This window comes from Coffea eugenioides, chromosome 3 (assembly GCF_003713205.1).
Source record: "Coffea eugenioides isolate CCC68of chromosome 3, Ceug_1.0, whole genome shotgun sequence".
NCBI lineage: Eukaryota > Viridiplantae > Streptophyta > Magnoliopsida > Gentianales > Rubiaceae > Coffea > Coffea eugenioides.
The window spans coordinates 40,440,023-40,512,111 of NC_040037.1; the positions used below are offsets into that span (position 1 = coordinate 40,440,023).

At 34.9% G+C, this 72,089-nt stretch overlaps 4 protein-coding genes and 1 pseudogene across 5 annotated transcripts; 1 reads left to right on the top strand and 4 right to left on the bottom strand.

Moving 5' to 3' along the window:
• Window positions 1-10,253: 10,253 nt before the first annotated feature.
• Window positions 10,254-11,456, bottom strand: LOC113766607 (F-box/kelch-repeat protein At3g23880-like). Its single transcript, XM_027310783.1, has one exon. The coding sequence runs from the start codon at window positions 11,454-11,456 to the stop codon at window positions 10,254-10,256; it is 1,203 nt and encodes a 400-aa protein (XP_027166584.1).
• Window positions 11,457-12,845: 1,389 nt separating this feature from the next.
• Window positions 12,846-27,881, top strand: LOC113766608 (annotated as a pseudogene).
• A 1,381-nt stretch (window positions 27,882-29,262) lies between these two features.
• LOC113764468 (F-box/kelch-repeat protein At3g23880-like) lies at window positions 29,263-38,322 on the bottom strand. 2 transcript variants are annotated; one of them, XM_027308377.1, is made up of 2 exons: window positions 37,114-38,322; window positions 29,263-29,656 (listed from the first exon to the last, which is right to left on the bottom strand). In XM_027308377.1, exon 1 carries the CDS (start codon window positions 38,293-38,295, stop codon window positions 37,141-37,143), a length of 1,155 nt encoding a protein of 384 aa, XP_027164178.1. In that variant the 5' UTR covers window positions 38,296-38,322; the 3' UTR covers window positions 29,263-29,656; window positions 37,114-37,140. The 2 variants fall into 2 exon arrangements, with proteins under 2 accessions (XP_027164178.1, XP_027164179.1); XM_027308378.1 differs by having other exon boundaries at window positions 29,263-29,659.
• A 3,781-nt stretch (window positions 38,323-42,103) lies between these two features.
• On the bottom strand, window positions 42,104-43,498 carry LOC113766609 (F-box/kelch-repeat protein At3g23880-like). The gene is made up of 4 exons (XM_027310784.1): window positions 43,344-43,498; window positions 43,053-43,199; window positions 42,826-42,978; window positions 42,104-42,614 (listed from the first exon to the last, which is right to left on the bottom strand). The coding sequence occupies exons 1-4, from the start codon at window positions 43,496-43,498 to the stop codon at window positions 42,104-42,106; spliced, it is 966 nt and encodes a 321-aa protein (XP_027166585.1).
• Window positions 43,499-50,149: 6,651 nt separating this feature from the next.
• On the bottom strand, window positions 50,150-51,508 carry LOC113766611 (F-box protein CPR1-like). The gene has a single exon (XM_027310785.1). The coding sequence runs from the start codon at window positions 51,506-51,508 to the stop codon at window positions 50,150-50,152; it is 1,359 nt and encodes a 452-aa protein (XP_027166586.1).
• Between the last annotated feature and the right edge of the window lie 20,581 nt (window positions 51,509-72,089).

A 72,089-nucleotide genomic window follows, 5' to 3' on the forward strand; every position in this document is an offset into this window, starting at 1 on the left:
TAAGATAGTATCTAAAAATTTGGTTAGTAAATTTTACATAAAAATAGTAAGTTAACTCGATATATTAGTAACTTTTATGTCTCAAAAAGTAAATTAGAATAAATATGGAACTTACATTTTTTAAATAAATTACTACTCTATATTCGGAACTTACTTTTTGGAGAGTAAGTTTAGTTCAAATAATAGTAAGTTTTTATAGATTAATAGTAAATATTGTTGATAGTGGTCAAAACCTACTAGTTTGTAGTATAAATTTACTATTTTACTTAAAAAACTTATATGAAACAAGTATTAGGAAGTTTATTTGAAATAATGCTAAGATTTTTTATTAATGATTGAAACTTAGTATTATAGTTAGTAATTACTTGTAATGTCAGTGTATGATACACAATTGTACGTATCATTTATAAATGTTCTATGTTTTAAGCATTTTAAATATACTATGAAAACTTTTTTTTTTTTGCACATGACCTTATAAAATATTTAAGAATAATTTGTCATATTAAAAACTTTGAATTATTTTTGAATTTGTGAAAGGTTAGCAAGTTTGGATGACAATAACAACAAATCTTTCGAGTTAAATCTAGAACTGCACTTATCTATACATCACAATTTCCATATATTAATACCTAAGAATATAATAAAATGGTAAAGTTTTAATAAATTTATTTACTGGGTCACAAGTATAAAATTTAAAGTTGTATTATAATAACGACAAATCTTTCGAGTTGTATAGAAAATAGCACTTACTTATACATCACAATTTTCATATATGCCTATGAATTTAGTAAAATGGTAAAATTTTAACAAATTTATTTTCTGGGTCACAAGTATAAAAATAAAGTTGTATTAACGTAGCATAATCTTTGAAAATTATAGTAAAATTACCCATATGTTAAGTTTTGTGACTTTCAAATATACTTTGTATCATTTACATTATAGATTTGTATGCATATTTTTTCTATCAAACTCTTTTTTTATTGGAAAATGTTATGTAAATTATTATAAAACGTCATTTTATAATAATCATAATTTTTTATATATGAATGTTATGTAAACTATTAAAATTATCAATTCACAAATGACTAAATCTTACTACTTTATGGCATATATTAGTCTAATTGACTAAAAAAATACTGTAATCATGTGTACGTTGATTGTTGAATTGAAATTTCCTTTATTACTGGTTCAAGTTCTTCTAATCAAAGCAAAATAAAATCAAATATATTTTCCTTTTGTATGCAATAGTTATGCTTAGTAGAAAATTATTAAACCATTTTTACAATACATAATTTCTCCTAAAATTAGTAACATTTTCCATGACCTCTAACCTTGTCAATAATACTAACCACTGACATGTAGATAATCTTAAAAGCAAAAGCCATCAATATGACAAAAAAAGAATTAATATTTTCGTGCTGAATGAAAAAAATTACAATTCTATATATAATGGAAGAAATTCATCATGAATGAGAATGAATTGCAAAGTTATCACATTTCTAACTTCATATGCATCCAAAATTTCATGCAGCATTACTTTAGAGGAACTTTTCTTTTTCACACTAAGGAACCAATCCCAATCTCTACGTCTCTTTTATTTTTTCTTTAACCATTAAATGGGGACAAAGTTGTTAGCAGTAAAATACTAAATAAATTTAATTCCATTTCAAGCTTTAGTTAATTGTATACTAATATTTTACACCACAATCAATTGAGCACCAATTTCCTTTTTTTTAAGTGGCTATTATTTATTTTAGGTTAAATATTTACATATAAAATAATAGAAATAGAATGCCAATCCTCGGATCAATGGAACTTCAATTATTGTTAATAAAATTAATTTTGCATTGATAAAAATTAGTCTACAGAATGAAAAGTCAATGGCAACAATTGCTAAAATATAGCAATTTTTAATTATGGGAAAATAAACAACTAAGTTCCCAAAATATTTCACTTTTATTGTTTAAAAAATCTCAACTTGTTAACCAAATTCAAAATAATTCTATTGTCAAAAATATTTTTCCTCAAATTAACTTTAATGATTAGATGCGAGATACAAATATGGTAAAATATCCCTCATATGTATGTCATGAATATTTGAGACTTTTAGTTAAAAAAATTTGTTGTTAAAATAACATTGTATCATAGTGCACTAATTATTTTAGGACCATTTTATATGTGAACTAAATTTAATTTAAATTATACAATAGATTATATATGCATGTGATTTTCATTTATAATTGTTGGATCCCATTTTTATGAACAATCTCCCAAGGAAACAAGTCCAAATCATATTGATTTTCTTATATTAATTGTTATACTAATTTTGTCATTTTTATTGTTATATTATTTCTCATTTTGTTTGGGCTTTAACTCGTACTATTTCTCATGTCCCAAATGTAAATTTATTAAAACTTTATCATCTTATTATATTCATAGGTGTTAAATTATAAAAATTGTGATATATAAACAAGTGATATTTTATTTATAACTAGGAAGATTTGTCATTATTGTTATCCAAACTTTCAAATTTTTTAAAAATTGAAAATGATTAAAAACTTATAATACGACAAAATTTTATTACATATTTTACGAGATTATGTGAAAAGTCAAAAAAAAATTTTCATAGTATTTTTTTAAAAAAAAATGTTTAAATTATGCCTATAATCATGTATTATACAAGTATATTACGAGTACTTACTAACTAAGGTACTGCCCTCAGGGGCTTGGTCTGGTGGTTGAGGTTGCTGAAGATGGAGCCTCAGGTCCCTAGTTCGAACCTTGCTGCCAGCAAGTTGCTGAAGGTGGTGAATAGTTTGCGGGGTCCACTCCCTGCGGGACACACCTAAAAAAAAAAAAAAAAAAAAAAAAAAACTAACTAAGGTACTAAGCATTAATCATTAATAAAACATCTTATTGTTATTTCAAATAAATTTCCTAATACTAGTTTGAAATATGTTTTAAAGTAAAATTGTACATGTGTCCCAAAAATCAGTAAGTTTTGATTATTAATCAAATTTACCATGTTATCAATAAGAATTACTATTTATGTATAAAAATTTATTATTACTTGAATTAAACTTGCTCTCTAAAAAGTAAGTTTGGGATATGAAGTAGTAATTTATTTATTTAAAAAGTAAGTTTAATATTTATTCCAATTTACCTTTTGAAGTATAAATGTTACTAATTTATTACGGTTAACTTACTATTTTAGATGGAAAACTTACTTTCTTATCTTTAAGTGTTATCCTATTTAGGTAGACAGGTCCATCAAGTAATCAAATGGTCGCTAAAAGTACAACAACCTGTTATTTCAGGTAAAAAACTATTTCGTTACCATAACTATCCTTACTAAAGCATTGTCCTTAAGCAAAACTAAGCTTTGAACATATACATTATAGCTGTCAAACAAACCTATTTAATTAAATTTACCCATACCCGTCCATGAATAGATGAGCATGGGTATTTTAAATTTTTGTATATAGGTAGAAATGGGTTACCCAATAATATCTATTTATTTAAATGGATTATTAGGTAACCCATCAAACCCAATTAACCAATTTAGAATTGTATTCTCCCAAAACTCCTCTTTTCCCCCACCCATTTTTTTTTTCAAAATTTTCATTTTGTCATTATGTTAATTACTTTTGTTCATTATTATCATTATTTGTTGGTTTTATCTTATCATTTTATTTTCTCTTAGTTTGTTAATTTACTCATTTTTCAGCATTACCAATTTATGACAAGTTGCAGCCTCTTTTTTTATTTTTCCAAAATGAAATTTTAAATTTACACACGAAAAAATACTAAAGATTCAAAATTTTTGAATTAATTTTTTATGTTAACTTTTATAGTACTTAGTTCAAAATTTTATATTCTTACTGTTTAATTATTAAATAGTATGTAATTTTGCGACATCGAGTACAGATGAGAAAAAAATTGATAATTAGGCTTATTGAACATTATAAGTAAATATTTAAAACTAATGATGGGTGCAAAGGATGGTATAAAATGATAACTTAGTATGCAAAAATGAATTTAAATGAATTTACAACACGTTAAAATAAATGAGTTATAAATGAATAATTGGGTTACCCAATTCATTTTTTGACTTTTCCATTTATATCCATCTAATTAAATGAGTATAAATGAGTTGACTCACTTATACCCATTACCTATTTTACCCAACTTAAACCCACCTAAATCACTCATTTTGACACCTTTAATATACACTGATTTCACAAGGTCCCAAATAAGGATATGTCAGGGATTTATGTTTTGGATTGTAAACTGCGAAACTCTTTCCAAAATTAAATAACATTTCTCCACCCTTCGACACAAAGAAGGGTTGGCAATCTGTCAATGGTGATCCATACCAGGGGTCATCCATATTTGTAATTGAAACCATTTTAGTCCAAGATTCTTTCACGCTATAAAGGTGCCCTCCTAAAGCGAATAATCTCCGATCAAAAGGATTTGCAGCCTCTGCATATTCTGGTTTGTTTGGACAGCTGATTATTTTTCCAAATATATTTGCTTACATCATCATTACAATTTTCAATACACTTTTTTATTTTCCCAATTACCTTTTTATCTCACATACATCACATCACAAAAAGTACTACAGTAAAAATATCTCAAATAACTTACAATCCAAACAAAATCTGGCTGTTCCACCTGTCCATATGTCCCATTTGTCAAATCAAGACTAATGATTCTTGTCCCAAGGTCATATGGAGGCAATGTGAACCAGTGTAGCTTCCCACTCGCATAACAAAAATCGAATTTATACGGTTCACAGTTAAGATCCTCTATCCTTCTCCAAGAGTCTGTGTTTAAAACTGTAGACATCGACCTGAATCGGCCAATCATTACCAACATTCAAAAAGAATTCTTCTCTTGAAATTACAATTAGTTTGTAGTCATCAACAGACGCATCATACCCACATAAAAATCTTCTACAACTCCCCAACCTCCGAACCAAATCAGGTAACCTTTTGGACTTTCTGATCTCAGGATTCCACAAATAACAAGACTCATTCGATGCCTGAAAAAAAAAAAACCAACCCATCGGAGTGTAATGGAGTCAACAGAAGCAACACAAGAGTGAGGAGCAGCTGGAGAGAAGGCGTGAAGGGCAAAGTGAGGAAGGCGTGAGAAGGCTGGTGAAGACAGAAAGAAGGCGTGAACCTAGGAGCACGCCTTTCCTGGACCATATCAACTGAGGATTCTGGAATAGACACGTGTTAGAGGCCGATTGATCTACTTGAAAGTTACTTAGGATAGCAATGGTATAAACCTTGGTGGTCATGTAATAGTTAGGGACGGACTTTTTGGCAGATTTGATCTTGTACCAGAGAAGGAATATCCTCTCTGCAATTCCCCCTTTCCCAGGCTTCCTTTATGTTTCTTTCCCCTTCTTTCCTATTCCATAATCTTTGTTCTCTGTTAGTTATGAAAGTTCACTAATGGAAATGAAGTTATTCCTCTAACTCTCCAGATTTTAATGTTTTATTCATTCATCATTATAATCAAGTTTACATTATTTCTGCAATACATCCTTCTTTTTCTGCTGCAACTCTGGTTCTGAACCACAACAGGAGCAACCCAAAATCTTTGTAGGTTTTTCCCACTTCCGGCTGTTGGGTTCCAGGTAAGGATATACATCAGTTGGCTCGCCTATTAGTCAAGGTAAATCAGGGTGGAAAGAGCGCTGCTCCAAGTAAAATGTCCAAAGGTAACAGCGAGTAGTCACCCTGTGGTGTTCAAGACCGTTGTTGTTAGAGGATTTATCTAGACGGGTTCGGATGAACTTGGGGTTCGAGATCAAAGAAAGCCAAGATTTCGAAACGCACCTGAACCTCAAGAGGGTTTTGACGGGAAGCCTCGAGAGGATTTCAATGATGATTTCTGTAGGAACATAATAATTGATTGAGGTTTCTTCTGCAGCTTTCTCTGAATCAGGATTTGAAGTAGAAGAAGAGGGGCACAGTGTTTTGAGGATGATTCTTTGTCTCTCTGGTTGTGTGGCATGGGAGTTCATGGTGTAGGGTTTTGGGATGATTTGAGGTTGTAGCGTTGATGACGTTTGTGATTAATAACTTATGCTTCAAGGAAAACTTGATGGATAGAAGATTTCCAAATCTATATATATCACATGATTTCCAGATTTTTTTAAAATGGATTTTTTTTTCTTGGTATGTCGAATTTTATAAATTTATTCAGGAAAAAAAATTTTATGACATAATTTATCTATTAAAAAAATTATTTCGGTTGGCTCTTGTGAAGATATTAATTTTTCTCATTGAAATGCGTACTTGTATTGTAACCATGAATGAGGATTAAGAATAGAACCTATAATTTGAATAACCTTTTAGTGTAAATATTACCAAAATACGTGTGGTTCTTATTTAAAAGTAAAAATTTAGGAATCTCGATCCAAGCATATAATGTTTTAAAAACTAAAATATTCCCCCCAACTTAAGTTAATTCTAATCGTATAAAATGATTGTATTATAGTTTGAATTTTTTTTTTTAAAAAAAAAGGTAAATTACCTTTTACCATCTTATAGTTTTACTTTATCATATAAACCCTTACAGTTTAAAAATCTATACATGATCCCCTTATAATTTTGATTAAAGTGTCATCGCAAGATTTTTACGTTAAAAGTATTGGTCAACATTAAAAAGTCAAAATTAAACTAATAAATTAATAAATTTAACCTTTGACTACCTCTTTTTCTAACCAAAAAACAAAAAAATAAAATAAAATAAAAATAGATAATAAGAAATAGAAAATACGAAATCTTTAATCGAATAACTATTGTATAAATTTGTAAGAGAGAGATAACTATTCATTTTGAAAAGTAGATCTAGTCCAAATTTTTAACATGAAATCTGGAGCACTTTATCTTCTTTTTTCCTCATTTTTTTGTAATTTTTTTTTTTTTTTTTTTAACTTTGCGCTGTGTTTGCCACGCATGGGCCTTAACAACAAGAGACGAGTGTTAGATCCTCCCTACAATTTGTCAAATTTGTGACCTGAGAGTGGCTGACTTGTAGTTTCGGTAACAAATCTGATAGTAATTTAAAAAAAAAAAAAAACTTAAAACGAGATTTCAAGCATTACAAGAGAAAGGAAAAATGGGGAAGGCCTGAAATTGAAAGACGAACCAACAATCTCATGGCTACATGATAAAAAGTTTACACGTTAATTAGGGTAAATCAGGAGGCTAGACAGCCTCCTTTTTTCACCCTGACAAATTGCTAAAATCACCAAAATTTCCGAACCATGGATTTATTGCCAGTATGTACATCCAACGTTTTTTTTTTTCCATTTTTATAAGTTTTTGCAAAATTCTTTGCATTTTTTATGCAAAATTCTTTGCATTTCAATATTTTTTATGCAAAATTCGTTTTTTTATTTTTTTAATGTAAATGTAGTGACTTCATAAACGAAGATTGCATTTGCTGGAAGGTGGTATTAAGGTGTGGATATATAGGTAATTCAAAACAAACTTTGTGCCAGAGTTAAATACATCTGATTTGTGTACGTATTAGTCTATCATCAAATTTATTTATTAGTAGCTTAGAAATGGATTGTACTCAATTTTAATACAGATGCATATAGTTTTATGTCGATGGAAAATAACTAGCTACGCCATAAACAAGCTGGGATAGTGGTAAAAACCCCTGCGACCCCTGGCACGTCCAAGCCAAGGTAAGCCTTTTCTTCAACTCCATTTCTTTCTTGACACCGGATGATTAAATTTCAACACTCAACGCTTCTAGTTGGGCAAAAAATAAAAGTTAAATACAAATGTAGAATATTGTGTTTCTTTTCTGAAAAATAAGGTATCCAGTTCATACATTTGTACAAACTGTAAATTTTTATGGACCAGTCATAGCTGCCTCTAATCCTCTGAGGATTTTAATACGCTTGTGGATTCTCTTTGTTTTTTTTTTTTTTTGTAGCAAATTTGTTTCCTACGAGGAATTGAAAATGAATCAAGTAGAATTGTAGAAATGTGCCCGTTCCGATGCAAAGAAATACCAACACAAGCCACACAGAAAATCGAGTTCTATTTTTGGTAGGGATAATTTCATAAACCTCCCCTTAGGTTTTTAGCTATTTCACTTAGTTCACTTGACATTTTAAAAATTATACTTACCTCACTTGATTTGACATTTTGATAACCAAACCTTGAAATAAAGTGAAAATTTTAATGAATATCCTCAAATGCCCTTATCTTATAAAGTTTAATTGGTTCTTCTAAATAATTGTAAAGTAATTTAGCACAATTATTAACAAAAAAAAGAGGGTCAAGTTCTTCATACGCATATTTGTTATTTAATAATCAACTATGATAATAAATCTTTTGCTATAATATGTTATTTTTACAGAACTTTATTGGGGCATATAGATTCTTTTTTCAATAGAGAAGAAAGTGTTATTTAAAAAAAAAAAAAGTTTGTGGACTACTTTTTTTAATAAAGTCTATGGACTGGCTTAGTAATAGAACTACCATAGTTTGGTAGTGATTTTGGGCCATTTGGTTTTAATTATTGTTGATTTATTCTTGATTTTGATACAAAAAAAAGAGTTACAAAAAATGGATGATGTTAAAAGTTTTCAAAAAAATTCCTAGTTTAACGTTTGATTTGGATAGATATTAAGGATAACATTATTTAATTCTTCTATACTTCTAATCAAATATAAGAGAAATGAATAACAAGGAAAAAGGAAAAAAAATTATAAAATCCATCCTTTACACAAACATGGCAACAAGAGAGTTTTATTAAAATATTAAGATTAGTATTATCATTTTAAATGGGTAAGGGAGGTAGATGTAATTTTTGAAACCTTAAGAGAGCCAAGTGAAATTATCAAAAACCTCAGGGGAGGTTTTTGAAATTATCCCTTTTTGGTAAGCAAAGGAGGATAGAGTACTTAAACAGCGATTGAAATATCAAGCTAGCCTGACAATTGAGACTACTAAACAAGGAAACGACAGTCTCTTCAATTGGACCTCTTTCCAAAAATCAAAATGGGAAAAAACTCATCAATAAATGTTTAACGGCTATGAAATATAATGAAAATAAGACTAATAGAATGGAAAGAATGAATACTCATTTTGCTGGAAGCATGCAATACTTTTCTTTTAAATTTTTTCTAATAAAGCCGTAGAGGAGACGTGAGATTAAAAAAAAAAAGGAAAAGAAAAGGGGATTAGAATTCAGGATCTTTAAATCCTAGAGTCTCAACCTGAAAGCAGGCACCATGTTAACACATCTTTGGTGTACATTTATCATTTAGTTTTCTAAGCCAATTAGGACATATCTCTTGGGCATCCAAAAGGACTACCAAGCTAAGTCTAAACAATGACAAGAATATGCCATCAAGAGCTCTTTTACACCAACTCATTCCCCAGCAGGAGGCAAGGAACCTACTCAAAATATATTTAATTTTTAAGGAAGCTGGAGGAATTTGAATACAACATTATGTGGAGGTATTGGGGTTGCTCAGAAAATTATATGGAGCATGGGATCTCAGGCTATGAAGTCAACACTTCCACAGTTCCACCAGAGAGAGAACTTTTTTGCATAATAGAAACACAAACTGATCTTTTTCCCCCTTTAATTGTTGTAGTCAAGACTTCATCCTAAAATTAGAAGCACAAAAAAATTAAACTTCACTTATTATCTGACTAAGACAAGCACAAAGATTGGAAAAACTAAAACTTAGTTTCGCATTTAGCGATAGCGTGATGCATGACAAGGTCATAAGAAGGTTTAACCATCATATATATTATGCACATAAGGCAAGGTAACATTTTTATTCTCTGTCAGTATATAATTATTATTTTTTACACTAACACGTTTAGATCATATCATATGACGATGTGAATTTAAATTTGAAAATCAAATCATATAAGGAAGGTACAGTAACCTGGGATTTAACAGTTGTAAGTTGTAACTAAGAAGCCATCAGAAATCACCCTAATTGCATCACACTGGTAAATCATTTAATTCGAAAGTAACTGTCCTACGAAGTAGCAAAAGAATTTCAATGAAAGCTTAAACTCACAATCACTACAAATCAATGGTACTTTATGCATATTTAACAATTGATCTTCAATCATGAACAAATAACCATGATCATGAGCAATGAATTGTTACTGCAATTGAAGAATTAAGGGAGAGCTCGACACTTACAAGAGATACAGCAGAGGAAATCATTGCGGCTTTCATATTCAATCATTATCATGAAGCAGAACTAAGCTCTGAACGTACACTTCCAACCCCAAAGAATAACTCATATTACAATCAAACTTAGGATATGGCTGGGATTTATGTTTTGGATTGTAAAACGCCAAACACACATCAAACTTGAACAGAATTTTACCGTCTGTTGACACCAAAAAGGGTTTGGTATCTACTTCATACCCATACCTAGGATCATCCAAAGGAACAGAAACCACTTTAATCCAGGATTCTTTCACGCTATACTCTTTCATAATCCAAATATCAAGACGTAAATCATAACCTTGATGGTAACAACACAAACCAAAGCACCCTCCTAAAGCATGCAAGCTCCAATAAAAGCAATTCCCATCTCCAAATTCCGGTTGTTCCACCTCTCCATAAGTATCATTCGTCAAATCGAGACACCGGATTTTTGCCACACTACTAAATGTGGGACATGTAGTCCAATGCAGCTTCGAACTCACAAAACAAAAACTGTTTTCATAAGGGTCACCCTTAAAACCCTCAATAGTTCTCCAAGAATTTGTGTTTAAACTGTAGACCTCTATAATAGTATCATGGGCCTCTGTTCCCTCAATTGAAATTTTAAATACTTTGTAATCATCAATAGACGCATCATACCCACATACATATTTGCTGAAACAAAAATTACATTCCCGAGGAACCAAATCAGGCAATCTCTTGGACTTTTTGATCGATGGGTTCCACAAATAATAACTCGAACATGAAACAAAAACCAAGCCTTCGCAAGAACCCAAAATTTCTGGACATGAGGTGTCGTTGAGTTCCAGGGAAGGATAAAAGTCAGTTGCCTCACTTAGGAATTTAGGTAATTCAGGGTGGATAGAACACTGTTTCAGGGGAGATCTTGGACAGAGAGAGGACTCGTCAGGACCAGCAAAAATGACCCTGTGGTGTTCAAATACATCGTTGTTGGAGGATATAACCAAATGGGATCTGATGAACTTTCGGTTTGAGGTCAATGAAAGCCAAGTTTTTGAAAGGCACCTGAACCTCAATAGGGCTTCAACGGGTAACCTTAAGAGGATTTCGGTGATGATTTCATCAGGCACGTGACAACTGATTGAGATTTCTTCTGGTTCGGATTCCGGATTCGAAGTAGAAGAAGACGGGCACTGTATCTTGTGGGTGTTTTTGCCTCTCTTCGGTTGTTCAGCGTGCCTGTCCATGCCTAGGGTTTAGGGAGGGTTTGAGGATGCAGTACAGAAGACGTTGATTTAAATTATGCTTCCAATCTAAAAGTCAACTCCTGAAAAAAATATTTATGACATAAATATTTCGGCTAAAAACCCAACAAAGAAAAAATGTTTGTTCTGCTCCAAAGCTCCTTACTCAACTGAAATTCTATCATTGAAACAAGTCTTTGCAGACATGAATAAGGATTTGCTGACTCAACAATAATTAAAGCCCTATTTGACAACTCAATTCAATATTTAAATTTAATGAATTTAGATCTTAACATATTCAGATCGTTTGATAACCAAAAATTGAACATTTGAATTAATTAAGTGACATTAAATTTCTTAAGTAAAACTTGCTCCCAAAATTAAGTGATAACCTATTCACTTATTAAATGTGATATACACCTAAATGTATTAGATTTAATACTTAACAATTCAATAATTTAATGAATTCAAACTCAGATTTCAAATTTCAGATTTCAGTTTTCAAACTTTAGTTTTATCAAACACACCCTAAAACTTGCAATTTTAAGAGAGTGTAAAAACTAACACCAGGATTACATACTTGCATACCAAATCTTGGCTTTAAACTTTTAGATGGTTAGGTACTATTGACTTGCGAGACTCTCCACAATTTCAAGGTCGGACTAAATTCGAATTCTAACATTAAATCTTTATAGGGTAAAATCACCACCATGAAGTTTTTCTAGCACTTATATTAGTCTGTCACAATACGATAATACTGAGACGTGTGAAACCATCTTGAAATTCCTACTTAATTCCGTAAGTTTGTTTGCTCATCCATGCATGCTTTATTCATATTCTCTTACCAACATATGAGAATAATCTTGCCTCGGTGTAACCTTGCAGGTTAGAACTTGTTTCTCTTTTCAAAATTACTTTTTTTTTTTGCCAAAATACTTTTGTTATTATTTGATTGTAACATTGTTAATTAGATTTTGTTTGTTCATATCTCTTTGTTTATTTGATTGATTACCTTGTGGATTAGTTTTATTGTAATGTACATTTTACTGCTTGAGAATAAATTTTAACTTGCCTCCACAAAAAAAGAAAAAGAGATCAAAATCAAAGATCCTAAGTTGAAATGTCGCTATTTGCGAAGTTCTTCTTACTTTATGCTATGGTTGTTCATCCCACCATTTGTGAGTTAGTTTTTATTTATTAGATTGTAATTTCTTAGTATTCAGTTATAATACAATCTCATCTGATAGGGCAAGCTTTATGGTGGTCATTGAACAATTTAGTGTATGTTGCTCATTAACTACCATAAAGCTTGCCCTATCAACTTCATATTCTATCAGTTATCAACTTCATATTCTATCAGCTATCTAGAGGTTGTCCTACAAATATGAGCACATGCCATCAAAGGTACGTAATCTGAGAGTCACTCAACTCCTTGTTTCTTAAACTCACTCAACTCTTATTCGGAAGCTGACTTGATGATCTCAAGGACTTAACCTCGGACCTCTGTCAATTCATTCTTGCACGTTTCTTATGAGCATAGTCCAGCCTTGCTGAACGGTGTTCTGCATTTTTGCAGGTTTCTTGTGGGCATAGTTCAGTCTTGCCGAACAGTGTTCCAACTCAACAAGTCAGTTCGGCTTGAGGATTTTTTGTGCTTTTACAAGAAAATAAAAACTAAGAGGGCAAAGGCTCCATAAAGTAATTTCAGAAAGTCAAGAAATGGCAGTTTTTCTATATCTGGGATTTTGCTCTCTTGCTGCAAAGTCTTGATAGAGTCAATCACTCTTTGCCTTACTTGCCTTAAGCTTAAGCAGAAATTTAAGCTCATAACTGTGAAATCACTTAGCATGCACGGGTTCATATTCCAAATAGTTCGAAATTCCTCCGCCTTTCCAACAGAAAGCTGGTAAAGTGGGAGACTACTTAAAAGCGTGAAAGTAGCCTTTTGCTAAACAGATTGGTCCTGTAACTTTGTCAAACAATCAAATCAAGGACCTGGATTAAAACTCTAAGCAGTTTGCTCGCAATGTTTTTGATGTACCTTGAAATGATCAGGCTGCTTAATATATAAATGTCTAATGCGAACTGGAAACGGCCTACGAGCAGGAAGGCGACTGACAAATGAGGTGAAATTGTTGATGCAAGCTGCAGTTGCGGAGATCTTGCCTTGACGAGAATGTAAGAATCGAACTAATTGTTGGCATATGAATCAAGCCTAAAATAAGAAATTTTTATATCATTGTTAAGCAATATTTTAGTCAAGTCTAAGTTTTTAATAGTTTATTACAGTCGATTTATATAGGAAATGATATTTTATTAGGTAATTATTGTAATTGTCAAGACTTATTTACAAATTCATCTAATTATTAGGTAATTATTAGTTCAAAAAATTGAAGAATTGAGAACCTTATTATAATGTTGTTACTAATATCATATTGTTGATTTATTCATTTTCTCCCTCACATACTTGTATGTGCGTAAATTAGCCATAACATCTCCCATATATATTTGTAAAATTCTATAATCCTGCACACACGTAGTTATTATTAAAACCCTAAATTTCAGTTCTACACTATTTAATTAGCTAGTGCCCCTAGTAGCTTTACAACAAAAAAAATTCAGCAGCATTATTTCATAAAATTTGAGGTCGAGGTTGACATTTCTATAACGAGAGTTGGTTGAGGTTAGCAGCATTGTTTCACAAAATTGAAACGAAAAAAAAATTTCGGTAAATTACCAAGCCCTTAGCTAGTTTCCTATCAAAATTATTTGGATGGTCTTGTGATCACAAATCAAATTTATTACTTTTTGGGTCACAATAAAATGTAAAAAATAAAAAATGTCATAAACTGTTCAAAGGGAATCATCACGAAACAAAATTAAATTTGACTTAACAGACCAAGAAAACATCACAGCACATTTGACTAACAAAATCACCATGGGGTCTGCATATTGGGTGCCAATGCCATCTCACCAACCCAAGACACAAAGAGTAATAATGCAATTTCATAATCAATCGTATTTCTCCATGATGTCTAAAGAGTAGTCCACGCTCGTTTATCAACACTCATTTTTCAAAATTTCCGAATAACTTATTAAATGGGCAAATCCTTTACCATTCCTTTTTGCATGCATAGAGTGCAAAATATTTTTCCCTGGCAACCTTGGACAAAAAAATAGATCAGCACTTTGGGAGATTAACATTTAAACAAAAAGGCATGTGAATTCTCCGTGTTGATTGGTCAATAAAGCCTTTAAATGGACTGCTATTTAGATTGCCCATGTGAAGATCTTGGTATTAGTGAAGTAAATTATTGCTTTCTTCTTATTTGGGTTTCTTGAGTCAGTTTGTAACCAATAAAAAAATTTATTTTTTTTGCAATCCTTTTACTTGAAATAGGCTGCTATTCATTAAATGTAAACCAAGTTATTTAAGATTAGTTGTTAAGAACAAAAATTTTGATTGTTACAAAAGTAGGCTGCCCCCTGTGAAGATCTTAGTGTTAGTCAACGACATGGCATGCCCTTTTTTTTTTTTTTTTTTGTATTTACATATATAAACTAAAGCGTGACATCTTTTTGGTTGAGTGCAAGCATCATCATCTCAATGATAATAAGAAGAAGGGTAGATAATCCGAGCAATTAGAAGTCAAATAGGTTTATATGTGTCCTCTTCATGTTTGCTTTCTCATTTATGCAAGCGAACCTGCGTGATTTTGTATTTAACTATAAAATCTGATTCATCACAATGTAACTTGAACAACTTGCAAACGATTCCCATAGGCAGTAGAAATATATAAAGAAGGCCCTCTTTTGATAGTGAATTGAGCATTAACTTGCTGTTCCACAAACGTATTGTACACTTAAGCATTGGCTTTGGCTTATAAGTTATAAGCAAGCAAAATAGTATATGCTTTCTTCAATAGTCTTCAATCGTTTTGTCAAGTTTCCCTGATATTAAAATTGCGATGACAATAACAGAAATTCCATTGAGAATTTTTTAAGGAGAGATCCAAAACTGAACTAGTCAATTGATAGGATCATTCTAACTAGTCAATTTATGATTCCTGTTTATACTTGTAAGTGAATCAATCAATCTCCAATTCCTACATAAAGCTGCAAGAAAACCCATAAAAGCGCAGTAGGTTTCAAAATCTTCACTCGCTTATTCCTTCCTACCAATTGTTTCTTGTGGTTGTTGTTCTGGATATCATTAGGAACGATATATATATATATATATCACCTTCTTTGTGCTAATATTTTCTGTCTTTATTAATGCAGCTTACCTTTCCTTTCCCAGGCTCTTCTCCAACTGATTGGATGGATCGCCTCTTTCTTCTCTCACTTCTTCTCAGCTTAACTCAGCTGTCCTCCGTGCTTGCCTCCACGCTAGGCAACGTTGAATCTACCTCCATCATCCAAGAGGATCTGTCGTTCAGACAGGTCGTACCATTGGACGATGATGTTGATCCTCTCCTGAATGCAGACCACCATTTCTCACTCTTCAAGAAAAAGTATGGCAAGACTTACTCCACGCAGGAGGAGGACGATTATAGATTCTCGGTTTTCAAGGCTAACTTGCACCGCGCTAAGCGCCACCAGCTCCTGGATCCTAGCGCGGTCCATGGCATTACCAAGTTCTCCGATCTCACTCCCTCTGAGTTCCAGCAGCGTCTCCACCTCGGACACCATAAGCAGAAGCGACGGCTCAGTGTCTCTGCTGATCCTAACGAGGCTCCTATCCTCCCGACTCGGGATCTTCCCTCTCCAGGCTCTGCTCTTGACTATCGTCAGTGGGGCGTCGTCACCCCCGTCAAAGATCAGGTATGTACGTGTAATCTTACTTATCCCACTCAATCTTAAGTCACAGCATAACATTTCATTCAATGAATTTGATGGAACTTGGGGTGTTTGTCAGGGTTCATGCCGGTCATCCTAGGCTTTCAGTTCAACTGGAGCGCTGGAAGCAGCCAATGCTTTGGCCAGCGGAGATCTAGTTAGCCTCAGCGAGCAGCAGCTTGTGGATTGTGTCCATAAGGTTTGAGTTTTCTTTCCATTGATTTCTTTTTTTTTTCGGGGGGCCACTAATAATCGATAAAGACTATCGAATAGACAACCTATTTCTGATCAGGACCTAGTTAATCAAGTGATTATATTCTTTCTATCATTGGAACTATCCATATTGCCAAGATGAAAATAAAATTGAATGTCTTTGGGCCTCGATGATAGTTTCGTTACAAATTCGTTGACTGTAAAAGGATAGATGTTGCTAGCTTGAATTCTTCTGCCTCAGTAGTGACAAAGATTGTTTCGATATGCACTTTTGTGACCGTTTAACCGTCAAGTCTAGGTATTTTTATCTTCACTTGTATTGTCTGGTTTGAATAAAGAGCATAGGATGTGATAACATTTGCCATGATCGACTGTAATACTGCATAATCTTATCAGTACGTTGGTGTCCTATCCTATATACGTTGTTAAGCACGTTTCTGGATTTCTTGTAGTAAACTAAAACATCCCTTTTAACAGTAGATGTATTTAGGGGTGCTTTTAAAACTAAAAACTTTTTTGAGGCATTTTTAAAAAATTTTCTTGTCCACCCCTACCACAAACACCCACCACCCTCTTTGGACCCCACCTCCTGCCACCCATCTCTCCACATCACCACCTATCGCGACCACCGCTCCTCCCTCCTCCTTCCCTACCACCACCCCACCCGCTTCCCTCTTCTTCTTCCTCCCCCTCCTTTCTACTTCCTCCTTTTCTTTCTCTTCCTCTCCTCCTTCCTCCTCTTCCTTCTTCCCCTCCCCTCGCTTCTCCCACACCTCCCCTTCCACTTCTTGTGATCAGTCTGTTGGGGATTGTTGCAGCATTTTATGTAATATATGCCAACCCTTAAGTTTCGTTTTAGAAGTAGAATTCATTATGAAATAGAAATTGATTTGGAAAAATTTTATGTTTTATTTTTCATATAAAATTTACTGGAAAATTTTTTAATCAAATCTATTGACCATTCTCTATTGTGAGATTTCGGCATTAATTAGGCCATAGTCTTAAAAATTTTGACTAAGTTCATATATATCAACCTTCTTAAACTTTATACATTCAATGTCTTATACATAACATGACATTAAACAAGTTGCGCATAGGAGTAATTGTAACTTATTGGAGAACCTTATTCAAGGTCCGTTTGGGGGTTGTAATAATTTATTGAAAAATACTTCACTAATGGGTTTTTAATAAAAGCACTTATTAAGTATTTAAGTGCTTTTAAATATATTATTTGGATACATAGTTTACTATGTACTTATTGTATTGAATAATGTGTAATTTGAAAATTTTTAAATACATTTATTTCATTATTTAGTTCATAATATGGGATAAATTGATTTAATTTAATGTTTTATTTTTTAAATTCCAAAAGATATTTTAAAAGTACCATATTTGAACTTTTGCTAAAAGTGCTTTTAACATAAAAAATCCTACTCCCAATTTTATGGGATGATACTTACCAAATACCTTAAAAGCACTTTTAGCATCCAAAAGTATTTTTTTACCAAAAGTATCATAACCCCAAATGGCGTCTCAGTAGCAAATGCATATATCAGTACATAAGATAGTCATACAGAATATACATGCACCTATATTTAGGTCAAACCCCTTATAATCATTTTATTTTCTTTTTTTTTTCATGATGTTACTCATTTCAAAAGATACATCCAAAGATGGATATTGCTACTATATATTGAGTTCGAGATTAATATTGATAGAATAAGTGACCCTTTATGACTACATTATGTTCCCAAGATCTTTTTTATTCTTTTTGCTGCCATTCATGTAATATCAGCTTTACGATTTTGGATAAATTACACTTTATCCCCTTATAGTTTAGTACTCTACATAATACTCTTATAGTTTCAAAAATTATACATAACTCCCTCGTAGTTTTGATTAAAGTATCAAAAGAACGGAACTTGTACTCTGTAATGGAGTTGTCTAAAATGTCAAAAGTACCCTTATATGAAGATGAAAAATTTTCGTTAACCACAGGGAGTTTATGTATAGATTTTGAAAACTATAATAGGGTATATGTGGTAAAGCACTAAACCATAAAGGGTTAAAATATCATGCATATTATGTTTCTATATCTTAACCACTTTAGTCATTTTATTTTCTTAAATAGGATAATCTCAACGTTTCAGATGGTTCCATTACAAAACACCATTTTCATCACTTTGACACTTTTGTTAAAATTACAACGAGTTTACGTATAGTGCTAAACCACAGGGGATAAAATATAATTTACCCTAAAATTTTATCTAGGAGAATAAAGTTATTGAAGTAAACTTCCATCTTTCGTATAATTTTACTAATAGATTTCAAAAATTAGTAAAGAACAAGAAAGAAACTTTAGCAGGATAGTTTAGAAACTAAACATGAATTGGAAAACAAAATTAATGAAAACATAACTTTATTAGTTTTATAGTTCTTGAGGTCATATATACAACACCTTTGGTTTCATTTGAGAATTGTCGTTTTCCAAAGTAAATTTTCTTATGGAATAAAATTAAATTTATAAGATTAACAAGATTCATTTTAAATCGTAATATGTAATTTAAAACTTAGTCCGAACTAAGATTAACATGCAACGTGAAACGCATGTCCTCTGGTGCTAGTATGAAGAAATGAGGAAATCATATTAACACAAAAAAAAAAAATGAGGAAAGGCAGTTATTGAGATCGTTGAGGTGGTTATAATGATCTGCATTTTATTAGTCTTTTAATTAGTTTAAGGTTGAATTTATTTAATTAGTTTTGGATTAGATTATGGCTCAGAGGAAAATAAAATAAAAAAAGGGGCCTAGGACTGACTGAATTTAAAAAAAAAAAAAAAAAGAACTGGGCCAAAGCCCACTTTCCGGCCCAATTCAAAAAAAAAAGGGCCTTATGGCAGAAATTTTCAAGGATACAAAAAAAAAAAAAAAAGAAATTATGGAGATTTTGAATAATGCTTGAATATTCTAGAAGACTATTAATACAAGTAAATTCTTTTGTCCGACATCGGAAGAACCAAGTGAGTTCACTCCAACCAATGCCTATAAATACCTTAAGTTAGAACGTACCCTCAGTATTGATTCTTCTTCACTAGGATTCAATAAGCAAGAGAGAGAAAAAGAGGGAGAACAAATCAAGGAGGAAAGAAATAATGAGAATTCATGTCAAGTGGTAGAGTAAGAGAAGGAGACCTATGGAGGTTTCTTCCAGTTTAAGAATTTTTAATTCATATATTATTATGTAGTTTATTCAAGTGTGAATTCAAGTGACCTACGATCTTACATACACTATGAGAAGCCAGTTTAGAGCTATTGAGGTTTCTTTTGGTTTAAGAATTTTTAATTCATGTATTATTATGTAATTTATTCAAGTGTGAGTTTAAGTGATCCTACGATCTTATATATACACTGGCAATGTATACACTATAACATATGTGCAAAAATTAAATTTCAAATTCAAATTTTACGTAAGTGTCATTCATCCAATTCTAACAGTGTTTTAATTCATGTATTTTATTCAAGTATGAGCTTAAGTGACTATACAATCTTATATACACTGATAGTATAAACACTATGATATATGTGCAAATTTTGGATTTCAAATTCAAATTTTACATAGTTATCATTCATCTAACACTGACAGTGTATACACTATCAGTATTAGAAAAATTAATCATTATTCAAATATATTTTGTATCAAAGCATCATGGAATATAGGATCAAGATACATGTTTTATTAAGAACACATGAACTAGGGTTTTTGAAGGGGAAAAGGGTTTTGACAGATTTGCACACAATTTTGTTAAATTTGTTTGGACAACTTAGAGAGCTTTGTTTTTCATAAAAATCGGCAGATTTATTGGCTTTGTTTTTCATAAAAATTGACAAATTTACAGGGCTACGTGTGTAGAATGTTCATATAAAATTTGGGACGAAAATATGGAGTAAAACTATGATTTTTTATTCAAAGTTTTTGAATCTGCCTGGTTTGACGGATTTAACCTGATTCAATGTTTTAATCAAGAAAGTGTCCTTAATCAATGAGATTTTTCAGGAAACTTCTTGAATACTTTATAACCAATAGGATAATGGATTGAAAGTGTCTTTTTCAATTTTCAAGAATTCTCTGATGGTTAATGGAAACAAGAAAGATGGATCTTTTTTGGTGTCAAATCTTGACAGATTTGCAAAGCGACTTCCTAAACTAATTTAATTGACTTTTGAAGGAATTTTATAAGGATAGAAACATGATTTGAGAGTTTTAAGGAAGTACATTGAATCTGGAGATTTTGAGAATTTATTGAAAAGTCTAGAAAGATTTTTAATTTATGTTTTGTTGAAGAATGATTTTCTGGAAAATCCTGTAATAGGCTGATGCACCCCTAATTTTTGAAAAGTTATAACTCACTGTAGGAATATCCAAATTGAATGTCATTTTGTACGAAAGTAGACTTGGAATACTATCTACTGTAAAAAATTTCATGGTCAAATAAGGTGTGTACGAGTATGGTAAGTTTTCAAAAAACAGTCAAAATGTCAGCTAGGTTCTAGCGGCAGAATGAATTTCAACCCAAAATTTTACTGACAGGTTGAAGGATTTTGGAAATGATTTCTCTATGAAAGTTTTAGCATTTTCGATCTAGTTTCTATCAGTAACTTAAGATTCTGAAAATGAGTATTGTAATTTGAGTTATGGTCAATTTACTAAAGTAATATTTTCAAGTCAAGTGTAAAGCTAAACATTTTGTTGAACTCGTAGCATGCATCGTAGTACTGCAAGATCTTTGGGGTTACTTCAGGGTAAGTAAGTAAATGATTATGGGCTATAGACAATTATGATTTATGGATGGTTTATATGAATATAGGCTGATTCCAAGCCAAAAGGAAAATCAATGTTAAAAATTGTCTATTGAAGTGAGGTGATTAGTCCTTGCTATCGTTGATTTTGTAAATGATATTTGAATGCAATGACTTATAGAAACAAAGCATGATTTAAGATTTCTCTTTTGAGTAGCTTTTGTACTTGATAGTTTCCAAAATGCTTTCAAAGTTTACAAATGTATGCAAAAGAAATTGTCTTGCAAAAGTATCTTTTCTACAATGAATTATTTTGCAATACAAAATCAGACCATATGTGGATTATTTGTACTATTGGTTTCCATGATATGAAATTGAAGTGAGTGGTTGATTTTGAAATGCTAAGTATGAATTGTATCATTTTCTGAATTGAAATTGCACCCTAAACAATTCAATTTTGTTCATGTCTTATCGGAGAACTATACTTCACTTTACTTGTCCAAATATCAGAATATCTGGCTTATAGGGCCTTTGTGACGATCCCACCTCCCCTTAAGGCGAACCAAAGGGTTCGGCGGACCGCCTGCCCAACTCTCGCCAGGACTCACTTACTCATATCACGTGCATACATCCATGGACCATAAATAGCGTCGCAATTCAAGCTTAGAATTTACATTGATAAAAATCAAGGTACAAAGCCTCAATATACTCAAACTGGTTCAAGGCGTATACAATCCAAATACAAAACATTCTATTCGATGAATAGCGCGAGTACAAGTCAAAAGTCAAAAGTAAAAAACAACTAGACTACGCTAGTCTTTACATGTCTCATGCCTCGCTCGTACCCCCTGTAAGGAAAACAAATAGCGTGGAATGAGCTAAAAGCCCAGTGAGGTTCCAAATCACAAATTGACCATATTAAAAATACACGTATCAACGTAGCAAAAGATAGCGAGCTTAACAAGTTCATGAAGATGAACACTAACACTTCAAGTAGCAAATTTCCAAACGAGCAAGTATAAAGTGCTTTTGGTTTTCAAAAGGTACAACAATCCGATAAGCAATAATCAATTTCAAGTATAAGGATACGGAAGGCTCTCAGGAGCCAAATTCCCATTTGCATCTCCAGAGCTTGATCAAGTAACAGTTGACACTCCGTCAACTTTCAAGTAAGCAACCAATCCAGTAGAACACCACTTAAACGACTCTCCATCCACCGTTCAAACCCCCAGCTGGGCCCAAAATCCTCAAGAAACACGGGTGGTAATACTCGAGTATACCGATTAGTCGAGGAGATATCACTCCACTCGACAAAACAAGAGACCCAGGGTTCGTTACCCAATCGACCAAGCCCTTGCCGGCTCGACTAGAGTAACTCGCCACAGGGTTTCTGGAATTCCAGGAAGTGCGCACATCATAAACAAGTATATCAAGTCAATTGCAACAATAAACAAGTATATCACGTAAGGGCAAGTGCGATAAAGTACACTCTTACCCTAACCATTCACGTATATAACATGTAATCATATTGGTCACGTATCAAGTTCAAGTATCAAGTTCAATTCGGTATTTGAAAGCACTCACCAAAAGATATAGTACCTTTACTGGTCATTTTCAGGTTATACTCCGGGTTCGGAGTCCAAATCTGCGATAAAACTCAGTTTGAGAACTTTGAAACATGACTAAGATTCGAAATTTAGACGTTTCGTTCAATAAAAATCAAGAAATTGGAATTCACTTGGAGAGTAGTCGTGAAACACTTGCTCACCTTTTTAAACGATAAAACTTTGTAACATTTATACTTGAAAATGCCATGCGAGTCGAAAGTACAAGGAAACATACTCCGAGCAATCATTATTTCATTTCTCAAGGGTACAAGTTCGGCCAAATCCTTACTTATATACCTCGGAACAAGAAGACTCAAGTACCCTAGATGGTTCAAGTGATATTCATATCAACTCTACCCAAGTCGTAAGTGTATTTCTATAGTCCTCGAGCGTAAATTTGGGCAGCACGCCCTTTGTGTTTACCTAATTTTCCAGCCATTATGGCTTCATTCTTTTACTCAACCAAACCCAAGGTTACCCATAACACAATTTCATTTCAATAGCCATTCAATAGGCTCAAAACAATACAAGAACAAAAATTAAAGTGATAACAAGTGCGGAAATGTAACCTAGCAAAAGACAGATTTGACGTGTGGTTGCGGAAATAACACATCCAAGGCTACGCTTATCGGATTGAGGCGCAACTTATACCGTTTCGAAGCTAAGATACAGGGATACAATTTTCATGAAGATCACTTAGTCCAGTTTCCAATGCAACCTAGTCAAATTCCCAATTTACATAACCAAAATCCAACTAGTCGGCTAATTAACCGCACTGCACTGGAATGGTCATATCTCAGGTTACCAAGGTCCGATTAAGGTGTTCTTGGAGGCGTTTAAAAGCTAAGACAGAATATTAAAACTTTCATGTTTTGGAAAATAGCTAAATCCCAACGGATTATAGTGAATAAACACAACCAAATAGACTAAACTGTCCACTCGGAATTCTGGAATGTAACCTAGAACAGAGAGGGTATTTTCATCTTTTCACGAGCTACGTTGCTCTGGTTGGGCTGAAATTTTGTAGGAACCTATAAAATACCATTCTCTACAACTTTTATGTTTTAGGCCAAGCCTAATTTGGCCTCTAAATATGAGTACCAAAACCGGGCAGAACTGAATTAGGAAATTTCCAGAAATCTGGGATTCTTGCAATCAATTGCTAATTTCCTTATTTTTAGCTTGCTTCACTACCTTAACTTCCCATATCAGATTATAAACATCAAAACCTCAATTTTTAAGCACTAGAAAAATTATAGGAAGGCTGTAAAAATTCCAATAAAAATGGAAAAATCATGATCCAAGCCTCTATTTCACCACATACATCAAGAATTCAACCATATGTGACATATTTAGCAACTAATCGCGAATTTAATCGGAGAGTCAAGGTTCTAGCATGTATACCTTTCCAAGGAGACTAGAAACAAGTGTTTAAGGCCTTTGTTCCTCAAGAAAATTACACCGGTAGGTAGTCCTTGTGCTAGATAACAACTTAATCGGAGTAGATTTGCGCGAATAGAAGAAACTTTTCAAGATTTGGAGAAGAACAAGATGAACTCTCTTTGTCTTTCTCTCTCTCTCTTGTCTCGGCTATGGAGCAGAAATAATGAAGGAAAGATGCAAAAATTGGGGTTAAAAAGGAATACTAATCTCTTGGTCAAGAAACCCTTAGATGGCGACACTTGTCGCCACCACCACCTTTCATTTTTCTCTTTCTTTTCCTTGCTATTTTTAGCCTTAAAATTCGGTCAAGCTAGCTGGAAAATAAGAAGATATTTTGCTCAAGTATTAATGAGCTCATGTGGTAAGAAAGTGGTGGTCAAGTGGTTTGTTCAATCGGTAGTGCGCGGTACCCGTCGGTTCGAGCCGTTTTTCTTAAAAACACACGTACTAGGGTTTTTACTTCTCATTCACTAACCTTATATCATTGCTCCTAATCACATATTATTTCTCACTTAAAAGTCACTTTTAATCACCAAATTTGATCCCTGCTCCGTACCGAAAATTCATCCGGCGAAAAATCGCGAAAACCCTAATTTTGCCCCAATCTTGAAACCAAAAGTGAAACCCTACTTTCTAGGTTCATTTGCACTTATTGTGGAATGACTGGGTGGTAGGGCTTTAATAAATGAATAATTTCCAAATAAAAGGAAATTTTTAAGAGAAACGTGAGGGATTTTACAATTCCAGTGATTAAAATTAGGGTTTCAATTAAAATATGAGAGATTTAAGAAAACCGGTTAATCACAAGTAACTAGGGTTTTCGATTCAAATATTAGGGTTTCTAATCTTTTAAAACAAAATAAGGTTTTAAATCAAACCCAAAGAAATACACTTTAGTATCTTCTTTACAAACAATCCCCTAATATTTGGGGTGTCACAGCCTTGGGAGATTGGCCATCTCCTTAGCCACCCTACTAGTAGGGTGTACCTACTAGACTGAGTACTCAGAAACCAATAATGGCTCGTTCCTATGGTTGAACCATAACAAGTTATCATGTATTGTAAAGAATGGAATAATTGGCTTATCGCTTATTATGAATTGAGTATTTGTGCCACTTACACGAAAGGTAAAAATGCTTTTCATAAATTGTTTGGAGGCTTAGGTCCTAGTTCGAACCTTGCTGCCTGCAGCAAGTTGTGAAGGGTGGGGAATAGTCTGCGAAATCCACTGGACACCCCTATAAAAAAGAATACATGATATTGCATGTTATGACAAGTAAAATATCGCTAAAAGTACTATATGTAAGGCATATTGGTCCACAAGGATAGTCGATGGTACTTGCTAAGCGATTTGGTTCGCTCACCCCACTTTATCAATGCATGGTTTACCATTTTAGATGAGTACGAAACTATAGAGATACGTCCAAGTGAAGAATGAGTAGATTTTTTACTCAAATGGAGATGAAGAACGTTTATGCTATAGGAAATTTATCATATTTATAGCGCTTTCTACATAATGTAATAAGTAGCAAATTTATACCAACCACTAGCACAAATATTTTTAAGGTAGCTTTTGCTGAATTTTGCTTTGGTTAATATATTGAATCTTCGAAGTTCATTTTTTATGCAATTTTTCAATGGTTTATTTACTTAAAGCAAGGTTTCATGATTGTTCGAGGGTTTTTTTAAAAAAAAAAAATCTGCGGCACGGCATGTTACGTTCTATTTTTTAAGCGGATTTGGTGCGTGACGGTGGTGGTGACTTAATTGACTAAGCGTTCACCTTTTGCTGTTCGCGACTCAAAGGATGGCACTGGATGCCACGGCGGGCGGATTAACAATGCTTTTGAGTACATACAGCAGCAAGGTGGAATTGATAGTGAGGATTCTTATCCTTACGAAGGAGAGGTTGGAGCATGTCGATTTAATTCCAGCACTGTTGCTGCTATAGTAAGCAACTTCAGTGTTGTCTCCTCTGACGTTAATCAAGTTGCTGCAAATCTGGTGAAGAATGGTCCTCTTGCAGGTAATCAACCAGCTACTCCAATACTTGAATTAACACCCCCCCCCCCCCAACACACACACACACACACACACAGAGTAAGCTCAATTCTCTGTATCAGTACTTGGGAGTTGACAAGAAACTAATACATTGCTTTGTTCTTCTGTTCATTATACACTGACAAGTTTGTACTAGATGGAGATAAGGAGAGTCACAACCACTGTGAGGTTGTAAGTCGGACATTCGAACTCTACCTGTAGTGAAAAATATTCAATGGAGGTATTAGAACACCTCTTTGGTCTAGTCAGATTCTCATACCTACTAGTCCCTTATATACAACCTCAAATTCTCATATCTACTAGTCCCTTATATACAATCTCTTTAGACTTCCGTGCGTATAGATTAGGTTGGGGTTCACAAGTTCTATTTTACAATGGAGGGCAAAATGATTCTTTTTTTTTTTTTGGAGGCCCTAAACCGATGAGGTGGGGGCAATGGAAGCACCAAATTCTCCTTGTGTATGTAAATAATTACAGGTTTATCCCCATACTTAGAGGAAATTGCCCCCATTTTTTTTTTCAACGAAACCCTATTAACATTTCACACTCGTTTATTTGTCCTACACCGGAACAAGTTAATATGCTAATACCTTGTCTAAATAAAGAAGAAAAAAGACTCACTATTTCATTTATTCTTCTTCTCAGTCCTTTCCAATATGCTCTAGTACACTAAACCCATTTGGACTACACATTGCAATTAATCAAGAGTTTCTCATTCTTTATTTCATCTTTTTTAGTAAATAAATCTAGAGAAATTTATTATTGTGAAAGGAGAAGCGGCACAATTGTTTATTAGGAATTTGATATATATAAGAAACTTTTTTCTTTTCTTTTTTGCTACATTTTAGCTTGATTATGTAGATAAATTTTGGCATATATATATATATATATTGGTCACATTATTATTAGTTAGACATCTATTTTTTTCTTTTTCGATACTATAATTGGTTAAATTTTACATGTTAAATCTGTCCCCACCAAATCACTTTTTCTAATTCCACCCTTGAATTTGAATGTATGTATGATAATTAATTTGAATTCAAAATTCAAATCTTATATATATATATATATATACGTCATGATGAATCAACGGCATCATATATAAGATTTACTCGAAACTGAGTATAATTCCTTTTCTTTTTTCATCATAGTTGCGCTCAACGCGGATTGGTTGCTGACATACATCGGCGGAGTCACATGCCCGCTGATTTGTTTAGACTCTTCAGAACCCCGAGATGACGGAGCCCTTGTAGTTGGGTATGGAGGTGGTTCTGCTGGCCAGCTCAGCCAGTACTGGATAGTAAAGAACTCCTGGGGTGTGAACTGGGGAGAGGAAGGTTACTTCCGGCTGGGCTGGGGATGCACCGGCTGCGGGGATTATTACACGGTCTCAGCTTAATGCTGCTGTTCTTCACACAATCAGCCCAGTAATAATTCAATAATCTTCATTTGGTGGTACTGTACTGAAATATCCAAAAACTTATTTGTGATTGTGTAATATGAACTACTTGCATTTAATTTAATGTATCTGGTAGTTGGTCCGTGTTGTATCAGCTCCAATATTCATGCTTAAATTAGTTTAAACTAGAATTCAACAAAATATATTATAGGGGTAGATAGCACTATAATATATTATAGGGGTAAAGTGCCCATTTAATAAATTAAAGAGGTAAGGTACAATTAGGGATAAAGTTCGGAGGGATTATATATATATATATATATATATAACTCTTTCCCACCCCTCCTCCCACCTTCTCCCCTCAACTGTCAAGTACACCATATGAACCCTAAATCTCATAGCCAAAAGGATTTGAATTTAGGAGCAATAGATTTGAATTTAGGATCCATCCAAACAAGGCCTAAGCTTCCAACATACACATTCACCTGTGAAAAATCTCCCAAATTAGTAATCTTAGGATGACTGAGATAGTCTTTTTTTTTTTTTTTTTGGATTGTAAATCGCCAAGAAGGCTTCAGACTTAAACAAATTTTGACCTCCGTGTGATAGAAAAACAAGTACACAAAATAGTCTAATCATTGAAATTAGGACAACAATAACAATTATATAATCTATTCTATTATAATCTATAAGGGAGGGGAGCCTAAGGAGGTTTGTGTTTAAGAACTAGTAGGTATGCAGATCTGACTAAATCAAGAGAATGCTATGGCACCACTCTTGAATTTTTTTTTTTTTTGCTGCAAGTGGAGTTTGAACCCCCACCTACAATCCAAGGAGGGACTTCAGTCCCACCTGGTGGCCATTGAGCCAAGTTCAGTGGTTTAGCAATGGCCACTTTTATCCAAGATTCTTTCATGCTATACTCCTCCATCCACAAGACTGAGACTGGATTTTAGCAGGACCTGATGATGATATATTAATGTTGATTTTGATGGCTCTTTCTCTGCTCAGGTGTCTGTATTGGTATCAAGTACTGCAACTACCGTGTGCTTGAGGGCATCCATATGTACAGCATAAAAGTAGGCGTCTTCAAATATTCCCTCTTGACATTAAGGCGTGGTAGGTAACTCTTTTGTAAGTCACGCCTTGAAAATAACAAATGGCTTAATTGTTTACTCAAAATACTATCTTTACTACTTTTAAGAACCAGAAACTTGATGGAGGTTACTATCTTTACTTTCTCTAGTGCAGCTCTGAAACAAAAGGAGGACAGCCAAAAACATCCAGCTTTAGATTTCATTCCCAAAAGAGCATGTATATAGAATTTGATTAAGTCAATCAAAGATGGTACAGTTGAAAACCTATACCTATCTTCTTTGTACATCTTTTCTGGTTTTCATTTTCTTTAACTTTCCTTCTGTCAAATTATACCATAAACGCACAAAGACTGAAGAAAATATTAGCTCAAATAGTTGCTCACCAGTTACTGCACACAAGTACAAGAATATTTCTCCTTTTCAAGATATAGGCTCATAAAGTTTCTGCACAGAAAATTAAACATACCAGGACTATGTACAACCATTGCAAAATTAAACAAGACCTTATCTTATTTACTCTGAGGAATATATACCATATTGCACATACTGTAAGCTGAGTATTTGAATGATACAACACTGTGGAGAAAAACTACTGCTCTTCAGGTTCAACCAAACAGCTAGAGACAAAATTTTGCAGTCTGCTGCAAAAGCAGAAGACCAAGCCTTTGCCTGTAATGCGAAATGAATGGAGCAGTAGCCTAAGAACCATCTGCTCTACAACCCTGTACCTCTGCCTTCAATGGACCTGCTACCGAACAACAGAAGAGAAATCCCTCAGAACCTTATTTTGCTTATCACACCATTTCATAACAAACTGACTCAGCATTTGAAAACTGTACCTAGCAATTGAACCTACACATCTTTAGCAAGTTTGAGAAACTTAATCCACATAATATCCCAAGCCGTAATGTAGACATTCTCTCCAGTCACCACTTGATAACATCATCGTCATCATGTTTGTCTAGTCAATAGGCAGCTCATATATATATTTCAGTTTGTTGCTCAAAAATATATGAATTAGCCGCATTAAAAACAAGCTGGTAAAGCAAAGCTCTCGCAGGGGCGAAAAAATGTTAATATCCCCATTCCGCCAGTGAAACCAAAAAAGGAAACTAAATAAAATGAAATAAATTACTATCTCCATTCTGCTAGTAGAAACCGTACTTGTTGATTATTAATCTGATACCACCACGGAGAAAAATCAAAATTTTTGTACCGAAAAGAATTACAAAGCAGACAACCTAGTTTCAACCTATCTAGGTATATGAGAACATGAAAGAAAACCTATGAATGAAGAATAGATAAAACAAAAGGAAAGGAGAAATGTTTTTGAAGGTATCTTTAGATAATATAGACAGCATTTGAGAGAGGGGTAAGGGGCGAGAGAGAGAGAGAGAGAGAGAGTAGGGACCAGGCAAACATTCCTAACCTTAGCCATTGAACACAGGATCTACTCAATTCAGCAGGTTAACAGAGTGAAAAAAGTATTTTAACCTAGTGAAAAACTAATGAGAAACTAGCTTTTAGGATAACCTTGAAATAAAAATAAGGCAAACGAGAAGAGAAACTAACAAGTACAGTTCAGATACATAGAATTTTGAAACAGTTGACCTCCTAATTTTTTTCAAATCTGATCAGATGCATAATTCTTCCTGTCAGGAAAGAAAGCTAAAAAACTAAATCAGGAACTGAAATTTGACCCTGTAGCACTTGAATTCGCGTGAGATGACTAGAAGGAAACATTAGGCTAAGCAGTTCTATGTAGGAACTTAGGTACGGTCTAATGACATGGAGGCTGTCTTACAATAAGAAGTTTCTCAGTCCTCGTTTTTCCCCTGTTTAGATAGGAGTGGAGCATTTGTCTCAGGCAACAAATGCTCTTTCTTTACCATTTAGTTTAGTTGTACATCACTAGCCTACAATGAATCAGGACCTCCAACCATTGATGAGATCACTATTATTTATTGTTTTCTGTCAGAGAACCTTCCATCTAACTTAAGTCACCCACCAATATATGAAGTTGTACACTTCGCATGCAGGACATAACAACTAACACTATAACAAATCAAATTACCCGGCTAAATAGATTGCAATGATGTAAAAGTAGCAAAGCAGGAGGTAGAGTTAATGTGGTATCGAAATGCAGTAATTCTGGTGGCAGGGATCTCCTAATGAGCAACACTAGGGATCTAAGTGGCCCCAACTATTTCATCTATATATTTTCCCAGTGTGCTTCAAATCAAAACCCAGTATGTTTGCTTTCTCAAGCAAAGATCGTTGAAAACAACAAAGTAATTGTCGAAGATATTATCTCCTATGATTATGGGAGATATTATCTTCCATAATTACCTCCCATAATTATGGGATTTTATTGCTTATGATCAATCAAGTTTGATTGCTTATGATCAATCAAGTTTGAATAGATAGGATATGAGTTGATTATGTAATCCCTAAAATCATGGTTCTATTACCTTAAGTGGTGGCAGAACTATGATAGGGTTGTCCTATATATGCCTACCTTGTAAGCATATTTAGTGTGTGGGAAAATAAAGAAAAGGAGAGGTTTTTTTTCATTTTTTCCTTTTCTGTTAAAATTTACATGGTATCAGAGCTCCGGCTCTGTACCAATTCCTGTCATGAACTACCGAGCAGCCATGACTGGATCGACTGCTCACACAAGAGAAGACTCATCCTCGTCTTCAGTAGTTATCCAAACTACAGATTACTCCGCTTCAAATTCTTCTTCCCTACAAATAACCGTTCATAAATTAAATGGTTCCAATTATCTGGAATGGGCTCAATCTGTAAAGCTGGCTATCGATGGCAGAGGTAAACTCGGCCACCTTACTGGAGAAATTCAACAACCAGCTGCTGAAGATCCCAATTTGAAGAGATGGCATTCAGAGAACTCTCTAGTTATCGCTTGGTTGATAAACTCTATGGAACCAGCGATAGGAAAGCCGCACTTATTTCTGCCCACAGCCAAGGATGTGTGGGACGCTGTCCGGGATATGTATTCCGATATAGAGAATTCGTCTCAAATTTTCAATCTCAAGACGAAATTGTGGAAATCAAGACAAGAAGATAGAGATGTTACAACCTATTACAATCAGATGGTAACTTTATGGCAGGAATTGGATCTTTGTTATGAGGATGAATGGGACTGCCGTGCAGACAGTGTTCGATACAAGAAACGGGAGGAGAACGACAGAGTCTATGTCTTCTTGGCTGGACTAAATCAAGAACTCGATGAGGTGCGAGGTCGTATTTTGGGCAGGAAGCCTCTCCCCTCCATTCGTGAAGTATTTTCTGAAGTCAGAAGAGAAGAATCCAGGCGTAAGGTGATGCTGAAGTCATCACCAAAGTCCAAGGCAGAGGATGAAGTTGAGACTTCAGCATTGGTTTCTAGGGGGACAGATTTGGACGGGGATAAAAGAAGGAAGCCTTGGTGTGAACACTGTAAAAAGTCGTGGCACACAAAGGACACATGCTGGAAATTACATGGGAAACCATCGAATTTCAAGAAGAAAAATGGAGGTGATAGCAAGGTGTTGCAGACTGTGAATGAGGATTCTCAAAAGCAACAAACTGACTTTGAGACACCAGCCTTCACAAAGGAACAATTAAGCCAACTGTACAAACTCTTTAAGTCTCCACAATTTTCAGTCACTGAGCCAAAAAGCTTCACTCCTTTCTGTTCTTTTGCTAAAAATGGTAAACCTTTTACTATTGCTCTTTCATGTAAAACATCAAATGCATCTTGTCCACGGGTTATATGGGTTATTGATTCTGGGGCCACTGACCATATGACTAGTGTGTCACAATTATTTTCTACCTACAGTCCATGTGCAGGCAATAAAAGGGTCAAGGTTGCTGACGGATCATTATCCGTCATAGCTGGCATAGGTTCCGTTGTCATCTCTCCTACTCTAACACTTCATAGAGTTCTTCATGTTCCAAAGTTATCATGCAATTTGCTGTCCATAAGTAAATTAACTAGGGATCTCATGTGTCGGATTAATTTTTTCCCCTCTTTTTGTGAGTTTCAGGAACTGACCACGGGGAGGATGATTGGATGTGCTAGAGAAAATGGGGGACTTTACTTCCTTGAAGATGGATCAGATATGACAACACCAATCAAAAACACATGTTACGGGTCTGTCTCTATTACTAGTAATAAAGAGATTATGTTATGGCACTTTAGACTAGGACATCCTAGCTTTTATTACATGAAATACTTATTTCCAGATTTGTTTAAGAATAAAGATTCATCTTCTTTTCAATGTGAAATCTGCGAATTGGCTAAACATCATCGGTCTACATTTTCTATACATCCTTATCAGCCCTCAAAACCGTTTTTTCTATTACATACTGATGTTTGGGGTCCCTCTAGAATTTCAACTTCATCTGGAAAAAAATGGTTTGTTACATTCATCGATGATCACACAAGAGTTTGTTGGGTGTATTTGTTAAGAGAGAAATCAGAGGTTGCAAGTGTGTTTCAAAAATTCTACAGCATGGTTTTGACACAATTTCAAGAAAAAGTCAAAATTGTTCGGAGTGACAATGGAAAAGAATATTTCAATAAAATTTTGGGAAGTTTTTTTCTTGAAAAAGGGATTGTGCATCAAAGCTCCTGCAATGATACCCCACAACAGAATGGGGTAGCTGAAAGAAAAAATAAACATCTTTTAGAAGTGGCGAGGGCATTACTTTTTTCAAGAAATGTTCCTAAATATCTATGGGGCGAAGCAATTTTAACTGCTACATATCTCATAAACAGAATGCCCTCAAGAACCTTGAATTTCCAAACTCCTCTGAATTTTTTCAAAACCATTTATCCCATGTCTCGATTAACATATGAAGTCTCCTTAAAGGTGTTTGGGTGCATATCCTTTGTTCACAATCATGAACAAGGTCGAAGTAAGTTAGACCCTCGAGCAAGAAAATGCATTTTTGTTGGATATGCACCCACGCAAAAGGGGTATAAATGCTTTGACCCCATTTCGAAAAAAATGTTTGTAACCATGGATGTAACATTTTTTGAAGATAAACCTTTCTTTGGAGATCCTCTTCAGGGGGGGACTCGGCATGTAGAAGAACTTGTAGAAGATGATGATGTTTTTCGTATTGCAAATCAAATTCCTGATCAAAATTTTGTTGATAGGAGAATTGATTTTTCTGATTTTTTAGAAGAATCTGCAGCACAATTTCCTCAACAAGAATCTTTTCAAGATAATAATCCTAAAACAACAAATGACACTCTTCAATTTGCCCGTCAAAAGGATTTTGAAAAACGTGAAAAAATTGATCAGGGATTAGAAGAGGATCTCTTGTCTTTAGTGCCAATAACAGAGTCGAATTCTCTTAGTGAAAGAGATGGGAATGTAACTGAAAAAACCTTGAAAACCTATGTCCGGAAAAATCATCGAGGAAAAGATAAAGCTCCCCCTTCTCTTCACGACAAGGAATCCGAACCTAGGACAGAATTTAATGTTTTTGAGTCATTAGATAAAGTTTCCTCTGATTCAAAGATTGCTGATTTGGATCTTCCTATTGCACTTCGAAAGGGAGTGCGTTCTTGTACCAAACACCCTATGACTAACTATGTCTCTTATGAAAAGTTATCCCCTACCTTCTTGACATTTACTTCACAACTTTCTTCTGTGGAAATTCCAAAGAATGTACAGGAAGCATTACAAGTTCCAGAGTGGAGAAAGGCTATTGAAGAAGAGATGTATGCTCTTGAGAAGAATCACACATGGGAAGTAACAAATCTGCCACAAGGGAAAAGGACAGTAGGATGTAAATGGGTCTTTACCATCAAGTATAATTCCGATGGGACATTGGAACGGTACAAAGCTCGATTGGTGGCTAAAGGGTTCACTCAAACCTACGGGATCGATTATCTTGAAACTTTTGCTCCAGTGGCAAAATTAAACACTGTTAGGGTGCTTCTCTCAATAGCAGTAAACCTTGATTGGCCGCTCCAACAACTTGATGTCAAGAATGCATTTTTAAATGGTGATCTGGAGGAAGAGGTGTACATGGAGTCTCCCCCTGGATTTGAAGGGAAGTTTCAGTCTAGAGTTTGCAAGCTAAGAAAATCGTTATATGGTCTCAAACAATCTCCTAGGGCCTGGTTTGAAAAATTTACTAGGTCGGTAAAGAATCAAGGCTATACCCAAGCTCAGAGTGATCACACCATGTTTGTTAAACACTCCAAGGACGGGAAGATAGCAGTACTCATTGTGTACGTGGATGATATCATCCTCACAGGAGATGACTTAATTGAGATGGAACGGCTGAAGAAAAGTCTTGCTTCTAGCTTTGAAATCAAAGATTTGGGAACACTACGATATTTCTTAGGGATGGAGGTAGCTCGGTCCAAGAAGGGCATTGTTGTGTCCCAACGCAAGTATGTTTTGGATCTTTTAAAGGAAACAGGGATGAGTGGATGTCGACCTGCAGACACTCCTATGGATCCGAATCACAAGTTAGCAGATATAAAAGATGGAACACCAGTTGATACTGCTCGATACCAAAAGTTAGTAGGCAAGCTAATTTACTTGGCTCACACTCGTCCTGATATAGCTTTTTCAGTGAGTGTTGTGAGCCAGTTTATGCATTCTCCATATGAAGAGCACCTTGATGCAGTATATCGAATTCTGAGGTACTTAAAAAGTACTCCAGGAAAGGGATTGTTCTTTAAAAGAGGAGATCGAAAGACCATTGAAGCTTATACAGATGCTGATTGGGCAGGATCAGTCATTGATAGAAGATCAACCTCGGGATATTGTACCTTTGTATGGGGCAATTTGGTTACTTGGAGAAGTAAGAAACAAAGTGTTGTAGCTCGTAGTAGTGCAGAGGCAGAGTACCGAGCTATGGCTCATGGTGTGTGTGAGATGTTATGGCTGAAGAGAGTTTTAGGGGAGCTGAAAAGACCTATTGAACTTCCAATGAGGCTCTATTGTGATAACCAGGCGGCAATTAGCATAGCTCATAATCCTGTGCAACATGATAGAACCAAACATATTGAGATTGACCGCCACTTCATAAAAGAGAAACTTGAAGGAGGAATTATCTGCATGCCATTCGTTCCATCAGCTCAGCAAATAGCTGACATTCTCACCAAAGGACTCCTCAGACCAAATTTTGAACTTCTTACAAGCAAGTTGGACATGATAAATATATACGCACCAACTTGAGGGGGGGTGTCGAAGATATTATCTCCTATGATTATGGGAGATATTATCTTCCATAATTACCTCCCATAATTATGGGATTTTATTGCTTATGATCAATCAAGTTTGATTGCTTATGATCAATCAAGTTTGAATAGATAGGATATGAGTTGATTATGTAATCCCTAAAATCATGGTTCTATTACCTTAAGTGGTGGCAGAACTATGATAGGGTTGTCCTATATATGCCTACCTTGTAAGCATATTTAGTGTGTGGGAAAATAAAGAAAAGGAGAGGTTTTTTTTCATTTTTTCCTTTTCTGTTAAAATTTACAGTAATTAAGCATGGAACTGCATGATGCCATAAAATGCCTGAACCAGATATAAATGTAACACAACCAAACTCACATTACCAAATTGTTCCCTGAGAGTTGTTGACAATTTTCAGAGTCATAGTAACTTACAAGAGTTCCAGTGACTCAGCTTAGTCACATAATGTAAGATACTTTTCATTTAGCAAGAAAGCAGAACACCAAATTTTATGTAACCTCAACTCTGCAGTTTAGCACAATGAATTTCTAAGCTCTGCTTTCATTTTCTAAAATTACAGAACATAGGAGCCACATCTAGCTACCACTAATTAAGTATTCCATGGGCATAAATCTTAATACACAAAGATAACAGATTAAACACACGGCTAGAAGTTAAAAGAATGCTCTTATGCTCATGCAGTCTAAGAAACAAGTGAAGAACAAATCAAATAAAAAAGCAAGCTGAACTCTGGGGTTATAGGCATTTTTGCCATTAATACTTCTCATCTGAAAACTAAAAGTATATCAATCAAAATTTAGTGCAAGTTGAGCAGCGAAAAGAAAAAAACTAACATGTCCAGATACGATCTTCAATGATGAACCAGGACATTAGATCACAAAGACTTAACTAAGTAAATGTAATGGCAGAAGAAACAAAATTAATCACCACTATCAAGTAATATTCAACAGATCATCATCAGCACCTTTTAGTGGTCTCCAGCCCTGTGCATTCATACTCCATCAACAGCATTTGGAGAAAGTAAGCTTTCAACATACACCTCCACTTGCGCAAGATCTCCCAAATTAGTAACCCGGGGATAGTTGTAAGCATTATCCTTTGTACTGTAAAGCGCTATGACTGGCCCATATTTAAACAGAATTTCACCTTCCTTGGACAGAAAAACAGGTTTCAAAAAAATTTCACCACTAGGCTGACTGAGATTAAGGATCGAAAGCACTTTAGCCCATGATTCATTAGCACCATCCTTCTCCATCACCCAAACATCCACAAGATTGCTTCCCTGATCATAAGACAGCGACAGATGTCCATCTAAAACATGTAAATTCCAATCAGAAGAAAAACCCATCCACTGTTCTGGCTTTTCCACCTCTCCAAATGCCTCGCTCGCCAAATCAAAACTAATAATTTTCCGTACGTCATCAGAGCCAGGAATACGATTCGAGACCCAGTGGAGCTTTCCATTTGCAAAGCAACCATATTCATTCATATCACCCACCTTAAAATCCTCCTGAATCCTCCTCCACGAATTACCTTTTAGACTATACACCTTAACCCGGATTTCTGTACCGAAAACATCAGAAACATTTACAAACGACACCCCAACTACCTTGTAATCCTCATTAGACTCATCATATCCAAAGCCATAACAAAATAAAGAGTCCCACCAATTATTGTGCACAGTTTTGCTACCAAACTTGGGCAACCTTTTAGATTTTCTTGTTGCAGGGTTCCAGAAATACAGTCGATTTCGAGGACTTTTGATGCATACCAAACCATTACAAGAACCCACAATATAAGGCAAACTACCACGGTTGAATCTCATGGGATTGTCAACAATATTTGCGCTTGTCTCAGTACTGGGAGTCTTGGATGCATTCAGTGCAGGATTCAGAGAACAATTCTTGAAAATTCTATCAGAAATGAAAAGGAGCTTATGGCGATTGTAGTCATCCTCATTTAACGATTTCTCGAGATGGGCTTTAATGAATTCCGAGCTAGAGATTAAGGAAAGCCAAGATTTTGAAACGCACCTGAACCTCAAGAGGGACTTGACTGGAAGCCTTGAGAGGATTTCAAAGATGAGTTCATCAGGAATAGTATTATTGATGGTTCCCATATCTTCTACTGGCTGCTGCTCCTCCATTTGGTCTGGGGTAGGAATAGAAGATGAAGATTCTTGCATCTTCTTGATAATTGGGTGGTGACTTGATAATTGGTAATGCTTCTGATCTTGGGTTTTGTACTTTTTTTTCTTTTTTCTTTTTTCTTTGTATTTAAATTATGACAAAATCGTTCAAAATGGTCTCACATTTAGCTAAACGAATTTTTTTTCTCCATTTTTAAAATACTAATTGTACATCCTTTATAAATTTAAATTAGCAAAATTTAATTCAAATCTAAATTTTTGATCATTTTTTAGTCACTATGTAATCCACTTGTAGTAATTTTTTATGTACAAATAGGTCAAATCTAACCATTTTAGTGGCAAAAATAGATATAAATTGGCTCAAATCACACTAATTTGGAAATGATGAATAGAGTTTGGATAAGATATTACTTTTTCATGAACAAAAATGAATATAGATAGGAGATCATTTATTTAATCACAAATAGGATCTAACCTTTTTTGCATTTAAAAAAAATAACCATGTGGGATCACATGATGAATTTTGAACAAAAAGTTGTCAAAAATTTTGGTTGGAATCTCATTTTATCGATTTAATTTTGTAAGGGGCGTAAAGTAATTATTTTAAAAGTAAAGGACAAACAAATTTATTTAATGAAATGTGAGAGATATTTTGAACATTTTTTCAGAATTTATTGTTGTTGAGAAAAATTTTGAAATTGGGTTTTGAATCATTTGATAAAGTGAGTATACTTTAGAGATTCAAGGAAGATCAAAAATAAATATCAAGAAAAATTTTTCGATGAAAGTTTACAGGATAGGGGTTTTTGACTATTGTGTTCGCAGGAGATGCGAACGTTTGGGGTTTCTTCCAAGGGATCTGAAGGCGTGAGCTGTGCAGAGTAGTAATTGGCGCCTTCATATTGCAGATTTCCTCTTCCGTAAAGGCGTGATGTTTTAGCTACTTGATACATCACGCTTTTCAAAATCACGAATGGATTTATTGATTGTCCTCTTGATATCTTTTATGATTTTGAAGCATCAGACATATGATAAAAGTTGCTCCTAGCAGGATAATTTTCTGTTATCCTACTTCTCTCACAATGTAGACTTGGTGATAAGACTTGTTTTTGCCTGAAATTGGAAGTGAATGGAGCGGTAGCCTGAGAAGCATCTGCTCTGAGCCCTTGTGCCTTTGCCTTAAATGAACCCGCTTCCACCTAGCATTTGAGGATGTCAATGAGATGTATGGGAAGAGTAATTCTAGCATTTGAACCTACACATATGTAACAAGTCTGAGGGATTTAATCTACATAATATCCAAACATTAATGTAGACATTCTTACCACTTCATAACATCATATTCATGTCCTTCTAGAATCTAGTCAAGAGCCAGCACATAAAATATCCAGTTTGTTGTTCAAAAAAACCAAAACTTACCTGAATAGTTGAAAACATAAGTTAAAAAAAAAAAAAAAAAAAAAAAAACAAACAAACAGCCACAAGCTTAGTGGGAGAAAAACACATTTTTATCACCATTCTACCAGTAGAAACCAAGAGAAAACTTACAATCTCCGCTCCAGTAGAAACCATACATGGTTGCTTATCGACTCAATACGAGAAATGGAGAAAGATCAACTTATCTATACCAAAGATAATAGAAAAAATACATATATGCAGCAGCAGCAGCAATCAAGCGAAAATCTGGTGCCTAACGAAAGTAGTCCCATGGAACAATCTCAACAAGAACAACAAAGTAGATGAGCTAGTTTCAACCTACCCAGGCGTTTGAGATTTTAAAGGGAAACCTTTGGCTGAAGGATGGATAAAACGAAATGAAAGGAGAGTTTGAAGGAATCTTTAGATAATACAACATTGTATTGACATCTATCTTACTTCTGTCCTGCTCTACTCGATTTTGTGTTCTTCGGCACAAATCTAAGCTGCATACGTTCATTCATTTAACTGTGACCGCTCAAAGTACACTTTGAACCGAATATACTCCTGAACCATATTTTCCAAACTCAAAGAGTGGCATAGATGTTTATGCAGAGCATTCTATTGATATCTATCTTACTTCTGTTCCCATCTACTCAATTCTGAGCTTTCCGATACAAATCTAAGGTGCATACTCTCATTCATTTAACTGTGTCCGCTCAAAGTACACTTTGAACCAATCAAACTCCTGTACCACATTTTCCAGACTCAAAAGGTAGCAGAATTATATGTTTATGCGGGTAAGCCAATAGACACGCTCTTCTTGACTATTGAATTACAATGGTTACCTAGTCCTTTGATAACTTTCATGTTGTACATGTAGAGTGTCTCTATATGCATGCCTGTATGGTATCAGAGCATTAAAAAAAATAAGCCTGTATGTTATCCAAATAAGCCAAATCAAACAAAAAGGATTAAAAAAGGGGAAACTAGAGCTGACATAGATACAGTTTCCATACATTGGATATTTTTAGTTCTTTCATATCTAATCAGATGCCTAATTCTTCATGTCTGGACATCAGGGGCAACTAAATGCGTAGCTGAAATTAGGCCCTGCGCACTTGAATTGGTGTGAGATGACCAATAGGATATGTCATGCTAAGCAGTTCTACACAGGCACTTATGGAGGCTGTCATAAAACAAGAAGTTTTGAAGTGGTTCAACTTGAAGCTACCATTTGTTTTCCCTGTTTGGATAGGACTGGAGCATTTCTGTCTGGCAATAGCTAATCTTTCTTTACCATTTGTTTCCCCTGTTTGGATAGCCTAAAACAAATTAGGACCTGCAAACATTGATGAGATCATTAACTCCAACAAAGTAATATTGCCTATCGATTTATGATGTTCATGCATTCTATATAAGCAAATAATAGTTAAAGACTTCACATGAAGGATCTGACAATTCTAACAGTGTAGCTGATCGAATCGTTCACCTGAACAGATTCAAGTGAAACGAAGTAATTCTGGTGGCAGGGAATTTTTCAAATGAGGAACAATGTGGTCTTAGTGGTTGAGACTATTTCATCTGAATATATATCTCTGTGTGCATCATCAAATCAAAAGCCACCCTGTTTGCTTTCTGAAGCAAAGATTGGTGAAAACAACAGATAATTAAGCAAGGAGGTGCATGGTACCACAAAATACATAAACCGGGTTTTCATGGAATGCAACCCAAGTCAAGTGAGGAACTGCATGATGCCATAAAATGCACAAACAAGATATACAAGGAAGACAAGCAAAGTCATGTTTCAAATGTATTCTTGCTGACAATACTCAGATTAATATAAACTTACAAGAGGTCCAATGATGCACTATAAATACATAATGAAATACCTTTTAGTTAAGAATTAAGGCACAACACCAAATTTCAGGTAGTACACTTGGCAGTTTCCTTGAAAAAAAAAAAAATAGTAGATGTCACATATAACTTGATCAACAGTCAAGTACTCCACAGACAAAAGCAGATCCGTAACAGATTAAACACATGGCTAGAAGTTAAAAAGAAATCTCTTATCCTCGTGTAGTCTAAGAAATAAGTGCAGAACAAAATAAAACAAAAATTTCCGGCAACCTGAAATCTGGAGCTATATGCATAATTTTGCCAGTAAAAATTCTACAATTCAAAAGTAAAAGAATATCAACCAAAACTTTTTTGCAGATTAAGCACCGAAAGACAATGTACCAACATGTGCAGATAGGATCTTAAATCATAAATCAGGAAATCAGACCATAAAGATCTAAAAGCTGACTGTAATTATAGAAGACAGAAAATCAATCACCACTATCAAGTAATGTTCAACAGATAATCATCAGCACCTTTTTTAACAGTTTCAAGCCCAGTGCACTGGTACCCCTTCAACAGCATTAGGCAAAACCAAGCTCTCAACATACACATTTACTTGTGAAAGAGCTCCCAAATTAGTAATTCGCATATGCATGTGAGTATTATGTTTTGGATCGTAAAGGGCTAAAACTTCCCGAAATTTACACACAATTTCTACTTCCTTTGATAGAAAAATAGCTTGCCCGGAAATCCCACCATTAGGGCCACTCAGATTAGGAATCGACAGCACTTTAGTCCAAGACTCTTTAACACCATACTTCTCCATCCTCCAAACATCCTCTCCAAATGTCTCACTCGACAAATTAAAAGTAAGAATTTTCCGCCCATCATAAAGGGCTAAAACTTCCCCAAATTTACACACAATTTCTCCTTCCTTTGATAGAAAAATAGCTTGCCCGGAAATCCCTCCATTAGGGCCACTCAGATTAGGAATCGACAGCACTTTAGTCCAAGACTCTTTAACACCATACTTCTCCATCCTCCAAACATCCTTGCAACTGCCTCCATGGTAACAAGACGAACATAGGTGCCCCCCTAAAACTTGTAAAGTCCACTCTGCAGAAGCCACTCTGTGTCCACCTCTCCAAATGTCTCACTCGACAAATCAAAAGTAAGAATTTTCCGCCCATCATGACAGCTAGGAATGCGATTCCAGACCCAATAGAGCTTTCCATTCACAAAATTACCACATGCGTCAATACCATTCACCTTAATGTTACCTCAATCCTCCTCCACGAATCAGTTTTGAGACTATAAACCTCAACCCGGATTTTTTTACCCATAGCATCAGAAACTTTCACAAGGGAAATGGCAACTATTTTGTAATCATCATTAGACTCATCATATCCAAAACCATAACAACTAAACAAATGTACAACATTTTACAAAACTTAGGCAACTGTTTCAATTTTCTAGTTGCTGGGTTCCATAAATACAGTTGCTTTCTAGGAATTTTAAGACACACCAAACCATTACAAGAGCCCACAATATAAGGCATACTACCGCGATCGAATCTCATGGGATGATCGATATTGGTTGGAGTTGCCTCGGCAGTGGCAGTGATGGCTGAACTCAATGCAGCACTAAAAGAGCAATTCTTGAAGGCATTATCAGCACTCAGTTAAAGCTTATGATGATTGTAATCATCGTTCTTTGATGATTTGTCAAGATGGGCTATGATGAACTGCTGGCTAGAGATTAAGGCAAACCAGGATTTCGAAACGCACCTGAACCTCAGGACGGACTTGACTGGAAGCCTCGTGAGGATGTCCTCAAGGACTTCATCAGGGATGAAATTGATGGTTGGGATTTCTTGGACTGGCTGCTTCTCCTGTAATTGGTTTGAATTAGGAGCAGAAGCAGAAGATTCTTCCATCTCCATTGTTGACAGGTGATTTTGTTGAAGCTTGATAGTCGGCTTTTGCTTTTGATTTGAGTTTGAGATTATTGCTGTGCAGAGCAAACATTACTGAGATTGGGTTTTGAATCTTTGGACGAATTGAGAAGTACAGTCTACATATTCAACCAATTGAGTTTCAGATGCTAGAAATGTATACGGAGTCTAAATGAGTCGAATCGAGTTGAGGTCAAAAACAGAAATTCAAATGTACTTGAATATCTTATACAATTAATTTTAATTAATTTAATTAATCCATTTGTACTTGAATATCTTATACAATTTTATGACTTAAAAATTTTAATCAATTTAATTAACCTACCGAATGAGAAAATTACAAAAGGTTCTTAATTTTTTAAACAAAACAAAATCCTAAGCCATCAAGGTAGGCTAAATTTATATAGTTACTAAGAAAAATGGGGTATACTAGCCTAAATAAATGTATAAACGAGGCTAAACAAATTTAAACGAACTATTTGCGAGCTCAACTCAGCTCACTTAGACAACGAACTTAATTTGATGTTTGAACTCAGCTCATTTAATTAAACGAACAAGCTGAACTTGAGCTTATACGAATCTAATAAAGCCGAGCTTACGAGTAGTTAGTCCATTTAACATCTCTAAATATAAGGTTGAAATCCCCAACCCCCCTTTTTTAACTTTTGAGAAGTGATATTTGCACTACTATTTTTGTCTCTCACATTCCAATTCAAAAACTAATTTGAAAATGCTAATATCAATTTTAATTTTGGTTTGGTTGCCGTTTCCAAACTAGGCACTACTTTGCCTTTTAACTTTTCAGTTTTCAAATAGGCATTTAACCCTACATTTAAAGTTCTTCGACAAAAAAGGCATTGTTTATAGGGTTAATTCCACTTTGTCCCCCCAAACTTTGGACGATTATCCACTTAAGTCCCTAAACTTCAAAATGGGACACTTAAGTCCCTAAACTTATAAATACCTCCCACTTAAGGAAAATTGTTAACAAATCCTAAATGCCGTGGGTGGTCAAAGTGTCCCATTTTATAAGGGTTTAGGGTTTTAAGTGTCCAATTTTATAAGTTCTGAGACTTAAGTGGGAGGTATTTATAAGTTTAGGGACTTAAGTGTCCCATTTTGAAATTTAGGGACTTAAGTGGATAATCGTCCAAAGTTTGGGGGGACAAAGTGGAATTAACCCTTGTTTATATCCTACATTCATTCTTCATTTTTTTTCTTTTTTTTTTATTTGTCTTTGTTATTTTCATTACTCCTTCCTTTTGTCATCCACTTGTAGTGCTTTATTTCAATATGAATGTTTATATATATAAAAGATGTGTCGAATGGATTGAATGTTTATTTATCTTTAACACTAACATATTACATTCCCTTTTCCTCGATCTTTATGATCTCCTTCACTCACATAAACACTGAAATTGTTTTATGCTATTCCAAATTTCCAACCTATATATGGATATATAATTTAGAGCCAAACATTGTGATAATTGAAGAAAATGTAGAGAGATATGACATACAAGCTTTGCTTCTTTTTATTTATTTATTTTTTGGTAGAGTGATACCCAAAAAACAATAAAAAGAGGCTAAATCTTGTTTGCTGTACTTATGATTGACGAGTTTAGTGGAATAAAAATGTATAAAATGGAAAGGGAAGAAAGGAAAATGAACTGACTCTAAAATTTAAGTTACGTGGGTATTTTGGTCAATGAACGTGAAATAGTGGTTTAAATGCCAATTGAAATGTTGCAAGGGCCAAAGTTCAACTCCTCCACAAGTTCCAAGGACTTTAGTCCAATTAACCAAAACATGGGTCCAAGATCAATCTCGCAACTTGATTTGGGCTGTAAGCAATGTTGATCCGGAAAACCAAAATCGATCTGAATCGTATTCAGAGTTGCAAATTGTATTAATCTACGAAGGATCAAGTAGGATCGCAGTAGGATCAGTAGGATCGTGTAGGATCGTACGATCCCACCTCGATCCTATAATTTTTTGCAAATTTATGAAATACGAGATTCCATTTTGCAAGTAAATGAAAACATTTGTGGTAGGTTTGTAATTTATCAAAGAATTGCAGTCTTTAATTGCAATTTTTTAACAATTTTTGCCTCTAAAAGTCAAAAAAACTCCTATTCTTCTCCTCTACTCAGTCTTCAGTCCTCAGTCATTGACTCGTTTCTTCATTTTTCACTTCAACCTTCACTTTTCAGTTTTCACTTCTTCTCCACCGCTGCAGCTCCAACCAACAAGACGATATCGCTGCGGCTTCTACCAAATACCAAGTACCAACATTTGAACAATGGGAAGAATTTGATTCAGATTCTACACAGGTTTGCACTTACTATTCTGGCTTTGAATGTCCTAATTTGACACCATTTTCTTTCTTCTTTTTTTTTGTTTTCGTTTTTGGATCTTTTCAATTGTCCGATTGGATCTTTTCAGTTTCAGCAACATGATTTTGATTTGTCTACCTCTTTATAATGTTGATTTGTCTAAATGTCATCAAGTGAAATTTGCAGTTACCAAACACAGGATGCTTCAAGTCACATAGATTATTATTTTTTTTCCTGCTTGTTAAATATTCTGTTGTTTCAATTTATAAGTAGACATTTTTTTATTATGTTGTTCTTATTTTTGATATTGTAGCCTTTGTGGATCGCCAGCCAGGCTTCTTATCCCACTACTTAGAATAGTTTAAATGTTGACAGATGACATTTTAGTTGTTAATTTTGATCTTGAAAATCTTGGATTTGGATGTTTGGCTTTTTAGTATTTGTGGAGGTTGATGATTATTTTATATTTGAAATTATGATTGTGTAAACTGTAAAGCATTTGGTTTTAAGACTTGAAATTATGACAAATAACTGTTTATGTTCTCTTCTTTATTACTTGTCAGACAATAAATAAAAAATGTTATATATTTATGAGTAACTTATTTATTTGATATATTTTAGGATATACAAAATGGTATATGAATCTCAAATTCATTAATTTAGTAAATTTAGGAGCTTTTGGTGAGATCTTACGATCCTACGATTTGATTCTATGAAACTAAAATCGATCCTACGTAGGATCCCAATTTTACAAACCTTGGCTGTAAGCCATGAAAATTCGGGGCAAGTAACAACCCTTTTGTCTCAAGTCCAAAACTAAACACACACTTGTACTATTCCAAACTTGGGGGAAGTATAATTAATTAATTATAGTTATTAGATACAATTACATCCAATTTTTGTACTTCATCAAAATTTGATGCACAAATACAAAAAAAGTGTATTTATTTAAGATTTGGTCTATAAGAACAAAATTTATGCCGAATATGTGGTAATATAAGCATATATCAAATCATGAGCCCATGATAGATATAACAACCATATACACCAAAATAGTCGCGTTAAAACTCTTAACCCACTCCAAATTTTTTTTCCACTTGAAACAGAAGAGAGAAGATATGTAGCATGTAAAAACTAGGTTCAAGCTGTTGAAATTGCAAGTCCAATAGAAGATATGTACTACAATAAATTGACAATTTTGTACAACTATATACTACATAGATTCTACCAATCCCTAGAGCCTCTCCCAAAAAAAAATGCAGTAAAACATGCAATAACTAATGGTCCAATGGAAAGTTAAACCACTTTTCTTTGAATGTAAAGTTTTTGGTAAAATCCCATCAGATATTTAGATGGCAAAAACTAAACCACATTATACCTGGTTAATAAAATCTCACAACATTATTCTAACTAAGATGAATAACTGGTAACAGAAAGGTATAGCTATTGCCAGATAAAGATAGTGGTACCATTATGAACATTTTACCTCATCATTACTCACTATAATAGGGGTACTTTCAAGCATAATCAAAAATAGCAGCAACTAATACTAATCCTTGAGCTGCTGCAACAAAGTTTTACATACTGGCCCAAAATAAATTCGCCAAAACTTTGCTGTTGACGTTGAAGTCAAGTAGAACGGTTTACCAAAGTAGCATCCATTTTAATCCCTTTTGCCTTCTGCAATCCTGCTTCATAAACAGAGGAAAAGACTGTTTGAATAATGTTATTAAATTGTTGTCAATTATAGTAACATTTATGCTTTTGCAACAAATATAATATCTGTCGTATCTCCTTGGGTAGTCAACTCTGGTAGCTCGTGTAACTGGTGGATTGAACACTGATTGGAGAGGAATCTCTATGAGAACAGAATCATAGTTGGGCTAATTATCTTGACCTATAACATTATGGTGCAAGTTCTCAATATTTTTCCTAACATGGGCGTTGATGAAATTAGGAATTGAGATTAACACTAGCCAACATTTCGACACACACTTCAACCTCAACAGGGTTTTAACTGGAAGGCTCGAGAGGATTTCAATCAAGAGATCATCAGGCAGGTAGTCTCGGTTTGGAGTAAAGTCGGTTTGGAGTAAGTAGATGATCATCAAGCATGTTGGTTGAAATATTTGATAACTTGTCCGATACTTGGTTAAAAGTAGAAATCATGAGAAGATGATTGTCTGAATTAGAGGAAAAGGTGCTCTGCAGATGATCTTTATAGGTGGTTTTCTGACGTTTTCTGCTTGGTATTTGTCCCATGGTGCTAAAGTCATATGTGATTCGGTACTGCTGTGAGGAAGAGCAGATAAATGTTTAATGTAACCAAGAAGATAAGATCTCGGGTTAAGTAGAATTTCTTATCCTTCAGGGGATACCTATTTTATATGAACTCTTTCCTGGTATATGCATCAGAAATCAGAATTTGTGATGGTATATAATACTAAGGGACATGCATCAGATAGTAATAACAGTAATAACAGTCCGTGTACAACTAAAGTTCTCCACCACTTTTTTAGCTTGAAAAAGTGTTGAATAATGTGCTGAATCAATTAGCTTGATTAATGAGATAGTTGGAATGTTCTCTACGTATCTAGAATGTTGGAATGCTCTCTAGATAATTGGAATGTTCTCTAGAATGATGGAAATTAAGAGAGTTGTTGGTGTGGCTGGAATACTTCCCTATGTGTCTAGAATGATCATTTACAAGTATAAAAAGACCTTGTAAACTCCAAACCACTGTAAGAGAGAGTGAAAGAAATAAAAGAAAGAAACAATTGAAGCTATCTTGTCTCCAAATATTCCTCTCAATTCTTGGCCTAATATATCCAACAAAAAGATTAGGGCTTCTTTACTTTTGTGTTTCCTCCAATGTCCTCCCCAACAATTTATTCTAATAACAAAAAGAAAAAGGGTAAGCTATTCCATGATGTTTTTATTTACTTTAGTTTGTGTTTAAAAAAGAATAAATCAAGCAAATATATCCTTCAAAACATCACTTTGGATCAACTTCTTGCCAATAATGTAAAAGCCTGCAGAAATTAATCGTTTAGGTGTAATATCTGCAACAGATTAGATGTTTGATAGTCTTTGTTATTGTTTTTGATTTTTGACATCCTTCCAAGAAGGTTTCATTCTCTCATTTTGTTTGATGAATATAGCATTTTAGTGGTAAATTCTGTGTATAACTGGTTCTGTAGGTTTTGACTTGATACAGACGTCAAACTTCACACCTCCATATTCTCCTCCCCACAGCCCAACGAAAAAAATTTAAAAAAACCCCAAAAGTGCAGTAAACAAGCAATAATAATCCAATCAAAAGGCAAAATATTTTTCGTTATCGAGTCTTTCAAACAAAAAAAAAAGTAGACTGAACATGCGAATAAGACTAATGAAAAGTTAGACCATTTTTTGTTGTTAAATGTAAAATTTTTGATAAAACCCTCTCAGGATCATAAGATTGCAAAATATAAAAGAGATTACGCCTGCATAATAAAGTTTCAGAATTTATTCTGGCTAAGACCAGTAACTGCTTAACAGAAACGTATAGCTCTTGCGGGACAGTTATGAGCAGGACCTTTTACTATGTCACTGCTCATTATTCAAGCACCAGCAAAAATAGCAGCTACTGATACAAACCCTTGGAAATGTTCCAACAAACTTTTACAAACTTCCCAAAAAAAAATTCATCAAAACTTTACTGTGGACATTGAAGTCAAGTACAACTGTTGGCCAAGAGCGCCAATTTTAATCCCTTTTGCCTTCTGCAATCCTGCTTCGCAAACAGAGTGAAAGAATGTTTCAGTAATATCAGATTGTTTTGTATTCCCGTAACACTAGTTCTTTTGCAGTGCTTGTGAAATTTGTGCAGTAAAATGTCCCAACATGCATGATAAGACCTACACATCTCTAGTGAAATAAAAACAAGCTCATGAGCTTGCTGCCTAGTTCATCACCAAAGAAAATTTTCAAGCAACACCTAGAGCCAAAGAAAGTCACAAATATCAGAGCCATCAATCAGTCAAGAGGTGGCTCTTCTATACATATTCATTTTGTCATTCACGAATTAATAATCAGAAAATATATTATTGAACATAATTTTCTTGTGGTCTTCCATCAGGAAACAAAATTAAGCCATAAATCCTTAGTAGTCAACTTAATTGCTGAAGGAAGGACAGAAATTACCACTAATAAGTAGAAGATGATAGTCTGGTCCTCCTCTTTCGTTTTCTGTTCCTTTGCCTTCCTTTGCCTTTCAACAGGCTGAAAGGCACGAGGTTTCAACAGCCTGAACAGGGTGAAAGGCTCAAGGCAAAACCAAGCTTTCAGCATAAGTATCGACCCATCGAACAAGTCCAAAATTTCCAATGATTGGAAACCTAATTGAATCATCTTCTGAGTCATAAAGTACCAAGAATTTCTCAAGCTTAAGCATATGTCCACCGTTGTTCTGCCAGCCAAAAGGTTGACGATATAATTTGGCAACAATATGCTCAGGATAATTAACAGAAGCAACTTTAGTCCAAGATTCTTTCACTCCATACTCCTTCATAACCGAAATATCCATCACACGACTTTCATAGGTGCGAACAAGGCAGAGACGTCCTCCAGCGATCCCTAATGCACAGTAGCTATTGCTCTTTTCATGTTCTGGATACTCCACCACGCCAAACATCTTACTTTCCAAATCAATACTTACAATTTTCAAGTCTCCTTCAGTCTCACTGACTAAGGCATAGCTATGAATGTTGTGCTTGGTATGAAACCGTCTAGGCATAGTAGTACTCGTCAACCAATGGAGCCTCCCACTAGCAAAATTACCCAGCTCGTTAATCGGAATCCCATCCTTCAAATTCTCAATTTCCTCCCAAGTGTGAGTCTTACGACTGTACATCTTAGTCACAGTATCTTCTTTCATAGTCACTCCTTCTGGTTGCCGATAGCGGACACTTAACATTGCAACTACTTTGTAATCATCATTAGACTCATCGTAGCCGTATCCACATGCCACAAACCAACTGTGCCAAATAGTACTGTTCAACTTAGTGTCAAACTTGGGCAATTTTCTGTACTTTTTCATGGATGGATTCCAGAGAAGAATTCCTAACTCACCATTTTTTGATCTTTTTTTAGGAAAAGTAACGCAAACCAAGCCATTGCAAGAACCCACAATTTTGAATGATCCAATTTTGTCGTACCCCTTGGGATAGTCAATGTCGGTAGCTCGAGTTACTGGTTCATTCAAAGCTGATTTCAGAGGGAATTCCTTGAGATCAGAACCACCAAACTCGTCACAATGAACACAACATATGACCCTATGGTTGATGTTCTCATTATTTTTCCTCACATGGGTTCTGATGAAATCGGGACTTGAGATTAACGCAAGCAAAGATTTCGATACACACCTGAACTTCAACAGGGATTTAACAGGAAGCCGTGAGAGGATTTCAATCATGAGATCATCAGGTATGCTGGTTACACTTCGTTGTAACGTGTCCAAATCTTGGTTTGAACAAGAGTTAAAGAGATTATCATCACCAGGCGATGAAGCTCGGTATAAAGTAGAGCTGATGAGATGACCATTGTCGGAAGTAGAGGAAGAGGTGCATTGCAGATCATCTTGAGGTGTGGTTTTTTGACGTTTGTTGCTTAGTTTTTGTCCCATGGAGTGAGAATGCTAATGGAATTTAGTGCTGCTGTGAAGGAGAGGAGATTATACTGTTAATTGTAAACAAGAAGATGCGATCTCGGGTTTAGGAGTTTTCTTGTTGCATTCACTATTGCTTCAGGAGAAGCCTATTTTATTTTACGTGGAACTCTTTCACGGTACCATGATTAATTACGATGAACTTTGGAGTGCTAAGGAGACCATAACTATCAGAATCTTAAAGGGTATAAAACACTAAGAGATATGAATCAGGTAGTAATTTCAATTTGTCTACAACTGTATTTCTCCAACCCTTTTTCAGCTTGGGGAAAATTAAGATTCTTTTTCTACAAACGATATTAACATGCTGCCCCTATTATTATTCTACTAAACATGTTCCAATACATATACATACAATAGATAGAGAGACATTAATGAATTTAAGACAAGTTTTATTGTTGTGGAATTTAAGCTAATGGTACTGGGCATGAGTACAGGGCAATCTTCTCGATTGAAGGAGCAAATGACAACAAAAGATTGACAATGTACAAATATACACCTCGTTGAACTTGAGTCAAATAAGCATATATCATTAAGCAACTTGCTTCCGGCACTCGCAGGTCGTGGGGTCGAACCTCACTTAACGCCTGGGTGCGGTTGGGGTGGTGCTGTACTCCAGGCGCAGGGAATTAGTCGGGCCGCCTTCGGGTCTTGACCCGGACACCCCTGTGTTGACAAAAAAAAAAAAAAAAAAAATTAAGCAACTTTCTTTAGATTCACTTCTATGATCTATCCCTCGCAACCCCACAAATGACTTCTGGAAAAAGATACGATTAGAATGGCCAAATTTCTCTTCATGAGAACTTTTTCTCACTCTTACGAGTGAAAAAGTATTCATCCTAGAATTCAGTGATCCTTTATCAAACTTTGTAATCTTGTTATTACTCCATTCGTCTGGTAAAGATAGACCTGATTCTATTTTTTGTACAGAATAAAAAGTGTTAGCTAATATAGTTGAAGCCATTATTTTTACTTAATACTTTCCTAGCACACCCCTCTTTTAATATTAGACGACTTATCCGAAGTACATGGTTCATGTTACTAAATCATTCTTTGAATTTATTACTCTTTAGTTTTTCAATGCAAGTTTCAACCAAGTCAAAGTTATAAACTTGACCAAAATGAATAATAAAATATGAAATTGCTTATAACAATGTATATTAAATTTAGGCATATTAGTAAATTGACAAAAAAACGGCCTATAAGACAAATGTAAAAGAAAAATGAGCATATTTTTATGGGACAGAGGGAGTGTTATCTATGAATATGTCTTCCTGTTTTGATCTTACTTTGGTTTCCTTTCTTTTTCAATTATTCAATTAAAGCTTTCCATTTCTATCCAACCTTTGTAGAAACTTTCCCTTTTTGCCTTCTTATAAAATAAAAAACAAGGAAGCCATCCAAAAAATCAAAAAATTTTCCTTGTTTGAACTTTTCTTTTCTTTTTCGGAAAAGTTGCTTTCTGTCACATTCTGTACTTAAGACACAACACCGTGTACTTCATGGCTATTCCATAAGGCACAAGGCAATAAAACTAAATTAATTTAAATTCATCATCAATATGATCAATAACCATAGCCAACATTTTTTTTTTCACAACCAAAAGAAAATGCAAACTCATGAATTCAAGGCCAAGGATCCAACCTGATGCAAGATGTATAAAGCTACAATAAACATAGGCTTAAAAAATTAGAAACTTAATGATCAAAATATGAGTTTCCTCTTTTTTTTTATATTAATCGAACTTTAGCCATCCTGTGAAACCCCATATTTTCTATCCAATTATTATCATTATTATTCAAATGTCTAATATAATTTTAAAGAGACAAAATAAATAAGTAGGATTATCAAGAATTTTATTCTTAATTAACTAACTCCATAATAATGTGATAGCTGTGTCTAAGTTAGTCAGTGATTAATTCTTATTAGTGGGAAATTGGAGCAGTTATGCTGCAAGTCATGGAGATTAAATAGGAGGAAAAATTGGGAGTTACATAAAACTTAACTTCTAGTAACATTTATCATTGTAGAACTCATATGACTCTCCACCTTTCACCCTTCACATATGAAAAAAAGATGTATGCAGAGAGAGGGAACAAAAGAGAGAAAGAGTGGCACAAAGTTTCAAGTGTAGAAAAAAAGAGCAAAAAAAAAAAAGGAACGCAAGAATTCGACTGATTTTGACAATAGACAAGTAAGGTATGAACTTGTCTTCTAAAATTTCCATGTTTTCTGTTTACTACGGAAAGATTTTCAAGCTTAGGAGCCAAAAAACATTTATGGAATTAGAGTAAAAGTTTGATAGGTTTAGTTGTCGAAATCACAGGATCGGCAAGTCATGGGCTCTCCTTATTAAATTTTACTACTTGTATTACTGACTTGCCTGAACTAAAAACTTGAGAAGATAAGAAAGAGATAGAGAGGAGAGAGGAGTACCACTAGTTTTCTTGTATGAATTTAGAGACATAGCCTGATGATTCCATAATGTTCTGTGGTTGGAGAACATAGAACCGAGACATGGAAACTTAAACTTGAGTTTGGGAAAAAAAAAAAAAAGAAGAAGAAGAAGAAGATCTTCGAGCTTACTACCGGTAATTGCAACACAAGAAGCAAGGGTGTTAGGATTTGGAATCTTTTATTTAATTTATACTTTCATATTCTCATTTAAATTCTCACATTTATTTAAGCATGGTGTTTTTGGTTTAAGTTAATTGACTGTGACTCATGTATTCAAATTCTATGTTGGGTTTACTCAAGGAGAATCCTTACGTGAAAGTCAGTTATGTTTTGATTGGTTAGTGGAGACCCAAAATACCAAGACATGTAAACCATTTCCCTTAAGTTTGAAGTTGGCTACCAAGACATGTTTTGATTGGTTTGAAGTTTGAAGTTGGTTCAATAATGATTCGATTAGAAAGTACAAGGCCGAAATCTTACATATTGTAGAATAGCCCCTGAATTTTGGGTTATTTAGGATGGGGTAGCTAAGGTATTTCCTTTGTGGCTCGAAAGTTTTGGAGTTGGATTAGTTTCAGATTAAATAACCCTTTTTGCTTGAATTGAAAACAAGTTGTTTTAAAAATGACACAATTAAAATAATATAATTTGGTCAAACCCAATGTATCTTTTAATAAAGCCAACCTTATTATAAAGTTTCCTTTTGGCCTAAATGAATCCAAGGACTCTTTTAATAACCCAAATAAAAATTGTTAATCCAAATATAAAAATAAACAAGGCTTTTTCATTAATGGGTTTAGTTCTATATCCATCTGAACTAATGCACACCATTTCTATAAAAGTAAATGAATAAATAAATGAGTTAAATAAATAAATGAATAAATAATTAATTAACGCTTATTTCATGGATAACCAAATTATGGCACCTTCTAAAAAAAGAGAGATACTTTCTAAATTAGGAAACTTTCTGAAAAGAAAAACCTGCCATTTTAGAAAACTTATCAAATACTTTTTTGTAAAAGGTTTAGACGTATTTTCTAGGGTTATTCAAGATAGAAGTAGGACATATGATCAGATTAAGGTGTATATATATATATATATATATATATATATATGTCACTGGTTATAGGTTTGAAAGCAATATATATACATATATATATATATATGTTGCCTCATTTTTTATATCAATCGAACTTTAGCCACCCCCTATCTTTGCCATGTCTCCCTGTAATTGCTATAGTCTTTGCAAAATTTTAATACGTGGAGTGAGCAAGCAACTTGCTCAATAAGTAGTACCTGTGCTTCTTTATTGATTTGACCACATTAGCACACATAATACAGTTCAAACATTTATTGATACATATGTATAGCTCCACAAAGGATGGTCAAAGTAAACAATTCACTTGCATAACAAAAATTACAATTTCTATATTTACTAGTGAGTTCAACATATAAAGTTACCCATTGACCTTAGATATCCAATTATTAATTTGACTAGTTAAGATGGTTTAGTACCGCGGGTCTAGCCTATTTCAGAATGCTAACTATTACAGAGTTAGCCAATTTTAGAATGCCAGCTACCACATGATTAGTCCGTTTCAGAATACCAACTGCAACTCCGACTCCATCATGCTCATAGTAGATCAATAGTATACACATACTCATCTCAGTTTAATATATTAAATTGCTTTTAGAGTCATAAAATTTGACAAATACATTTTCAAAAGATAAAAAGTACATGCACCACTTACCTCCACTTTTCCAATTCACTCCAAGTCGTTCCAATATCAATCATTTCCTGATAGGGCGTCATTTGTTAGTAATTTTATTAGTAATTTCCCCTTTTATCCCTGCCAAATATTGTGTTAATTGCGGATATCTACTTATATTTGGTTTGTGGACTTAATTTCAGGAATGAAACAGAAAACTACCAAAAAGGAGGGACTTTATGGAGAATATGGAGACTTCCAAGGGCTTCAATCCTTGGGCCCTTGGATTGGTGGGGACCACAAAGCTATAAGTAATTTGGGCTTTTCAAAGAAAGCTACGGAAAAGAGACTTGGGAGAAGAAGTACTTTGGAGGCTTTGTCCACATGTGTGGGGACCACCTAGATAGCTTTAGTCTATCTTTCTTTTGTCTCTTAAATAGGGATAACGTAGGGAAGGAAGATATCTCTAGTTTTAGTTTACCTTTTAGTTTAATTCTTAGCCTAGTCTTTAGTTTATTCTTTTCTTTCTCCTGACTGGCCTCTGACACACGCCAGGTGTTCGACAATATTCCCCAACGGGAAAAACACCTTTTATTCCTTGCTTTCTAATAGAAACCGCAATGCCTTTGCAATTTATTAATTCGTGTGGTGATTTAATTATGCGGCGTGGCTAAGCCTTCCATCTAGTCAAGGGTCAACTCAACGGCGCAGTCCCGAAAATCTGTGAGATCTAATTAGTTTTCACGTGTTCTTTTATTTATTAATATTTGTACGTTGTCTGCTTGAATTTTCATGGGATTATTTCATTAATTGGATGTCAAGGGCCCGATGTTCAATGTGATTTATTAATCTCGTGCCAATTTAGTCAATTAAATCCGTAATTGTTTGATTGATTAATATTAGTGGCAACTGGTGTGTTTACACATTAGGAGAACGTGCAATCTAATTTAAATAACCCTCGTAGCGTGTTATTGATTAGGGCTAGGTTTTTCTAGTTATTAATGCAATTGGAAAATTAATTCCTACGGTCGTACCTAGGAGTACTTTTCTGGTTAGGGGTGATTAATGGTCGTACCTTGGTCACCTATAAATTAAGGAAAAATTGGTCATTAGAGTTCATCGATGGCTATAACTAGCCTGTTAATAAATTGAGTGAACCTCTTTTGCATCAATGATCGGATAAATGGACTGTGCCTGAGTAGTTGCATCCTTGGCTAGAATTTATTTATTCCTGATTAAATTCCTGCTATATTTGTGCTAGTTATTTATTCATTTTTAGTTAAATTGCTTAATTGTTTTTAGTTTCATTCTGGTAAAATCCCCCCTTATCAATTGGACTTTAAAAGAGACAGATATCTCCAGTCCCTGAGGAGACGACCCTACTTGCCACTGTCTACTATTTAGTAATTTTTTTGTCAACTAATTAATTCTGGTATATCGGGTTAAGCAAACTCTTCGGGAACAGGGTGAATCAAGTAACCCATTGCACACCTAGAGTCCCTGCTCCAGTACCTAAGATTAATTATTGACTGCTTTTAGTGGTAGCTAGGTTCTATATTTATTATTATTATTGCACAGGTTTGGCACCTGTCAATTCCCCACCTAAATATATGAAGAGTATTTAATTCAAACTCTAAATACTCTTAACCATGCTAATTTATCATAAGTAGGACCCTATATGCTGTCCTCAACTAATAATCCATAGCAAAGATCATTTTCTCACTTTATCATAGCACATAGATCAATTTTAAAGGTTCACCAACTCTACTGGGTATAAAATAGGATGGTATCTTCACATATATTTGAAGCCTCTTGAATCTAATTTCGAACGTAACAAACGAAACTCAATTTCAAGTTTCCTGCAAAAGATATGGTCAAAATACTAAACTGGTACATAGCTGCAAGATACATCCGTCCCAAAACCCTCTAAAGATCCATGGCCGAATCTGAGGTAGAACAGATTTCTTCCATTCTCACATCACATCAACTCCAGCTTCTATACCATTCAAAATCCAATAATTTTACATCCCACAATTATTTTATAGCATAAATAATCCTGGAAACGAAGCATTAACCCAAATCACTAACATTCTAACTAATGATGGAACCAGAATTTTAACTTAGGGGGGCAAATAGTCAAACATGTAATAAAAAATTATAATAAATAAAGTATAATAAACTTAAAATGAAAGTTCAATATACGATAACTAGTAATAAGATGTTTTAAGTGCTAAAACACAAAGTATAAAACAAATATAAACATTAAATTTTCTAGTCATTTTATTTCCTGACAATGCAAGGGATGCGAAACTGTATTTCATAATCCTTCGTTTGATCAAATACACTAATTGTTGAATTAACATATTTTTTTGAATTATTTCTTTTTCAATGTCATATGATCAGCAAGAGCATCATCATTAAATTCTCAATGAAGTTGGTAATGATGGATACTTTATAAAGCATTAAAAATTTATTACAACTTGTGTTTGTTTTTAACTAATAAACCTATTTTTTAATCCAAGTCAATCTTACATTTTTGGAGTTAGTTTTCTTCTTTTTTTTTAATGCATTTGGCTAACACATGTCCCAGAGGCAGTTGTTAAGATAGTTTCTTGTTGTAATTCTTTTTGTAAGCGTGGAACTTATTTGAAGAAATATCTAAATGCAGCAGGTCAACAAATGTGAGTATGTGTATTCGCAGAGTAAGTTAGGTTTAATTTAAGTGTCATAATGAGTGCTTTTGTGAGTTTTTTGCCACAACAACACTTTTTCTAAAAAATATTGCTAATGTGATTCACTGTCAAATTGTAATCTCATAATGATGTTATTGTTGCCACCTGGTTATCTTGATTGCCATGTAGGATAACAAGGAAGAAAAGGTTTAATCTAGTCTATAGTTTCCAACATGAACTAAAAATTTAAATTTTTTTTAATTATAGAGGCACAATAAGATTGTACAACTTTGATAATTTGTGACGACCCCACTTCCCCCTAAAGCGAACCAGAGGGTTGGCGGATCGCCTGCCCAGCTCTCGCCAGGACTCACACAAGCAAACCAACCAATTATCCACGTATAACTTAAACCAAAACACAATTCGCCATCCGAACATGCCAACCTTTAAGCGACTTGAATACTAAAACACATTAACTTCAGAGATAACCTTACCATTGAACATCCACCCGTTCACTCCTAAATACATCTCTGACCAGACCACCACATAATTTCAAATATACAATACAAACCACACAGTAAGTTCATAAAGCTCAGCTAAAATTCATACAAGCCAAATCTTAGGGTTTGCACTTTTCCAGCTTCAAGTGACAACCCAAAACGAAGATACAAGTATGATTCGAAATAATATTTACAAAACGATAAGATAGACTTCAAGTCTCTCGATTTCCGGAACCTGTTAAGGAAAACAAATATCGTGTGGTGAGCTAAAGCTCAGTGAGGTTCCGAACACATAGGCAACAAGAAAATCAATGCATTCATTACATATAACCAATAATTCAAGAGACAAGTACAAATAAAGCAATAAACACATTCATGAAAAGGATACGGGCTCACAGGGAGCCATATGTTCGTTCGTTCGTTCGTTCTCCTGACATTTCCCCTTATTCCTCCAGTCATTTGCAAAATGCATTTTGTATAAGTAAAACCCCTCGTTCATTCATTCGTTCATTCCTTTCATTCACCCCGTCCCTGGCTTTTGGCCAGGCTCCACCAACCTACAGGGTAATACTCGAGTATACCGAAACGTTCACCCAGGTCCCTAATCGCCCGACCGAGTCCGCTTCTGGCTCGAGACGACCGGTAACAAGGGCAATGGCCAGTTCAGCCCCAAAAGGCTTACATTCGTGCGCAAGTAACATGTCAATCATCCAATCATTAAAATTTCAGAATCATTTAGGCTAAGTGCGATAAAGTACACACTCGCCTTGAAAACTCGTTTTGACAATCATTGAAAGCATTTAACACATTATCAAGCAATAAGATCAAGCCAATAAGTCAAGGAAATCTAACAAACAAGGAACACTCACCAAGAGTGAAGTTCAAAGGTCAAGCCGGGAATCGTAGTCCAAGTCCTCGCTATATCCTAAAATATCAAATGTTGAAACTATGAGTTTTTATTCAGTTTTTAAGCTTATACACATCGAGGTTTATCTAATATATTACTAGTTTACTTTACCACAGTAAATTCAAAAATCTACTTAGGTTGAAACTTGACAAAAGTAGTAGAAATGTTTCTTATAGTTTTTCTTGAGGTATTTTTCCTTAGAAAAGGGTAACTAGTATTATTTTCTTGAAATAAGTCGACAAATCTCTTAACAACAATGTTAGAAAGTTACTTTGAACATTTCTCTAAAGTTACGGCTTTTGCAAAAATTATCCTTAAAAACTATTTTTCCTAAAATAGGGTTTCTTGCCGAGCAAGTCTCCCAAGCTTTTCACTAAAATTAGTAAAGCTCGTATTTTGGAACTTTTCCTATAGTTAACTATCCAAGTGCAAAGCTTAAAGAAAGAAAAAGAACTAAAATAAGACTTAGAGTTTCCAAAAGCTATAGAACTTATTTACTATAGCTATCAAGGCTAGTTTGAGCTAAAGGAGATTATCGAGTTGGAAAGTTTTAGGCAAATCACTAGATATGGAGTTTTATAATATAATACTAGCTGGAAAATATTTTTGATTAATTTTGATCACAGCTACTCGAGTTCGCAAGGTCGAAACGACTTCCACAGCTCCGATTCCGTTTCGAAATCATGTTATGGATCAAATATGGCAAAATCACATAGCAAATCACTAGGGCTTCGTCAATCATTAGCCCTAGATTTCAACAAATGCATTTCTGATAAAAATAAAATGAATGACCAAGGCTTCATCAATCATTAGCACTTGGTTTCAGCAAGCTCAGCTTAAACAAATAAAAATAAAAGCAAGGCCTCCAAGAATTTCTAGCAATTAAATTTCATCACCCAGTAATACTTATAAAATCATTCACATGGCCAAGGGCTTCATCAATCATTAGCCTTTGACGACCATCAATTCGTTTTTATAGCAATAAAGCTAACATTTCAAGTGTTTAAATTTACTAACAGGTATCTAAACCAAGGACCAAATTTGCAACAACCTCATACCCAAGTATTTGAACCTCATACCCAAGAAATTTCATCCATAGTATCAAATTGTCACCCCAAAATTCAAATGCATGACCATCTCAAGGTATTATAAAGCGATATCAACAATAATATAATCTTTCACAGCCCCAAACTCTATAAAGGAATCAATAAGTAATTCCTTATCAAACTCGGCTAAGGCTGGAAAATTTTCCAGGTTTACACTTCATCAATTCGATTCAAACTTCCAAAATATCCACTGTTTCATAGTTAAACAACTTATATATCTTAAAATACACCTTTTCCTGCGTTTCGAAACCATTATATGCTAAGGGAAAATATTCAACATCAACTGGTGAAATCTGGAAACAATTTAATATTTTCCGCTCAAACATTTGGTTAGATAAATTTTCCAGCAGCCATTAAGCTTGGATAAAAATTTTCCTTGGCTTATTCAGTGATTTAAATACTCAAATTCAGCATACAAATACTTAACTAACTCATTAACATTTCCAGTTCAAAGATTAAGTTGGATTAACAACACAAGTCATCAAATTTCCAAGAAAGAAACTCCAGCTAGCCTCGAAATAACATGCATGAAACAGATTTCTGTTTTCGTTTTATTTTCTTGGTTAGCCGAGTTAATCATCCTCATGCCAGCCTCAATCATCATGTTGTTCGCTTAGATAAACATAGATATCAACTCAAATTATCACATTTAATTACATTAGACTGCATTTCAAAATTTCCAGCTCACGGTAATTCCATTTCATCAAACCGATTTTCTCAAACCTCTGATTCCAACATCTGATCGAATCACTCTACATGCAAGGCCATAATCCTCTCGTCTTAAGTTAGGTAACACAGCCAAAAGCTCAGATTATCAATTGGAATTGATTACAACTGCGATTCAGATTTCTGGTTCACAACAAAAAACTCCATTCCACTAAAACAGAATTTTCCAGGTTCTGATTCCATCATCCAATCGCATAAAATTATCATGCATGGCCCAAATCATAATAATCATCCAAGATTCAGTTAGTTAATCACCATTGTATGCTCAGATTACTCTAGGAAAACAACATTAAAGCTGCATTTCCAAACCAGATTCTCGGCTAAGACATTTCTTCTTAAAACAGAATTTCCTTGTGCTTTACCGTTATCATCCGAAAGCACAATCAACATGCATGGTCTTAATCATCAAGTATTCACACGGCTAATTTCATTAAAGTGCTCTGATTGTCACAGGAAAAACAAAATGAAGCCGCATTTCAAATCAGCTTCTCATTAGAAGCATTTACTTCCAAAGCAGATTTTTCTAGGACTTTGATTTCATTAACCGGCTGTCTAAACCATGCATGCATGTCCCTAAAGGGTTCAATCTACCTCTGATAACTCCTAAAATGATCCAGAAATTACCTCACAGCAAGCTAAGTTCTCGTACAGAAAGTTTGAAAAATTTTCCTTCCTCTCGGCTCTCACGCACGCAGCAGATTTTGGTTGCAGCTGGTGGATGTTGGTCTGAAGTTGACGAAGATGATGATGATCAGCAGCTCCTACGACTCCCACTAGCTCTCCCCTTTCTTTCCTCTAGCTCACGAACAGAAATGGAAGATGTTGCAGCTCGGCCTCTCATTCTCTCTCGGTCGATACTCACGAGGTAAGTCTCTCCCTCACTCTTTTGTTGTTGGTCCAAAGCAGAATGAGGTTGTGAAGGGTGGTGGTGTTGCGGTATTTAGGAGAAGAGGTTGAGTGTGTAGGAGGGTGGAGTGTGAAGGTGGTGAAAGAAATGTATTGGCCGAGTGAGAGGTGAGGTAATTATGTTGTCCGAAATTTGCTGGGTTTGCATGGTGGTTTTGGTGAGCTTGGGAGGGTAGTTTAGTCTTTTCACATTCCTTCTAATGAACACTTAAGTCCTTGATTCTAGTTTGATCCCAAAAATTTATTCCGAATGTAATTGAACCTCCTAATGATGCGCTAATCTCACGAGGTTTCAATTATCGTAATTTTTACATCCTACACGTATCTAGTATACATGTATTGTAAAATTTATCGATGGTATCTTAATACTAAGGTTTTTGTATACCCTTAATCTTATTCGGAAAGAATGTTAGCTACTACAAATTAAGGAATTTATTTTTAAAGAGTAAACTTAATATAACTCAAGAATTATTACTTTTGTATAATAAAACCGAATAATTCAATATTGGCATAGTTATATTATTTATTTCATAAAAATTATCTTTACACTTTTATTTCAAAACAATTAGTTACAATACTAGAATTCAAAGAAATTAATGATTAGATCAATGAAATAGTTTACCATCGAAATATGAAGTTAATGTAACAAAACTAAGAAGTTTAGTAGTTTAGCACAATTCTTTTATTTTGCATATAACGTTTATTTCTACGCACTTATTTAAAAACAATTAGACTTAGTGCTAAAATTTATTAAAGAATTAAAATGCAAATGAAATATGCACTGATATTTATATGTCTATTTTCAGGGTTCTCACATAATTTCCTTGTAATTATTTAAAATCAATTATGCCATTATTGAGCTTGCTATTATTGGTCTCTGCATTTTTTTAAATGTATCAAACCTATTGCATATATTTTTCAAAAAATAAATTTAAAAATACAAAAATTGCTACAAAAATTGCAATGAAAATTGTAAGCAATAAAAAGAAAAAGTTACAAAAACTTCAAGGCTATCATATTTGTTTATGTTATCGTTTCAACTCCTTGAAAAGAACTTTTACAAAAAGTAATCAAGTTGAAATTTTCAAATTTTCAATTGCAAACTGAAAACTGCCAGATTATTATATAAGTAATCAACAAGTATAAAAGGCAAAAGGCATCCCAGATGTGAATCTTTTGTTATGTAGTTTTCTTCCTTGACATTTTTATCAAGCACATGGTGTGAGAAATCATTTGTTAAACAATTAGTATTCAAAATATTTTGAAGGCCATGGGAATGTTACACAAACTGCACAATAGAACTATGTTTTGAAACTCGGACTGGACAATGACTCAGTTGAAGTCAGGGGTTAGGTGTCAAAGAATTTGACCGGATCGGATTGGTATACAAAACTCGACAACATCAGCATAATGTCATTAACATAATATAATTAAAAATAAGAATACTATGTAAAATACTAATAGCATGTTAATATCAAGAAAGCCACATTCATGTATGTTTGATGTTTCAAAATTATTTAACAAGAGAATATGAATAAAATAGACTGATTAATTTTCCATCTATGAAAAAAAAAAAAGAAAAGAAAAGTTTCCATTTGTATAACTTAAGGCATATCCTACAAGTTTCAAATTAAATTTAGGCGTTCATTTGAAAAATAATACCAGAACGTAGGACTATACTTATAGATTATAAAGTATTTTTAGGTGTATTAATAGTTTTATAAAACTCTAGGGGTCGAAACATAAAATTGGAAAAGCTTTGAACTCCACGATAATTTTCTTCCTATTTCTTTGTCTTTTTCTCAAGTCTCCACCAATGTTTTCAGAACCGGACCGGATAGCGACTCGGCCGAGGTCAGGGGTCAGGGGTCAATGGGTTCGACCGGGGGTCGATAGGGGTCGAACCGGATGACGTCATAAATAAAAATTATTTAAAAATTAAAATATTATATATATAATATATAATAATATATTGATATTAATAAAGGTATATTCATATATATTTGATGTTTCAAATATATTTAACAAGAAAATACAAAGAAATTAGAACAATCAAGTAGCAATTTATATTATTTAATAAATATTAACAAGTTTAGAATTAAAATTATGAATTTAATTGAAAAATAACATCAAATTTTAGGACAATATTTATAAAGTATCAAATATTTGAGGTAAATCAATAAGTTTTAACAATTTAGGGGGCCAAAACATAATATTAAAAAGTTTGAATTTTTTTTTAAAAAAAATTACTGTTGAACCGGAAAAACCGGTTTTTTCCCGGTCAAACCCGGTCAAATCCGGTTTTTGACCGGCTTTGACCGAGTCTTAAATTTCCGGTTTTTCAATGTGACTCGGACCGGCTACCTGGCCGGTTCCCGGTTCGACCGGCCGGTCCGGTCCGAGTTTGAAAACAGAGGTCTCCACGCGGCCTGCCATTGCTTCATTTATCCTATCATCTTCCCTTCATTGCCAATTGCCAATCTCACTGGTCTTTCGTCTTTTCATTTTCCTGATTTTTTTGCTTACCTTTGCAATTTTAATTTTGTTAGTTTTTTCTTTTCAATCTCAAAAAATATCGAACTTTTCATCTTTTCTTTTTTTAATTTCTTTTTTTTTATGTTTCTCCTTTCCGTAATTTTCTCTGTCTTTTTTTCATTTATTGACATGAGATCCATGAGATCGTATTTAAAAATTAATTGTAAGAGCCTGTTTTGATTGAGTCCATGCTGGCTGATGGTATGTGAGAAGAACAGGAAGGAAGTGAAACAAGTCTATGTTGCAGAGAACTGAACTCATAGGCGAGAAAAAAAAAAAGGTTAGAAGAAAAGGAAAAATGGAAGAAACCCGGTTTTAGCGGTTTGTACCGGTTCTTGGTTGAACCCCAATTTTGACCGAGTTTTGGCCAATCAATTTTTAAAGACAGCTCGGATTGGATGCCAAACCGGTTCTCAGTTTGATCGGTCAAACTGGCAAGTCCAATCCGAGTTTGAAAACACGGCAATAGAAAAGACAAAAGAATAATCTTTTTTTACCTTGAAATTATCGATTCAAGAAGAATATTTTCATCCACCAAAATAATATCAAGGAATGATACTAAAGTTTTAGATGCTGTTAATATAAATATTGGCTTCTTAGAATTATGTTTGACCGAGGAAAGATAATGAAAGGAATTGCGGGAAGGCTTAGAGAGAGAATCAAGGAAGATATTAGATGCGAAATAGAAATGGAGTATGTCTCTATCTCCATCCTGGCATATATGTAGCTTATGTGGCAAAAAAAGGATCATAAAGATAATGAATTTTAAAATTATTTTACTCTGGGTGTATGTTTGAAAGGAGAGTTATTTTGGGTGCCTTTGCATTAGGAAAAATCTTTTGTTAATTAAGTCAATCTTATATTAAAAGTTAGTTTGTTATACACACTTGCATAAAGATAAATTATTGTTTCCTTGATTAGTTGCTATATAAAAGTTATACTAGTTACTAATGATTGTTTACCAACATATATATTAATACTAATTACAAGGAAAGTTAATTGAAAGCGGGCTAGTCATAGGATACCTTTTACAAATAAAACTTGAAAGGCGTAAAAAGTAACTTATGACAAAGTTGGGAGGGCAAAGTGATATTACTTTTCTTAAAGACAAATCGGTCCAATAAAGATTTTAGAAAACTTTGCGGAAGAGGGCTATTGCCCTTCTCCGTCCACCCCGTGGTCCATCCTGACTCTTAACTCATCCACTCAAGTTAAAGTTCAGCCCAAGACATCACAATTGATCCAAGACTAAAATACTATTAGTATGGTAGATACACGGACTAAGGGCCCAAACGGTTATCAAAAAAATAATTTAGGCTAGTTTTTGTTTAATTTCACAAGATGTAATATGATATATTCAAAATGTAACTCACTTTTTATATATTATAAATATATAACAAATTTTTATGCACCCCATACAATGGTGTTAAAATTGATATATGATATCTACTCAATGATCCAATCACACCCAATAGCATCCACTCATCTATCCAACATTTGAAGTAATTTATACCGTAAACAAACTCAAAATAACTAAGATTACCTTGGCTAATAGAAAAAGAAAGTTTCCTTAGCTTCTCCCATGCACTTGGATTGGAATTTGTTAAGCCCTTATCCTGAAAAATTGAAGAGGAAATGGAAATGTTTAGAGAGGAAGAATAAGAAAGAAGAAACAAAAAGAAATTTGGTAAAGTTTTGCAATAGTAACCCCGCTACTACTATCATATTCTCGCAACACAATATTTTCTATTTTCACATTAAATCTTCAATTCCATTGGCTTTCAAATTCAATCCCAAAGTTTCTATATTTTTTTCAGAAGCCCCTACTTGACGGTCATGGATTTGTTTCCTTTGTTCAAAGGCTTCGGGACTAAAATTGGCCAGTTATTTTTTAGGAAAACTCAAGTCCATCAGTAATTATGGCAAAGAAATTGGAGGATGTTTCGCAAAGATTTGCTATTTCCTACAGGAACATAGTGGAGGGAGTGCATGTGGATGAAGATGATACGTTTAGAAGATTTGCTATTGTTTTTCTTTCCCTAGTTGTTTCCATATTTATTATTTTCTTTTGAGATAATTTTAAAAACCTCCCATAACCTCCTTTAAAACTAATTTTCCTATAGCAAATTAACCCAATAAAAAAACAATAACAATTACAAAATGATTTCAAGAATGACATGAATACTTCAAACAAAAGTGCCCCTGAAACTATTACTAGTTGGTTGATTTAGAATCAAAAGGGAATATTAGTTAAAAATAGAAAATAAACATGGTTTGTTTGCTAGGTATATTTTTTGGTTTCGTTTTAATAGGCAAATTTTTTAACAACTTTGTCTAACCTTCAAAAAACATCCCAAATTTTTAAAATACACAACCCACAATATTCAAAACCACACTAGGTTTTTCTTTTTTTCCTTTTTTATTCTTCCTTCTCCCCATCTCAACCCACCATTGTTGGTTGCACCTCCACCAGTGCCAACATCTTGATGCAGAGGTCGGTAGAGATCTCCTATCCGTGACCTTGAAGCTACAAGAATGGCGGAGAAGTTAACTTCGAAGGTCGACAGATGAAGCGGAAATGTTATTTGATGAAATGATATAGAGACTACAAGAGAGAAAAGATGTAAAGGCAAAGTTACAAAATATCATCAGAATGCTTGTCCTATTTCCCAACCCCTAATTCCTATTTATAGTCGTGTATGTCGGCTACTAAGTGGGTTATCAGGTCAGGTCAGGCTAGTGCTGACCTCTTCTGACGTCTCTATATTCTTACTAACGGAGAAGGGGCTGACAACCGTTCCGGAAGGTTCACGGCCATGATTAGGCCAAAAAAATTTGTGCGCTCAGATCACTCCTTGTAACTCGATTTTCACGCCGTGTGGAACCCACAAAAATGTTGTTCTAGTGTTACTCGCTGTTGTTCTATTGTTACACCTTGTACAGATGATGTTACACCGTGTGCAAATGGTGTTACACCTTCCGGAACGGTTGTCAAAGCAACCGTTCCAGCCTCGGATCCCTTACTAACAGACTAGCTAACTAACTAGCTAACAACTCCAGCTGCATGGCCATAACCGACGTGTGCATGGCTGTTATGAACGTCTTCATGGTCATAACTAACTGCAACTAGGCTACCTAACCTCTCTAGCTGCATTTCTGTGGCTTTTCATACGCACCATGTGAAGGACTACTCATGCACACCATGTGAAAAGACCCAGCGTGTGCATCAATACCCTGTCCTCACAGAGTCCTTGTCCTCAAGGACTGAAATGGGGAAACTGCAGCTGTAAATCCTGAAGATACTCCCAGGTTGCATCCTCCGGAAAACTATTACTCCACTGCACCAACACCTGAGTAGCAGTGACCCTCCCTCATTTGGCCAAACGCCTATTCAGTATAGCTATAGGTTCCACGAGAAGTTGCCCCTGATGAGAAACTCCAAACGGAATGTGAGACTGGATGACCCCTGATCCTACTTTCCTCTTGAGCACAGACACATGAAAAGTATGGTGAATGCGGACATGCGCAGGTAGTGCCAATCTATAGGCCACGGAGCCAACCTTTTCTAACACTTCAAATGGGCCAAAGTAGCGTGGAGATAGTTTCTGATAGTGATGATTCCGCAATGAATGTTGCCTATAAGGCTGAAGCTTAACATAAACCCAGTCACCAATGTTGAATTCCCTTTCTGTCCTATGTTGATCAGCCAGTTGTTTCATTATGTGCTGCGCCTTGGTCAAGTTATGCCGTAGAGAATGGATGACCTTTTCCCTTGCATGCAAACTTCTATCAACAAATTCAACTGGAGTGGCTTCAGGCAGATAAGGAATGTGAAGATGGGGAGGTTGGCCATAGACAATCTCATAGGGAGTGAACTTAGCAGATGAGTGATAATTGGTGTTGTACCAATATTCTGCTAGTGGCAGCCATAAGCTCCACTCTTTAGGATGATCACTAGCCATACACCTCAGATAATTCTCCAAACATCTGTTAACCACCTCCGTCTGACCATCACTCTGAGGATGATAAGCAGTGGACATATTCAACTTGACATGTTGTAACCTGAAAAGCTCTTGCCAGAAGGAGCTCAGGAAAGTGGGATCCCTATCACTTACAATTGTTTGGGGTAAACCATGCAACCTGTAAACCGTATCCATGAATAACTGAGCAATGGAAATAGCTGTGTAAGGATGAGCCACTGCCATGAAGTGTGCATATTTGCTAAGTCTATCAACCACCACAAGAATCACCTTCTTGCCATGTGAGAGTGGCAACCCTTCAATGAAATCCATAGAGATGTCAGTCCAGACCGTATGAGGTACAGGCAAAGGTTGCAGCAACCCAGGATAGGCTGCATTATCTGACTTATGCCTCTGACATACATCACAAGAGGCTACATATTGAGCCACATCCTTAAACATGTGTTGCCAGTATAAAACCTGTTTGATCTCCTGTAGGTCACTTCTACTCTAGAATGCCCTCCCTGTGGACTGGAGTGCCATAAGGAGATCAGTTTGTTCCTCAACGTCTGGTTATTGCCTACCATCAGTCTACCTTTTCTTTTGAGTAGCCCTTGCTGCCAAGAATAACCATTAAGGAGGTGCTCATTGCGACCCGCCTTTTTAATCAACTCCTGAATGTGCGTATCCTGCAGCCAACTTTGTTGTATATCTTTGATCAGTGAGGAGGTGACAGTGACCAACGCATATAGTGAGCCTTCCTCTAGTGGACTTCTGGAGAGTGCATCCGCTATAATATTATCACACCCCTTTTTTGTATTGCACCTCATAGTCGAATCCCATTAGTTTGGCTATCCACTTCTGTTGCAAAAGTGTGTGCACCCGTTGCTCCATTATATATTTCAGGCTTTGGTGATCGGTTTTGATAGTAAAGTGCCTTCCCACCAGATAAGCTCTCCATTTCAAGACTGCCGTCACTATAGCCAATATCTCCTTCTCATACACAGATAAGGCTTGATGCTTGGGACCCAATGCCTTGCTGAAGAATGCCAGAGGTTGCATTCTTTGCATCAGTACTGCTCCAATTCCATTTCCAGAAGCATCAGTCTCCAGTATGAACTCCTGAGTGAAATCCGGTAAAGCCAAGACAGGAGGCTTACTCATGGCTTCCTGCAATTGCTCGAAAGCAAGAGTGGCCCCCACATGCCACTGGAATTGGTTCTTTAAGCAAATCTGTTAGTGGTTTTACAATTTTTCCATAGTCCCTTATGAACCTCCTGTAATAACCAGTGAGCCCTAAAAATCCTCTTAACTCCTTGATTGTCTGAGGTATTGGCCACTCCATGATTGCAGAGATCTTCTGTGGGTCTGCCTGAACTCCGTTGGCATCAATAACATGTCCCAAATAGTCAATCTGTTGTTGAGCAAAAGCACACTTGCTTTTCTTCACCTTCAAAGAGTACTGCCTTAACAACCCAAACACAGTTTTAAGGTGTTGTAGATGGTCCTCCCACTCCCTACTATATATAAGAATATCATCAAAGAAAACCAAAATGAACCTCCTCAAGAATGGCCTGAATATATCATTCATCAAGCTCTGAAAGGTTGAGGGAGCATTGGTTAGCCCAAAGGGCATAACCAGAAATTCATAATGACCATCATGAGTTCTGAAAGCCGTTTTCTCCACATCTTCAGCCTTCATCTTGATCTGGTGATATCTGGACCTTAGATCCAATTTGGTGAAGAATTTTGCCCCATACAATTCATCCAGCAACTCCTCTATCAGGGGAATAGGGAGCTTATCCTTTACAGTGGCATTATTAAGCTGCCTGTAGTCAACACACATCCTCCATGAACCATCCTTCTTCTTTACTAGCACCACTGGGGAAGAATAAGGGCTAGAGCTGGTCCTAATAATGCCACATGCAAGCATCTCCGTCACTAGCCTTTCGATCTCATTCTTCTGGAAAATAAGATATCTATAAGGCCTCACATTGATAGGTCCCGTTCCCTTCTTAAGAACAATTTTATGATCATGAGACCTTTCTAGTGGCAGATTGTCAGGCTCCTGGAACAAGTCCCTATACTCTTCCAACAAGTTTTCAAGTTCCCTTGAGTGACTTTCATGTTGCTCCCTTATGTCAGTAGAAATGAGACAGAAGGGTAGTGGCTTTGAAGAGAATTCCTGTACCACTCTGATAGAGCATAATTGAGCCTCAGCAATCTGCTCAGGTTTTTGAAGGAGTTTCTGCATCTTCTTCTGTCTGATCAGTTGCAACCCTTGCTGTTTGATTCCTCTAAGGACCATCCTACGACCAGTTTGCATAAATTCCATCCTAAGTTCCCCAAAATTCCACTTCACATCACCAAGGGTAGTCAGCCATTGCATCCCCAGAACTATCTCATATCCCCCTACGGGTAACATCAACAAGTCAGCCTTAAATTCTTGTCCCTGCATTTTCCAAGTGAATTCTTTACAAAGGTCCCGAGTAGACAGCTTGTTCCCATCAGCTACTTCCACCACTAAGGGATCAACCCTCTGTGTTTTTAGCCCCAACTTCTATACCACCCTGGGATGAATGAAGTTATGTGAGCTTCCACAGTCTATGAATATGTTCACGAGTTGTTTGCCCACATGGCCAGTGACTCTCATGGTCCTGAAGTTTGGGACCGTCATGCTAGTCATGGCATTAAGGGAGATGTGTGCTAATTGCCCTTCGTCCCCTGTATCCTTTTCCCCATCTGACTCCTCCTCCTCCTCCTCTCCTATCATATCATCCCAGACCTCTAACCTGTGAAATTGCCTGTTACCACACCTGTGTCCTGCAGTAAATTTCTCGTCACACCAAAAACATAGCCCCTTAGCCCTTTTCTTATCCATTTCTGCCCTGCTTAGCTTCCTGAAAGGTTTTCTGATGATTGGTTCTTTCTGTTTCTCATTACTGGGCAACGCTGAGAAAGTGGGGAGAGGTAGAAGTGGTCTGGAGTCTGTTCTCCACTTGTAACCAGACGAGTTGGCATATGAGAGAGTAGAAGTATTGGCGTGGTCTGAATAGTATGTA

Excerpts from the sequence above, each read along its gene's own strand:
- LOC113766607 (XM_027310783.1), bottom strand. The coding sequence starts at position 11,456 with ATGGACAGGCACGCTGAACAACCGAAGAGAGGCAAAAACACCCACAAG.
- LOC113766611 (XM_027310785.1), bottom strand. The coding sequence starts at position 51,508 with ATGGGACAAAAACTAAGCAACAAACGTCAAAAAACCACACCTCAAGAT.
- LOC113766609 (XM_027310784.1), bottom strand. The coding sequence starts at position 43,498 with ATGGAGATGGAAGAATCTTCTGCTTCTGCTCCTAATTCAAACCAATTA. Across the intron at positions 43,200-43,343 it reads AAGTCCGTCCTGAGGTTCAG|TGCTGCATTGAGTTCAGCCA; the intron begins GTGCGTTTCGAA and ends TTGCTCTTTTAG. Across the intron at positions 42,615-42,825 it reads AGGATTGAGGTAACATTAAG|TTGCAAGGATGTTTGGAGGA; the intron begins GTGAATGGTATT and ends CCATGGAGGCAG.
- LOC113764468 (XM_027308377.1), bottom strand. The coding sequence starts at position 38,295 with ATGGAGGAGCAGCAGCCAGTAGAAGATATGGGAACCATCAATAATACT.